Source organism: Melanostigma gelatinosum (assembly GCF_949748355.1).
Source record: "Melanostigma gelatinosum genome assembly, chromosome: 12".
Taxonomy (NCBI): domain Eukaryota; kingdom Metazoa; phylum Chordata; class Actinopteri; order Perciformes; family Zoarcidae; genus Melanostigma; species Melanostigma gelatinosum.
In genome coordinates, this window is record NC_136645.1 from 23,446,421 (window position 1) to 23,518,509 (window position 72,089).

Below are 72,089 nucleotides of genomic sequence, written 5' to 3' on the forward strand. Positions count from 1 at the left end.
TGCAGATATTTGTCATAAACCAAAAATCTGAAAAACTAGGATTTTGAGGTCATGATGGCAAGATGAAAACTTCGAGGATCACGAAAGTGACAATTTCAATTCATCCTGAGGGGGAACATGAATTTAATGAGAATCCATCCAATAGTTGTTGAGATATTTGTAAATAATACACATTAAGGCCTAATTGTTCTAGTGGCTGGCAAACAATCATTTTCCTCCAAATTTCTGATGGTCAGTGCTGAGAGACCAGGAAGCAAGAAGGGTCGAGGAGAACTGGTAGAGCGTACAGGTCCAAGTGGAAAAAAACCAAAACTAAATATTTTGGGATTTTTCCAAATGAGAAGGAAGGGTAAGACGTTCGTCAAACTTTTTTGGCTTCCTTATTCGTAAGTGCCAGTTTAGCTGGGTTAAGCCAGAATCATACTGGAGCAGCCTCTCAGTTCCTTGTTTGTACCGCTTTTGCTGTGTGAGCAACACATGTTTTCATTTACAGACCACATTCTTTCTTCCATTGGGGAGGAAACCGGAGGGCAGTTCCTGACTGTGAGTCACCACTGGTGCCCAGACTGCTCACACAGCCTCAAAGTTGCACGCAAAAGCAGGGACTTCTCAGTACAGTTTTTCCCTGAAATTGCACTGGATGATGAAAATGGATTAAAAAGTCTGAGTCACATGTCCAGCCTCAGGACACTGCCAGGGCGTGAGTTTGCATGACTACATTCTTTGTTTTCAATAAAGTGGCAGCATTTTTATATGTAAAAAAAACATAACATTAATCTCAGTCTGTTTTCCACGGTCTCTGGCTTCTTTGTTGATTGAGTAAGTATGACATAAGTGTTAGACTTATTTTCTGCAACTAAACTGAATCCATTCATTACAAAACAGTCATTCAGACTACAGTAATAATTAATGCGGTCTGCTCGTTTAAAACCGTAAAAATCTGTAACTTATTGTTTCCTATTTATTTTCCTTTTCGTTCTCTGTCTGCAGCCTGACAGTCCTGTCAACGAAACTCATAGCTCTTCAGTGTTCTCCTCAGTAAAGACACAACATCCAAACATGGCTGCTGCAGCACTCGTCACAGAGAACTTTAAGTTTGTGTCTCTCTTCTTCAAGAGTAAAGATGTGATGATCTTCAACGGTCTGATTGCACTGGGCACTGTGGCCAGCCAGACTGCATTCAACGTTTTCGCCTTTGAATGTCCTTGTTCGTCTGGGAGGAACTACCTCTACGGCCTGGCTTCCATTGGTGTTCCGGCGCTGGCGTTTTTCCTCGTTGGAATAATGATGAACAAGAGCACGTGGGACCTCGTGTCTGAGTGTCGGCTCAGAAGGTGCCGGAAGCTGTCGGGAGCCTCTGCCTTTGCGCTGCTGGGAACCATCATCGGTCGAGGTGTGGTGGCGCCGATAACATGGGTAGTTTTCTCTTTGCTGCAGGGCCAGGCGTACATGTGTGCCCTCAGCGAGTTCGTTGACCCCGGCACACTGGAGGGCTTTCCCTCAGGTCAGGGGTCGTTGGTAATGGCGAAATTCCCATGTCAAGACAGTGTTCCAACAGAGCTGCAACGCTTCTGGGCTGAAGTTGAGCGACGACTGAAATATGAATCTCAGGTAGTGGAGTACTTTATTTTATTTTTTTGCAGGTTTAGTGTAGCTATTACAGGTGCACACAAGTAAGGGATGTTAAATATCAATCAAAAATAAACACCAGCTGCTACTTTCGATCTTATTTGCCATCAAATCCCATGAAAGGAATACCGACACATTTTGGGAGGCATTTATTTGCTTTCTTTCCAAAAAAATAAGCGAGAGGCTTGAAACCAATCTTGTTTTTTTTCCTTAAGTATAGAGCTGGAGTGTGGACATAGTTAGCTTAGCTTAGCATAAAGACTGGAGGCAGATGGAAACAGCGAAATTCAAAAATACACCTACAGCCTTACGTGCTGGAACTATTTATTGATGCACAACAGCTGTATCCATCTGCCTCGTGCTTCTGTGTATCATCCCCGCCTACGGTGCAGGTTGCCAGATACAGTGTGGTCACTGAGTAAAGGTTTTGGTCGTAATAGCACCAAACCTGGCAATCTGACTGTGAAGAAAATACTTCAGGAGGCTCCACAGAGTCACTGAACACTGTGACAAGAATAGTTTCATTGTGTAGCTTATTTCTGAAGCTACATTAATGGAACAAGTTGAACTTTTTGGCACATGTGGAGCAATGACTTATGTTTGTCAACTTATTTTAGTATATAGTCGCTACGATAAAATGTTTAGCTTTATGGCTAAAATTAAAGACATCTCATTCCAAATGTAAGTCTATGGGGAAAAAAGTGTCTTTGGGCACAGTGGCATCACATGAAGGTCCCCGGAAATTGTAATTCCATCGTTTTTGGCCACTATGTAAAATTTGCTTCAAGGCCCAGCGCTCTTCCTGCGGGGTTGTTAGAGAGGGGAAGAGTAGACAAAGGTAAAAATATGAACCAGCAAACACAAATGTAACCGATCCATTGCCTCAGAACCTACTAATGGTGTTGACCTCAATGCTCTCTGTTCTTTTCAGCTCATAGGCTGGCTGCTGGTGGCAGTAATGTCATTGACGGTGTTCCTGATGCTGTGCATGAAGCGCTGCTCCTCTCCACTTGGCTACCAGCAGGAGAATTACTGGTCCCAGTACCGCTCCAACGAAAAGACCCTCTTCCAGCGCACTGCGGCTGTCCACGCCCGCCTGCTGGCTGCGGAGAACGTGAAGAGCTTCTTTGGCTTTGTGGCACTGGAGGCGGAGGAGAAGGAGCAGCTGGCTGAGCACCAGAGTGCCGTTCCCATCTGTAGAACCAACTGGAACAGGGTGACTGGTGTCTACCTCTACAGGGAGAATAAAGGACTGCCTCTTTACAGCAGGCTCAACAAATGGGCCACGTACAGTCTGGAGAATAACATGGAGGCTATGGAGAAAGAGATGGACACGCTCAGCTGACCGGATCCTTCTGGAAGGTGGTCCAGTGACTGCTAGCATAAAGGCCTCAGTATGTTTCAAACAGAGTGGGTCATCAAATAGCAACTACAGTTAACCCCCCCCCCCTCTTCTCCTTTCCTATTTCATAACTTTCTCTGACAATTGTCGGAACTTTCTGAAACAGACAATCTTGACAGTCACGCACATTATTACGACTGAATTTTATTTCTTACACTGTTTCTTTAATTGTTTTTAAATCTCCTTTTCTTTTGCCTTATGTTTTGATGCTTTTAATGGTTTTATGTTAAGCACTTTGAATTACCTTGTTGTTGAAATGTGCTATACAAATAAACTTGCCTTGCCTTCTGCCACATTGCCTTCAGGCAGGTTTCGATGATAAGACCAATTTAGTTTGAAACATAATGAACCCTTTAGTTCACCATCAATACAACTTTGGTCATGCTCCCAGATGGACACTTGGACAGCTGTGGACAGCATTTGAAAGACAAGTTTGGAGGGTGAGTTCCACCAATGCACGGTAGATTGCTATGCTACCACTTGTAGCGTAGTGGCGGCATGGACACGTCTGGACAAGTCTGCTTGGTCACACAGATATATATGTTTATATGTTAGTTTTTGCTGTTCAAATTCTCTGAAAAGTATCCTTTTGAGTGTTTCAATGTGATCCAAACATATAAAATTATAAATAATCCGAGTGTACAGGGCACTGAGGTACGTTTACCCCTGGTATTAACATATGGTCTGTGTCTTGATATGTTCACCATGTTTGTTGACTGCTCTGCCCTCCTAATTTGCAAATCAAATTAGGAGGGCAGAGCCCGGCTGAAACTAGTCAAGGAAAAAGCTTATTACCAGGTGTAAATGTGGGGCTAGATAAAGGATTTGACTGTAATTAAATCAGATTCCTCATTAATAGATTCAGATTATTTCTAGTTCCATTTGCAATGTTCCTTTTAAAAGTTAACTTTGTTCATTGATAAACTCAAAACCATTAAGTGTGGCAGTATACTGTCTCTATGGGCTGAATCTGTCAGAGTACTCCAGTGCAGCCATCCCTTGATGTGACATTTTATGTGGTCCTGATTAAGTCACATAGTCATCTTTTATGGGTTATGTGAAGCTTATGATTTATAACTCAAACTCTTTTTTAAAACGTTTTCATCTCTTTCATTAGGCTGATTACAATGAGGCGTGGTCTTTTGTCATGCAGTATTAAATCCCCAACATCCAACTTGGGATGGTACCTGTGTTTCTGTACTGATGCTTTATTCAACAACAAGAATCTGGCCAGACAGATTCCAATGCTCAGGTCTGCAAGCCAATCGTGTCGTAGACCCCAGCCGGACAATGGTGAAGCGCACTGATGTAAACTGAAAAGAAATGATTTTAGACTGTAAGAAATAAGATTTGAATCTGAAAATGTAAAATCTGAAACTGAAAAATATGAGACCTCAAATATCAAAATATATATGAAACTGAAAAATGAAAATAAATATTTTATTCAAAACAATTCCAGAACAGAATCAAAATTATATTCAACCCAAAAAACCTTTTCATTCACTTATTTTTATTTTGAATACATTGCTGTATTTTTCAATGTTCAAGACCACAACTTGAACTTTCAGGTTCAAATTTGTTTTCAAATGATCAAAACTATTGGCCTGGATTTGGCTCCATTGTCAGGTTTCGAAGGCCAAAGCGGTAATAGGGGATGGACCCAAATGCAGGGAGACACAGTGGAACAGAGGGTTGAATGATGGTGGCTTTAATTCCTAAGGAAAATGTCGAACACAAAAACTAGAGCAGGGGAATCAAAGAAATGTATAACAAAAAAAATCCAAGAAAACAAAACTACAAAACAGAAAACATGGCAGAGAAGAGCAGGGATCACATCAGAGACATACTAGGAATCATTGTCCAAAAAAAAATCAGGGAGCAGAGCAGGAATCACAACAGGAAACACCACAGACCAACCGACAATGAGACAGGGGACACACAGGGTTTAAACACACAGGGAAGGTGCACAGCGTTGCTGAGTAAGCAGAGCAAACTGTTTTTGACCGTGCAACATTTAATGAATGTAAATATTATGATTTATTTGATCTATGTAGAGGAAATGGATAACGACAGAGAAAGTGGTTGGCCTCTGGTTATGTGAGAAATAAAATACCGACCGTATATTGGAAACTGGACTTTATTTATGGCACGTGTCAGAACAAACCCTGGTGACTTTTTGATAAGCAACGAGGTCACTACAATCACAATCACTACAATCTAAATGTTCACATACAGTATATATATATATATATATATATATATATATATATATATATATATATATATATATATATATATATATATATATATGTATGTATATATATATATATATGTATATATATATATATATATATATATATATATATATATATATATATAAATAAATATGAATAAAATCATTAATCTCCTCTCTCTCCCATTGTACTAGTTGTTTGGGGCGACCGTGGCACAGTCACCAATGATGTATCTTGTCATTCTGTATATATTCTTGTTTTAGGCTACATTCTCTACTACAACAAAAACAAACAAACAGGCCATACTCCTGACCAGAAGATGGCGGTAATGAAGCTGAAAGAAGTTAACCTGTAAAATTCATCAGTGAAGAAGAAATCTTTACTGCGCATGTGTAAAAGTCTGTATTTAACTGTCGAGCGGGCTGATTCAAAATATAACGTTAACCAAGATGTCTTTGATATCTGCGCTGCAGTTTCTGAGGTTAAATGAAATTCCCGAAGGTAAAATTGTGTAAATTACCTTTTCTATTATATTGTAGATAGAGACCACGCTTAATTGAATTTCCCGGCTGTTTGTCAAGCAATGTTGACAGCTAACGTAACTATTTCCCGGGTTTTGTGCCCCGTCCTGTGTAGAGGAAGAATAACGCTACCAACTGCATTCACATATCTTGCAAATTAGACAATGCGGGCTGCTTTGGAAGTAAAACACAGTTAAAACGAAACTCCAGACCTGTACCTAAGTCGCGACGAGCCACTGGCGTTTTCGGCAAACAACTGTCTAACGAAGACTCACTGTCATTTTGTGCAGCTGTCGTGTAACGTTAATCACAGCGTTTGTAACGTTAAGTAAGCCCAGTTTAGTTTAGCTTGCATTAACTTATCTGTTTTCCGAATTAGGTTAAAGAATACAGCTTTATAGTTACTGCTAAACGTGTTAAAGCCATGTTGTAAGGTTATTAAGACACATCGACTCCTGATAACGTCAGCACTCTTTAGTGTTAGCAGCTCCTTCAACAGATCTTAAGTTTGTTTCATTAAAAAGACACAGACGTCACCGTTTGGGGGAAATATCATCATTTTGGTTCATATAAATCGTTACATTTAATATTATTTTTCATACATTTTGGTTTTACATTTTGGTTTTACTCTAAACCAGCTCTTAATTTCCCTCAGAAAACAGAGCTCTCAAGTTCTGAAATACTGTCTGTCGTGTTTTTGTATCACTGGGTGGGGGTAATGTGATAACTGGTGTGATTTCTAGCCTGGGTGGATGCAGTGTGGGACTTGGAGTTCACAGAGAGAGAACCACTGGATGACACCATAGAGGACGAACTTGCAGTCAGTGGAGACAAGGCCTTCAGAACTTTGTACCAGTGTTTACTTGCCCATGCTGCTGACCAACAAGATGGAGCTTCACAGGTAAACCTGATCCAGCACTGAAACACTATCCTCTGCTCCACGGAAAACAAATAGAAATGTGTATATATATATATATATACTGAAATGTACCGAACCTAGTGGCTCTTCCCGAAATGCTGTGTGCTCTGATGTTGATGCAAAACACCAGTGCTTTTTTGTTGTTGTTTTTTGGTAGCAGCAGTAAGCATTGTCTTGTCTCGCTGCAGAGCATCTGGGCGATTCTGGGGGAAAACGAGGTGTCGATCAAGTCCCTGGTGGCCGTGCTGTCCTTCTTTGTCCTGGCGGGAAAAGCCAAAACGGCCAATGTCCAGCAGAGGGTGAGCAGTCTGCACGCAGCCTCACTCTACCTGCTGCTGCTGGGAATCCCAGGTGAGGAAATCTAACAAAAAACATATATGAAAGAATGTCGGCGTGTAGTTTCGGTGCAGCCACAATGTCAAATTTGTTGAAACTGTAACAATAAGGTTTCATCTGTTTTCTGTAATGAGTTATTCGATACTGTCCAGCTTGTGTTATTCACTTAACAGTTGAGCAATAAACAATTCTGTGGAATAGTGTGAAACCATGGACAGGAATGTGTACTGCGTTACTGGTATACACATGCATCTTTGTGTGTGCATGACACAAACAAAACTGGATGTCATGAGAACCAAAACCTCAAAACCAAATCGATACCAAAATTCTGAAAACGTGATCGTACTTTTTCTACTGTACCGCTATGGCACATATCATATGTACTCTGGATCAGGGCTTCAGACTAACGCGAATCTATGGAGGTGCCGTTGAGTTACATTATGATGCGTTCAAGCTCTATTCAGTAAAAATGAATTGAAAGAAATACTCAATGACCTTGTTAAAGTTCAGTCCAGGTGATTGTTGTTAGTTTGTTGGAGAAGCTAACATTTATGTTAGCCCTATAGAACCATGTGAAAATGGTTTTAATATATGCTCTGTAATCTAACTTAAAACATGAACTGCTCTTGTGTCATTAGCGTCAGTATTTAATTTTGGTGAATTATGTGTGCCAAAACTCATACTGCTTCAATAGTTATACATCAAATCTAAAAACCAAATATGACATAATTTTCCAGTAGCAGCAGTCTCCAACCTTTTTGGCGCCACGGACCGGTTTGATGTCAGACAATATTGTCACGGACCGGCCTTCAAGGTGTGGCCAATAAACACGACGAAATAAAATGATACGATCGGCATGAAAACGAATATAAAATGCATACAAAATACAACTCGCAACAACGCTGACTCAGTGGGAGCCCTGAGCTTGTTTCTCTGAAATGAGACGGTCCCATCTGGGGGTAATGGGAGACAATGACACCCAAAGTCTGTTCCTTATGTCCAGTCTCCGTAATTTAGTTTTGATTGCTGTTGTGGAGGATGAATCTTCCCCACGGAGAGCATGCGGTACTGTTGTTTACAGTAGCATCGCTTCTTAATAAATCTACCAAAAACTGGTTTACAATTTAAAAATAATTTAATTCTACTGGAGCTAATACAATTACACAATGAAGTACACTGCTAACAGAATATAAAATAAAATCCGTGCGGAAAAGCTAATCGCAACTCAGCCTGGAAAACGATGTTTCCATGCCGAGAGCACAGCAAGAAGAGACCGAAAAACTTTCCCAGCCCTTCCTCATACAGTTCGAAACTCCCCCTCTTTTGTTCATCCTAATTCCCATTGGCTAATGTTGGTTGCCTCCTCCTGGCATCAGGCTTGGTGGATCCTGCAAATCACTTTCGAGAAAATTTGTCACTCTCCCTCTCCTATTCTAAATCCATTCAATGCCTTTGATGGCTTAACACTTTTATGATAAAGATTCTATATAAAGATGAGGATTTGCAACTTTTGGCAAAAACTTCACAAGTTTCACATACATAGATATAAAGGTGCTACAAATTCTACTAAGATACACTTCTAACTACAAATCACTTCTAACTACAAATCACTTCTAACTACAAATTCTAAAACACTTATTGTTAGTTGTTAGTAACAATTATGAATATTCAATGATGTATCCCAAAACACTTCTAATTATGATTTCTCAATTATGAATTATTAATCACTTCTATTATAATTTCTTAAAACACACTTCTAAACCCAAATTTCCTACACTGTCACTGCAGAAAATCCCGCTTCACAAAGATAGGATGTTGGAAATGGAAGCAGGGTTTTTAATGCTTTTGTGATTAATTGATGTCCTGTCCATCCTGTGATTTTACTTTGAAGAGACAGGAAGTAGCATGATACTTGCTTATTCACGGCAATAATGACAACGACAAGTGAAACTGCTCTTTTTCTTCTTTTTAAAATTTTTTTTTTCTCAAACATCTGCGATTTATTGAGTGGTGTAATAATCTCGCAGATTATTAGGGATTAATAATAAATTTGCAAAAAAAAAACCTGTTTTCAAACTTCCATAAGGTGAGATAAGACTACTATGAAAAATTATAGGCCAATATCAAACCTCCCATTTTTGAGTAAAATAATTGAAAAAGCGGTTTTCCAACAGCTGTCCAACTTCTTGGCCGTAAATAACTGCTTTGATGTTTTCCAGTCAGGCTTTCGACAGCACCGCAGCACTGAAACTGCTCTTGTTAAGGTTTTCAACGACATCCACTTAAACATAGACAATGGCAGAAGTTCAGTCTTAGTCTTACTAGATCTCAGTGCTGCATTCGACATGGTCGACCATGCCATACTCCTAGAAAGACTAAAAATCTGGGTGGGACACTCTGGCACAGCACTTAACTGGTTTGAATCCTACTTGAAGGGCCGAGAATACTTTGTCTGTGGCTGATTACACATCGGAGCTGACTAAAATGACATGTGGTGTTCCCCAAGGTTCAATACTGGGGCCTCTTCTGTTAAACATCTACATGCTTCCACTAGCTCAGATTATGGAAAACAACAAAGTGTGTTATCATAATTATGCAGACGACACACAAATCTACATAACTATGTCACCAGGGGACTATAATCCCATACAAGGGCTGGGTAACTGCATTGAACAAACCAACAACTGGATGTGCCAGAATTTTCTTCAATTAAACAAAGATAAAACAGAAGTAATTGTTTTCGGTACCAAGGACTAACAATTGAAAATCACCGCTCAGCTTCAGTCACTGATGTTAAAATCCACAAACCAAGCCAGAAATCTAGGTGTAGTTATGGATTCAGACCTCAACCTGAACAGCCATATCAAGACAATTACAAAATCAGCCTACTATCACCTGAAGAATATATCAAGGATTAGAGGATTTATGTCTCAACAGGATTTGGAAAAACTTGTCCACGCATTTATCTTCAGCAGACTGGACTACTGTAACGGTGTGTTTACAGGTCTCTGTAAAAAGTCCGTCAGAAAGCTGCAGCTGATTCAGAACGCTGCAGCTCGAGTCCTCACTAAGACCAGGAGGGTGGATCACATCACTCCAGTTCTGAGGTCTTTGCACTGGCTTCCTGTCCAACAAAGAATTGACTTTAAAATCCTGCTGTTGGTTTACAAAGCACTGAATGGTTTAAGGCCAAAATACATCTCTGATCTGCTACTACCTTATGAACCATCCCGACCCCTCAGGTCGTCTGGGACCGGTCTACTTTCTGTTCCCAGAGTCAGAACTAAACATGGAGAAGCAGCGTTCAGTTTTTCTGCTCCACATATCTGGAACAAAGTCCCAGAAAGCTGCAGGTCTGCTGAGACCCTCAGCTCATTTAAATCAAGATTGAAGACTTTTCTGTTGGCTGCTGCCTTTAATTGAACCACATTCAATTCATATATTAATCAATTTCCTGCATTTCTGCATTTTACTACTGCATTTTATTTCTTGCACTGTTTTTTAATGTTTTAATGAATGTTCTTAATTGTTTTTAAATCTCCTTTTCTTTTGCCTGTTTTGATGCTTTTAATGGTTTTATGTGAAGCACTTTGAATTACCTTGTTGTTGAAATGTGCTATACAAATAAACTTGCCTTGCCTTGCCTTGCCTATGATACGCAACATATGTATTTCTTCCAGGGAGCATTGCCACCAAGGTTTTCCATGAGGTTTTGTTGGATACGTGTTCAGACTTGACCTCTTACTGCTGGCCTCAGGACTCTGGAAAGAAGCGCAAGAAGGACTGCCTGAAGAGCTCTCAGCCGGACGGCAAACGCTCCAAACCACAGCCTAAAAGAACTTCAGAGGTAAAGTCCTCTATCTGAAATCACTCAAACCTGCTAACAGGGCCGTGGTAATATGACGGCACAACCATTTTCTTCAGACTTACAAAAAATAATTGATATTCATTCCACTTTTTAAATATATTCTTGTAACAAATGACAAATGTGCTTGAATCGTAAAAATCAGAAGTAACACAACTGAAAAAATGTGGGGGGGAATAAAATGTAATCTGTAAAAAATTGTAAGCGGATTTCTTAGGGCCCTAATGGAGTGTAGAGGGTACCGGAAATGAAAAGTGCCTGTCTCTGTTATTCTCAGATGGAAGTGGATGAGGACGAGGAAGAGGAGCTTCATTTCTCAGCCCAGGACTTGGTAAAGATCAGAAACGCTGTGGTTCTCCTGGTTCAAAGCCTCCTCCAACTCCTGCAGACATTTCCGCTCAAAGACAGACCACAGAGCGTCGGCAACTTCACGGAGGTAGCTAGTGATTCCATCGTCCCGCCCGCTCTGTAGCACATTGCATTGTTTTCATGTGTTTGTTTCTTTCGCAGATCTTTAGCAAGCTGCTTTACTTTGAGCCGGTTATCGGAGAGATGACCTTTGCGGCTCCACGGTGAGTTGTAACTTTCACTTCTCTCTCCGTCTTGATAAAAGAATGTGTGCAGGATTTGCGAGAGCTGACCGTTGTGTTATTTCTGCACAGGGATATCACCAAGCTGAGTGTTCCAGAGATGGCTTTCTATGGCCTGCAGCTGCTCTGCTCGCCAAAACACGGAGACAAGAAAGAAGTAAGATCCAATAATCATGGTCCACGGTGGGCCAATAGTATACACACTTGTTGGTTTGGCATTATCTGATTTAAATTGGCAGCTGTTCTGAACATTTTGACAGATAGTGTCCTAGGTACTCTGAATAATCCACAGATCTCACTGTCAACTGTCTTCATGATGTTTCTGTAGTAGTGATTCATAGATTACAGTCATATTTGTGGTTTTGGGTCATAGAATTATCATCCTGATAAACAGCGAATTCTCTGTTTTATAGCATGGAGCTCTGGTTGTATATGAATATTGATCAATAGTAGTTACTATTTCGATCCTTTTGGGAGATTTATGTTTAAGATAAACTCTGGTGGTCTCTATGCTTTGGAAATGTTTACATGTTGACTGGGAGTTTTACTTCAAAACATTATTTATTTCCTTATAGCCACATTAACTTAATAAATTGTATGATAAATATTTTCAGCAATTTTAGATGATGAAAATAGGTTTAATTACAATAGATTCATATTTCTTATTATACCTGTCAAATGAGACAAGAAATATGTATATATGGCTGAGGAGCTATTCCTGAATAATTTTGGGTATGTTATAGGGCTGGGCGGTATACCGGTTTCAATTTACCGTACGATATGAATTTTTCGTATGCCGTCGCACAGCCGAAACAACTTCTGTTGCTCTTCAACAGGCAGCAAAATATTACGCTGATTACCGTAATATGTGTGGTATTTGTTATAAATGTACAATGTTACATAGACGGTGATAAGAAGCTGTACATGGAGGGGCTTCTTCTTCAAATTCCATTGGCGGCTCGCTACGTATGTATGTATGTATGTATGTATCCCTCACGGTTCGGATCAATCGAGTATTTTTTTTTCTCTTACACTTTAATCATCATAGTGTGTAATACAGTTCTACTGCTGCTGTTCCTTTTCAAGTAACAAGTCCCCGAATATCAATGCAAAGTGTCAGTGAACAGATACACAGCAGTAGTGTGTTCACGTGAACGGAGCAGGTTAAAAGCATTTAACGGTGAAAGTCATGGCGAGCGGAGGAACGTCAGAAGCCCCCGGCGTCGCAGGTTTGGGAGCATATTGTCTTCTATGTAACTTGATGAGGGTGGTGGACGAAACCGGTACGGTATGTAGGAGTTATTTAAATTGAGACATACGACAACGGCAAAACATCGGCATGTCCACACATAAGAGGTGATGTGCATTTTTGGTCATACCACTCAGCCCTAGTATGTTACTTGAGGTGTTTTTTCCGAGAGCTAGTGTTTAACAGGTCAAACTCATAACAGAGTGATGTTTCTAATATTAACTGATGTGTCTGTTGTCCAGTCCCTGCAGAGGGTCTTTCACCGGCTTCTCTACGTGATCCTGATGATGAATAAAGCCAACAAAGGGAAACCCTCCCTCCTCGTACACAGCCAGGCCATCCTCTCCACCCGTGACCAGGCCATCCATTTTGTTTGGTAAACAGCTGTGTTTTGATCAATTGTAGAATTACTTTGTTCAAATCTGTGCAATATAGTAAGATTTAGACAAGTGACGACGTTCAATATTTTAAACGGTTCCACAGTTTTGTGAAGAATGTTCTTGGACTTCATCTCCACCAGACTGCAATGAATGAAAGCTTTGCCTCGGTAGAGCCCACACATTTCAGAATGAGATGCTTGATCATTAGCCTGTTTTCATGGGGTTTAAGCCCAGATCATGATCAACATTTGGTATCGATTGGCCACTGCCCGGTTTTCAGCTGATCAGTCATGACAGGTGACTGGCCGATCCGTCTCATATGTCCAATTTTCTTGCTGGTCAAGTTGACACACGTGTGATGGTTTCACATTGTGCACACAGCAGCGGAAGCTGTGCGACACACACACACACACCACACACACCATGTCGTCGGTATGGAAGTTCTTCACCATGAATGAAGAAGACATAAGGCTAGTAAAAGTGTGATTTACTGCAATTCATTTTTAGTTGGATTTTATTTGTCTTGTAACCCGTTTGTGAATGAAAGGAACTCGGGACAAAAAAATGCAGTTGGTACAGCTCTAGTATCAGTTTCGATCCAACACTTATATTTACTTTAATGTTGCTTAAATATGTAGCTGACATATTTAAGTAATAAATAATGTGTCAATAATAATAAATAATATTTAAATAATCTTTAGATGTATTATAAAAGCCACCAAAATGTCAACATGATTTATTTTTTGTTATATGGTACCTACATTTGTCTTAAATAAGTGGGCCAATTGCATCATACATTACAACTGTAATAAGCATAATGTAAAAATGTATGACTTCAAGCAACTCCCATCTCCTAATCAGTCCTTTATTTCTGTTGGTAGAAGGAATGCTGCACATCAGGATCTCTTGGTTGTTGATTACTTTCTAGTCGTTTAACTGTCGACATGTTATGAGTCATATTTGACTTTGTACATGATTTATGTGTTTGATTACAGTCATCTTGTGGAGCAGCAGAAGGAGTTGGCGCTGCCTATCTTGCAAATCCTCCTGCAGCATATCTGCTTCCAGGTGAATCCTCCAGCAAACACTCAGCAGTATTACAATTCCTGTTTGTGTCAACTCTTCATCTCTTCAAGGCGACAGATCATGAAAAACTCACTGTTCAGTGCTTGTGCATCAGGGTTAATTTCATTGATTTAAAAACAACCTTTTTTCCCATGACGAGATGGCACCAATGTCATTTAACACTACCGGCGACAATATCAAATCTGCAATATTGTTGCCGTAAAAAAAGCAGAGTTTTAAAATATTAAAGCTTTACTTAAAAATGTCTTTTTCTTCACCGTCCATCCTCTCTTGTCCTCACTCTATTGCTCTCGCTGTTTCAAACGCACATCGCCATGACAGCGGCGCTAAGTCTGTCTAGATCCTTGTCTCAGTCCTGACAATAGTGCTACTCTAATGCGTAATTGAGACTTGTGGGTCGGGTGGTTGATTGACAGATTTAGCTCTCTCATTGCTCACTGTCCCGCGCATCACTTGAGGACAACTGTGTTGATTGTCATTCAACCTGTGTCATTTATGTGAAATGACAAAATTATTGGTTTTGGCTAGACCAAAGTGACTGACTGGAAACATTTGATATAATCTGATTAGTAAAAAAAAGTACTTTTTAATAATTGAAAAAATATCTGACAAAATATAAGAGAACAAACATTTGACCAAAAGTAATGGTGAAAAGTTAACTAATATGTAATTCCTTTCTGTGGATTAAAACATGAAGAAAGAAAATGTGACAAACTAATGAGCATTTTTGTCTAAATCCTAAATAGCTGCCAAAATTATAACTGTCATACATTTGTCTATCTGGAGTGCTTACCAACCCACAAATTGTGAAATACAACCCAGTCATTTTTCTTCAGATCAGAAGACATGTGATTCAACAAGCCAATCACATTTGGCTCCCCTGCCTTCAAGCTCATTAGTGTGTGTGTGTGTGTGTGTGTGTGTATGTATATCTCGCTCTGTCTCTCTCTCTCTCTCTTCCCCCCCCCCCCCCCACACACACAAACATACTTTGCGAAGGTGCATCATGTTTTTCTCACAAGCAGAGCAGACTGGGTTAGGGTTAGGGTTGGGCTTTTTTTTTCAGGAGCGGGGGCTTAAAGAATCTCTAGTTTTAAAGTCTGCTTCAATACAGCATGATGTTCACTTAGTAAATTACGGTCCATTTAGAGTAGAGTCCATACAGCAGGATATATTTAATTGCGGGCTCACTGTGATTGACAGGTTGCTGCCGCTACCAGACTTATCGGACGTCTCTACATCACTCCTCTGCATTCCAAATATGGAAACTTCTGTTTATCGGTTGCAAAAAAACATGGCAACGGCCGTAATCCTAGATGGCGACAGCGAAATTGTCGAATTCAAGGCTTCAAAATGGAAGTCCCCAAACCAATGGGGGACGTCACGATGACTACAGCCACTATTTGTATACGGTCTATTGGATGAACCTGAAAAAGACCCTGATATGTCCCCTTTAAAATTATGAAGGCAGTCACATCACATGCAAGGATATTTACAGACGATTGTAGTGGTAGAATAGATTGCTTTCAGATTGTTTTTATCTGACTCATTAGTATAGCTGGGATATAATGTTTCTGCTGTGGATGTTTAGATGGTGGAGAAGAGCGAGTGTCGAAGCCATGGATCCCAAGCTGTGGGTATGTTGACGTCCCAGATGGAAAGTACAGACTATGCCAGCTTCATTAAGTGGCTGTTTATCTTCTCCAGAAGCTCAAAGGTAACACAATTGTCCCCTCAGACATTTTATCATGATTCACACACCAATACAGTGCCTTGCATAAGTATTCACCCCCCTTGGATGTTTCATCCTTTTGTTGCTTTTATACATGAAATCATGGTCAATATAATTTGGCTTTTAAGAATTTGCAAAAAAAACCCCTCTTTAATATCAAAGTGAAAACAGATTTTTACAAAATGTCAATTAATTAAAAATATATAAGGTAAAGTAAAGATTGCTTAAGTATTCACCCCCTTCAGGTCAGCATTTAGTAGATTCACCTTTGGCTGCAATCACAGCGCTGAGTGTGTGTGGATGTGTCTCACTCAGGCTGGCACATCTGGACACTAAGATTTTTCTCTATTCTTCTTCATAACAGCTCAAGCTCTGTCAGGTTGCTCAGGGATCGGGCGCGTGAACAGCTCTTCTCAAGTCCAGCCACAAATTCTGGATTGGATTGAGTTCTGGGCTTTGACTTCCACTCCAGAACATTCACCTTGTTGTCTTGGAACTATTCTATGGAGCTTTTGCTGTATGCTTGGGGTCGTTGTCTTGCTGGAGAATAAATCTTCTCCCAAGTCGTAGTTCTCTTGCAGACTGAGTCAGATTATCCTCCAGGATTTGGGGGTATGTTTCTGCATTCATGTTCCCCTCTACCTTTACAAGCCTTCCAGGCCCTGCTGCTGAGAAGCATCCCCAGAGCATGATGCTGCCACCACCATGCTTCAGGGTGGAGATGGTGTGTTTGTGGTGATGTGCAGTGTTTGGTGTTCACCAAACATAGCGTCTAGTCTGATGGCCAAAAAGCTACATTTTTGTTTCGTCAGACCAAAGAACCTTCTTCCAATTGATCTTTGAGTCTCCCACATGCCTTTGGGTGAATTTTTTTTCAACAGTTTCATTCTCTTTGCCACTCTTCCATACAGGCCAGATTTGTGGAGTACATGACTACTAGCTGTCCTGTGGACAGATTCTCCCACCTCAGCTGTGGCTCTTTGCAGCTCCTCCAGAGTTACCATGGGCCTCTTGGTTGCTCCTCTGATGCATTTTCTCCTTGTCCGGGTTGTCAGTTTGGGTGAACGGCCTTCTCTTGGTAGGTTTGTGGTTATGCCATATTCTTTCCATTTTCTGATGATGGATTTTATGGTGCTCCGTGAGATGTTCAAAGCTTGGGATGTTTTTTTTTTATAACCTAACCCTACTTCATACTTCGCCACAACTTTACCCCTGACCTGTTTGGTGAGCTCCTTGGTCTTCATGATGCTGTTTGTTCAGTAATGCTCTCTAACAAACTCTGAGGCCTTCACAGAACACGTTTATTTACACTGAGATTCAATTTCAGACAGGTGGACCTATCTACTAATTATGTGACTTGTGAAGGCAATTGGTCACACCAGATCTTTGTTCGGGGTTATACAGTGAAGGGGGTGAATACATATGCACTCAACACTTTTCAGATTTTTATTTGTAAATATTTTTGAAATCCATGTAAACTTTCCCCCGACTTCCAAATGGACTATTTTGTGTTGGTCTATTACATAAAATCCCAATGAAATAAATTAGAATCTGTGGTTATACCATGACAAAATGTAGAAAAGTCCAAGGGGGTGAATACTTATGCAAGGCACTGTATATGATGATTGTACGTTTCTGTTCATACCGATGATTGCACAAGTTGATTTGCAGAACTTCTCTTCTTCTGTATTGCAAACATGAACATCACTGACTCTCAGAACACAGTTTTTAAACTGTTTTAATAAACACTGCAGGATGAGGATAAGCCGATCACAAGCCATTTTAGCGCTCCATCTTTGGCATTTGGAAGAGTTGTTCAGGTGTCTTAGACCATAGGAATAACATGTGTGATTTTTGAAAATGGGCGTAGTTCCCCTATAACTAGATTATTGCTGTAAATGACAATTTAACAGCCCTGCTTAATAAGTAAGCCACTGGGGGAAATAGGCTGTACCGCTTTTTCTGCCATAGTGCAGTCATTTCAAATGAACAAACAAAATGTAACCGTTTAATGCCTCTAGAAGGGCTGCAAGTATCCCCCATTGAGTGTTCGTTATCAGTAGCCATTGTCTAAATATCAGTCAGGCTTCATTACAGCCTATCAGTGGGTGTGTACAGTGTGCTGTGCTGGCTTCTGTAGATGGTGTCCCGGCTGTTTTCCGTGGACGTAGTGATGGTTTTGCTGGAGCAGCCAGAGAGGAGGCCGGAGGAGTGTCAGGACCCGGAGCTCTCCTGCTTCCTGCCTCACAAGTTCCTGATCCAGAACCTGCTGTTCGCTCGGCGGATGGACGACTCGTCCACAGTCCAAGGCCACGCCCTGGCCTGCCTCGCCAAATGTCTGGAGCTGCCCTCGCTCAACGTCACCCGGGCAGTCCACAACCTCTTCTCTGCCAGTAAGAAAACGCACACCATGGACTGGTAGAAGTTTGAAAATAGACATTTTTTCCCCTGTAAGGTCAATGTAGATGTGAAGAATTTGGGCTACTTTTGGATCTGAAACCAGGACCCGTTTCGGTAGACAATGCACTTTGTTGCACTGAAGTATGAAACTCTTTTGAATTATTTGAAAATGTAAGGGTGTATGTATTTTATATATTTTAAGATCTGATCATAAACTGTTTTGTGGACACATTTTCACTGAAGTAACTTGTCTACTCTCTCTGTTTAGCTGGAACCCAGACAGTGTTTGAAGGCAAAATCACAGAAGGTACACTCTTGTTTCATTATTACAGATTTGGTGTTTGACTGACCACAGAGGCTGATGGTGACAAACCCACCAAGTGTTTCTCAGAATAGAGAAGAGTTTGGTTTGAGACCTGTCGTAGGGTCTTGGAAAGAAATCTTACCAGACAGATAAGATTCACACTTTATTTCAGCCTTGCTTTTGAAGGATAACTCTGGTTTAATATTTCTGTAGTTTTGGTATTAATCGCCTTGTTATAGAAAAAAAAAAAGCCAACTACTAACTGACAAAGCTGCAGCAAATTACGGAAACTCTTAAGAGCCGGTCAAAATAGCAAGCCTACCTTGTAATCTACATGTGTGGCGTTCGCCTATAGTTAGCCATCTATGTGTTAACTAAATCCCTAAACGGGGGCTGTGTGGTCCCTGTAAAGTTTAGTTGATCAATTAGATTAAATCCAAAGTGGCAGTAATGAGAAAACGTAAAGCAGCTTCGTATCATCTTCAAGACCATCCTGCCGGCAGGAGAGCAGTCGGCTACTCTGGGAGAAGAAATGTCAGTCAGCAGCTGCAGCAAGTTGAATCCAGACAGCACAAAATCCAGCATCGGGAGTCTCGACGGGCTGGTGGAGGACTGGGTCTGACCTGTGTAACGGCAGCAACAGAAAGTTTCTAAATCTGGCAGTGAGTCGGGGCAGTCCCTTGGGACCAGACCCCCCCCCCCCCCCCCCCTGGTGCTGTGGTTAGCACTGGCAGATTTCTTTCAATGATTCAATTTAAATTATGGTCAGATCTTGTTTGATCGGAGTTTGATACCCAGGCCTTCATGGTTCACTGTCTTGCAAATAATTTGAAGTGTTGAGGTTTTATAGATGTGACTGTGTGTTTCAGGAAGCCTTAGTTCCCGGCAGACACACAAAACCTACCGAACTCTGCCGTTTAGGACTGTGGAGATTAGCAGCACAGACTGCTCCGACTGTGACGGTGAGAGAAGCTAATCTGATTTACCATACCAAATTATTTTTATTGTATGCATTTTGTAAATAGATGTGCAAGATCTGTTTCCATATTTGTGTGTACACTCAAAGTCTCACATTGACTCAAATAGATGTATTTTCAATGCAGCAAAAGAGAACCTGGCTCTCCTCCTGCGGCGAGTAAAAGACTCAAAGACGAATGTGAGAAAATCGGCGTTGCAGGTACCAGAAAAGCTGAGCTTCATCGGACGGCTTCATGTTACAAATAATGATTAGCCGCCAGTATGTGTTTCACCCTGGCTTTCTGTGCAGATGACCCTTTAATCTCTGCTCTGTCGTCCGTTCACAGACTCTAGTGGGTCTCCTGAAACATAACGTGATCACTTTGAGCTGGGAGAACCTGGCTACGCTGTCGGAGCGCTGCAGGGACCCGGCCGTGTCTGTGAAGAAGAAGGCCCTGCAGTGCGTAGGAGAGCTGCTCGCTGTGAGTCTCAACCAGCAGCTCGGAGACACAGTACAATATTTTAAAGATAAAATAAAGAGAGAAGAAAATGTGTTGAATGTTTTGCAGTACATACATTTCCTCTGACCACCAGGCTAAACCAGAGTGCAGCCTGGTGCAGAAGGCGTGGCTGCAGGGTGTGCTGCCGGCTGTGGTGGACTCGGAGAACTCTGTGCAGGACAAGGCCGTGGAGGCTCTGGACCAGGTGCTGCTCAGCCAGGTCAAACCGTACTCTGCCAGCCGCCACCTGGATGCCAGTCAGAGGCTGACCTGGGACCTGCTGGGCCTGCTCTGCAACGAGTGCCGGGACCTCAGGTTGGACCAGCTACGTTCAGGCTACATACACACTAACATACCTGCAAACTTGTCGCCTCTCAGCAAAATTCGCAGTTTCAAAATATATCATCCACGTGAATCGTGTAGATCCGTAGAAGTTTTTTTTTTTTTTGGGGGGGGGGGGTGAACTGGCCAGCCAGCCAGCCAGCCAGCGAGCGACCAGTGTTAAGATGTCTACACTGTCTTCATTTCCCTCTGTTAAACTTTAAGTTACGTAATGTTCCGTTACAGTTCAGACTTGCTGGGTTAAGTGTCGACTGCTAACTTTCGTCATTATCGCGATTTAGAAGGAAAAAACATAACGTGATGAAACATGCAGCCCGCCCGTGTTCCGGTTCAGTTAACGCGGCCACTCGTTAACATTAACCCGGAACACCGGCGGATCTGGTTGCAGGTTGTTGTTTTTTTAACTCAAAGTAGAATGAGGATGATTTCGTGGCGATAACTTCTATGACTATGAAACATGAGGCCCAGATACTGATAAGATGATGAGGTCAAAGAGCTTAAGGATGCTGTTTGTGTAGCGCAGCTTGACGAAGGGCTGAGATGTGAGTGGAGCTGGGCCTGGATAAAGGTGGAGGTCTAAACAGACGTGAGTACAGCTTCCCGCTGTCACAGTGTTTTAAATACATTGATAAGGCAGGGTATGCTAAATGCAGCCTCTGCTCCAAGGAGATAAATTACAGCAACAAGGGCTCACATGTCCTCTCATCTCACTGTAATGACCACAGCCAGTGTACTAACAGTCCCAACAGTCCCACGTGCAGTTGCGCCTAAGGGCCCTGAAGTAATGAGAGAGGGTTAAGGAGCCTGTGCCTTAATTTCAGCGGGTTGCTAATGTAGAGGTGTGTATAGATCACAGCTATTTTATTTTTGATAAACTACCTTAGCCAGAGTAGATTATCATTTTCATTTAAATAATTGAACTGGATTGAATGCATATTAATTGCAAATAGAAGATAGGCCACAATTCTAACAGCTTTACAGTAACAGTGGAAGTTAATATGAAGCCATACAGTAACAGGGTTCAATGAAAACTAATCACTTTATTTTGTAGAGACGATTGTTCTCGCTACTCTTGCTATCATTGTTTTTATAGGACTAACTTTTGAAAATGAGACCTCGGTCTAAATAAAGGTTAATAATAACAGAGCTGAAATACTGATTTAGATTTTAGAATTTGTTTCTGTCCACACTTACACACCTGAAAACTCATATCACACCATTCACGTGCAGTGGGCATGTGGGTGCCAATGTATTTTCTTAGTTACAGAAAATACAACAGAGTATTATTGTACTCTTTAATAATAATAATAATAATAGATTGTGCTTGATACTTAAGGTCTTCCTCTATACTTCCAACACGCACACTCAAACAGCCAACTTCCCTCTCCCCCACACACACACACATCAAATTTACTTTAAAAGGAACACTTACAAACCAAGGTTCACTAACTTATGGGTCAATAACTTTGATCAATACACTCTCAGTTTCGTTGTTTTCTGTTCTCACACTCGTAGCTCTGGTGGTGGCTGAAGTCCCTGTCGTACTGGAGAGAATTTATGCTTTTGTTCGTTTACAGTTTCTTTGTGAACTTCACAGTAGTTGCGCAGAACAAAATGAGCATTGATGAGAACAGGAAAGTCCTCTGTTTTGTGTCCATCGCCCTCCTCAAAGCTGCAAACCGTGACTTCAGACATCCGCTCCATTGGGCTGGTAACGCCGCTGGACATGCCGCTCGCTAATCGCTCCTATAATAGCTTGTTTCCTCCACATGTAGGCAGTAGTAGCATTATAAAATACGGCATTTAACTGCTCAATAGCTGCTAGTATAGACTATAAGGTCAGCAATGCCTGTAATTTGTTATCCATGTTGAATTAACCTCTGGTAGTCGATCGGTAATCAAGGCTGTGACGAATCAGGGAAGGCACTGATTTATCTTTTCCAAGACCCTGCGGCAGACACGCAATGTTTTTTGGCAACAGCGGAGAACCCAGTGCCACCTAGAGGATTTTCTTTTTTTTTTTACTTTACTACTCTGTCAGACTGCTAAAACTCATTCAAGTAGCGAACAAGTGTGTCTGCATCATTGTTTTCAAAGGTCTACCTTCCTGCCCGTCCAGACAAAAGGCAAACTCCTTCGGATAACAGTGTACGTCAGTAGAAATTTCAAAGTTCTCCATTTTAGGGGCCCTAAAACCCCGGAGTAGTGTGGACGCTTGGTGTAACTGTAGCAAAAGATGTGCACTTTAAAACAAAAACAAAGCGTAGCCTCAGTCCTGTTTGTTTACAAAATACAAACATGTGAAATAGTCAAAACCCAGTGAATGAGTATTGGCACAATGTTGGATTTTATCAGGAATCATTTCAAAGCGAACTTTACTGACCTTCAAAAAGCGCCATTGCTTGGAGAATGAGCACATCGCTGCTGTCGCTGAGTTTGTTTCTTGTCCCGGGTCTCTAGCCGGTATTTCAGCAGGGCCTTCACCATCTGGTCCAAACAGAACACGTTCACACAGACGCTCATCACCAACCTGATCTCGCATACTGAGGCCAATCACTCCGCTGGGGCCTGGCTGCTGCTCTCCAAGGTTGTCGCCTCGTCCCCCAGATTTCCCTACGGGAAGATCCTGGACGCCTGGGACAGCATGGTCAGGTGAGAGGGACACGCAATGTTTTTTGACAACACCTGAGAACCCAGTGCCACTTCGAGGATTGTTTTTACTTTACTACTCTATTTTTGTTCTTAGTTCAAAGGACGTAACTGCGACAACCTGCTGTCACATTCTGTGTGTGATGGGAGACATTGCTGTGCATTTGAATGAAGACACCAAGGATAGGATAGTTGGTTCGTGAATATGGTGTAGGATGTCGGGAAATTTTACAGGAGGAGTTTGGAACTGTCATAATATCTCTTTCTGTCTCTTCCCTCTATCTGTCTCTCTAGTTGATCTGATGTCTTTGTTAAAGACTTTTACTTTGTCTCTGGAGGTGATCTGTGCTGCCGTGGAGACTCTTTATCAACTCGGCCGCAGCGAAGACGTCAAACAGACCCTGGTTGGAGATCTCGCCTTTTCTCTTTACAACTTTTGTTTTATCAGAAATATTTTTAATGTCCTGGCTGAATATTCTGATGATTTTGACAACTAGGACGTGGGTTGAAAAACACGGTATCACATTTAGTTGTCCAGTAGATGAAATAATCAAAGGGAAAAATGTCCAATTGGAAATATGCCAAATAATTAATAGCATATTGAATAGCCTAATCGGATCCTCAGCGAAGATGCATTGCCAACAACGCTATATTGGGTTGAAATTCCACCTGGCTTGTGAAACAGTTGTCAGGGAAATCTATACAGATTGGGCAAAGACTGCCGGCACAATTCCTGTATCCATACAGGGCATATTTATGACCAATATCACCCCACAATTTTAAAAATCCTTAAACAAAATTATTTTGAAGAAAGTGTTTCACAAGTTATATTCTTAGATGAATATAACTTGTCTGTTTCATTAAATTGCTGCTAGACTGCCCTGTTAGGTGCGTCATGCATTCCTGTATTGGTCACTAAGACACAAAAAACATGGGTTGAAAAACAAAAGAAAACAGGTGAAAAATACCGAAGTTACCCTTTAAATAACAAACATAGTTTGTGCCAAATATTCGTGGCCAGTATTAATTTATCAAAACAAAATTTAAATGATTGCCGAGTGTATTAAGTTTAAACTTGGAACTGTTTTCATGCTTCCCAAAACATTTTTGGTGGCTTTATCTTTGCATTTATTTTGATCATGTACAGAATCTAAACTTGCCAAAGTCACAGCTCGTCATCCAGCGTTAAACAGATTCTCCCGATATGATGTCCTACATCATGATTGAATCAAAAATATGACTCTTCCCTAGTTCACGCTTTCTGTCATTTCATATGTGATTTATTAATTTTTTTTCTTCAGGCTTTTCTGAACCAGCACTGTGGTGAGCTGGTGTCAGTGTGTGAGGCTTATTTAGCTGGCATCATCCTGAGAGAGAAGGGAGCCCGGAACCTCAATGAGGAGCTGATGGTGAGACTTAACCCTTCGCTTGCTTTTTCTTGGATAAACATCGGCCTGAAAGATGTCAGTTTTTTTTATCAAGTATGGTTCATTTTATTTGAGATCAACACATACTGTGTACGGCAGTTGTGGCACACGTAATTTCCAAAACCATCTGCTGCTCAAACTATTCTGAGAAATAGGAGCAACAAAACAGACAATCTCTCTACTAGTGTCAAAGCCAGACTTTTAGAATACAGTCTCGGCCACATCGTTAACTGACCAGTTCAGTTACCACAAACTTTGGCACATCAGGGTGATAAAAACACATTTGCTCAATCATAGGGATGATAAATGTCTGGGTGCTTTGAACATTTAATTATAGCCATGGTTAGGGGTGTAACGGATCACAAACCTCATGGTTCGGTTCGGATCACGGTTCAGGAGTCACGGTTCGGATCAACAAAGAAAAGGGGAGGAGACAAATAACTTTGCTTTCCATTTATTAATTAAAGAACTTCAAGAACACTTAAAGCAAAGAACTTTGGGCTGTAGTATACTGTGTGACATGAAATCAAAAATATTGAAGATGTCCAATTTGAAACAAAATGAAATAAATCAATAAAAATAATACATTCAGGAATTCTGTTAAGTTTAAGTGCAACATGAGGTATGTTGATATCCTCGTCCTTTCATCAATACTGAAAGAAAGAAACAGCCAGTGAGCGAGCTTCCACTGTTTACACTGAACTGAACTGCTCAGCAACAACTTGGGTCTATGTTTACTTCCTGTCAGGTTACGTCATTCAAATACACAATAATGTTACATTACTGTGACATTATTTTCAAAAAGATGAGAATATCGCCATTGTGTGGGGAGAGGGTCGACCTTTCTGTGGTGACTGGAATATCATTGGGCCTGTCTAGCTTCACTCTGATGCTTCTGTCAGCACCTGAACCAGGTGTGTGTCTGTGGGGGAGGAAACTCACACCCTAATGTGAATTTCTTCAGAGTTGGGAGTTTGGTGCTCATCAAACTACAATCAGGATGAAACCTTTGCTTGCGAAAGGCAAGGCCTGACTCTCCCTTTGTTCCACAGCACATGTAGAAGCCATATTGTCAGATTCCAACACACTACATGTCAACAAGCTGTCATTCCCAAGCTGCTGCGCTATGACATCTGATAAGATCAAAATAAGTCCAGGCTACTGACAACAGCTCTGCTGTGTAATTGGCTATATTAACATATAGAATAAGTGATTGCAAGAAATTTAGAGGGGGCTAAATGCTGTTTGCTGCTTCACAGCTGCGATAATGATGGCATAAACCCTCACTGAGCAGTTTATGCTATCATTTTGTGGAAACTCTGTTTTCCCTGTACACCATTTTAAGATTTGAAGACTCTTGAAGTTTTTAGAAAGCTCAGTGTTTAGGTGAGGAAACTGCATTTAGACTGTACGGAGGGGTGAAAGTAAGAGAAAAAGATGTTTGCAAAATAATGTCTCATCGCTTTTTGTTTTTTCAAAGACCAGGGTGCTGCACCATACCAGGTAAATGTGGAACTGAAAATGCTCTCTCTTCCAGGTGAAACACCTCCACACTCTGGGTGTGGCGTCACTCCACTGTCCCGCCAAGGTTGGCAAAAGGACGGTGCTCCTTGTGGAGTCCGTCCTGACAACACATTCTGACAAATTGGCTGGTAAGGAGCATGGACATTTAGGGAAATGAGATACTGTGGTTTTCAAATCCACATGATCTGGATCATGTGGCAAGACTGCATGGTCTTGCCTCCTGCCGTGGTCCTGCCTGACACCCACTGCAACTATCTTTATTATTAGTAGTAGCATTGCTTGCTATTGCCGATACCATTACTGCCTTTGTTACTATTGTTATTCTACTAAATCCACTCCTGCTGTTATTACTAGTAATCGTAATGTTTCCATCATTATTGTACTTACTACTCTCATATGAATAATTTCTCTCATATGCATTGAATGCGTTTAACTCTGTTATGATGTTCATTCTGTACACATGACATCACACTTCTGTCCATCCTGATAGAGGAATCCCTCCTCTGTTGCTCTCCCTAAGGTTTCTTCCTTCTTTTCTCCCCGTTAAAGGATGTTTGGGGGAGTTTTTCCTATCAGAGTTATGGGACAGAGGATGTTGCATGTGTACAGATTGTAAAGCCCTCTGAGCCAAATTTGTGATTTTGGGCGATACAAAATATATTGAATTGAAATAATGTTTACCTGTGGATCCAACATCTAGAAACCTGGTTTGGTGGTTAGAAGAAAGAGAATTGCTGAGTAGTGTCAAGTGTACTTCTCTCACCATGGTGGGACCACACACATGCGCTTGTAAAAGCGCTTTGAGTGGTCGGAAAGACTAGAAAAGCGCAATAAAAGTACAGTACAGTCTATTCACACCAAAGGACAAGAATTAGATAGCTTGTGTGCACCCAACTTCACCGGAAAGCTGGGAGTCGTGCTCTTCGCGATCAGCATCCCAATGCTGGGGTTTGCTCTGGTTGAATATGAGTTGCTACAGCCTCTAACTGAAGGTCCATCTACAAGAAACATGACCGCTACAGCAGCTTGGAGCGCAGCTAGTAGACTACTACCATGGAGGTGAGCGGAGCGCCGCTCCAGAGAAGGACCTTTGACAAACTAGTTTTTAAACTAGTTTGTTGAAAAACAGTTTACTGTAGCAACTTAATACTCTAGATCAGAGATTCCCAAAGTGTGGAGGCAGCTCCGCGAGCTGCCTCTAGGGCAGGGGTCTCAAACTGATTTTCACTCCGGGCCACATCAGCATCATGGTCCCCCACAAAGGGCCGGTTGTAAATGTAACTACTCGTAACATATTGTTAAATAACTCTCTGCATTCACAGTTTAAAGTAGTCTTCAATGTACTCACAATACATTTCCATGTTAAATGTACAGTAACCAGCCAAAGAGCTGCTTCTATGACTGTTTAAGTATCTCATCATTTGACTTTCTATTTCATAATCTTGACTGTCAATCTCATTTTTTTGACTTTCAATCTCATAATTTTGACTTTCTATCTCAGAATTATGACTTTCTATCATAGTTATGACTTTCTATCTCATAATTTCGACTATGGGGATATTTTTAGTCTAACTTTAAAAAAAAAAAAAAGTATATATATATTTTTTTTAAACTTTTTTTTTTTTTTGCTGCCGGATTCGCGGGCCACATAAACTCCCGGATTGGCCGGAAGTTTGACACCCCTGCTCTAGGGGGTGCGCGAGAGGAAAAATGTAATGGTGGTCTCAATGGTGGTCTCATAAAATGCATTCTCAATTACGTTTGACCACAAACGCATTTTCTCCCTGATTACGTTCGTGTTTGACGTATTACAAATACGTTTCTCATCAACATATCGTTGCTGTACTCTAGTCTTTATTATTTTTCTGTGATCTGCCTCGCCTCTATCCCGCCACCCACGAGTTGTTGACCCGCGGCCTGTTGCGAGGGCTGACAGACCTGGCGATCGGGTGCATGGGGGTGCATGAACCTGGTCGGTATGTAGAAGTGGGTGCATGGCCTAAAAAGTTTGGGAACCGCTGCTCTAAATCAGCGGCCCCCAACCGTTTTTGCGCCACAGACTGGTTTCATGTAAGACAATATTTTCACGGACCGGCCTTCAAGATGTGGCGGATAAACACGACGAAATAAAATGATACGATCGGCATGAAAACAAATATAAAATGCATAAAAAAATACAACTCACAAAAACGCTGAATCAGTGGGAGCCCTGAGCTTGTTTCTCTGCAATGAGACGGTCCCATCTGGGGGTAATGGGAGACAACGACACCCGAAGTCTGTTCCTTATGTCCAGTCTACTCCGTAATTTAGTTCTGATTGCTGTCACTGCAGAACATCCCGCTTCACAAAGTCCTCTTTGTTTGTTGGAAATGGAAGCAGGGTTTTTAATGCTTTTGTGGCAATCTCAGGATATTCAGCCTTGATTTTAATCCAAACCAATTTTAATTTTTGAGGTAGCATCTCACGTGACCGAGACAAGCGTGGTTTGTGCTTTGGTCTAAATCTGTGCGATAACTACGCCCCATGCATTTGATTATAACAGATGGGAATAAAAAAGGCTGGGAAATAAATGTGGCATTGTGAAATATAGTCCCTTGACACAAATGAAAGGTAGTCCTTTTGAAAAATTTCCTTTTTTTTATGAAAAATATTTATTTGTTGAACTCTATTATTTATATATTTATTGCCTTATTTATTTCAGGATTTGTTTCACAGCCATATTTATTCATGTATTTAATTGTTAAATATTGAATGAAATTGCATTCCAAACGACTGACAGATCTCATCCAATGAATGGGACGGCTACATTTCTTCACACGGGGACTTCTGTCGGTTTGAACGTAGCCTAATACTTAAAAGACCTGCCAGTATTTACTTTGTATGATAGGTTGAATAAAATGTTTTGACAGAGTATAGCCGACTGATATCAATAATGATGTTAGTATTTGGGAGTTTCAAAAAAATCTGATAACACTGATTGTATTTTGTGATACTAGTTTTGGGAGTAGCCACAGAAAAAACAAAACTAAACCTACACTTATGCGCTTTAAAAATGTAACCGCCTGTATTCTGTGGTAACATGTTCTTTATGTTGGTGACAGAGTGCCAGGAGGAGCTGCCAGCATCGCTGCCTCTGTCCCAGTTCAAAGCAAACTCTCTGCCTAGCAAAGTGAGAGCCCATGGAGTCATCACTTTAGGTAAACTGTCCTTCCCTGACTCTATATCAGCCTACTCTGTCTCTTTTAGTAATGTCTGATGGTACGTGTCCAGAAGGAGTTCTTTTTGGACACGAGGGGCCATGCCGCTTCCCAGCATTGGACACTTAATAGGCTGCCACTAGGCACCTGATACCGAAATGTGTCTGAAATCATTTTAGGCGAGAAATAAGCCAAGCAGTTGCTGAATCTAAATGAAGCATAATTTACTAAGTGAACATCATGCTGTATTGAAGCAGACTTTTGAACTAGAGATTGAGACCATAAACTCATGTTTACGATGTTTACTGAGCTAATGCATCAAGTGAGACGCAGGGTCACTTTCTCAAAGACTGATTTAGTTTTTGCAACCAGGAGTGGCCCCTGCTGGCCATTTGAATGAATGCAAGTTTAATGCGCTTCCACATTGGCGCTACTTTTCAGGACCGGAGGTTGCCGCCTGCTGCTTACATAGACAATGAATAGGAAGCATGCAAATGATGGCGCCTGTGTACATGTACCATTAGAAACATTGTTCATAGCCTTAACCTCCATGCATTTCTGCAGTCTCATTACACATCTAATGTTGTCCTCTCTGTTGGCGTCTGTCCGGGCTCAGGTAAACTGTGTCTGCAGCACGAGGAACTCGTCCAGAAGTACCTGCCGGTGTTTGCCAGGGAGCTGGAGGTTGGCACGGAGGTTGCTGTGCGCAACAATGTGGTTGTGATTATGTGTGATCTGTGCGTTAAATACACCAACATCGTGGATCACTATATCCCCAACATCTCTGCTTGTCTGCGAGACAGTGAAGCTGTCATCCGGGAGCAGACTCTCATCATGCTGACCAACCTGTTGCAGGTAGGAACTGTTCCACACTTTCTTCACTAGGCTACAGTTAGAGAAATGTTTTTTGTAATTGTTCATTGCAGTTTCATAAAAAAGAAATGGGGTGATATCAATATCTAGAATTTTAAAGTGCAAGGTGTTTTTTTGCTTTGTTAAATAAACAAAAGATTTAGTTTTACTTCGGTTGACCTGATATAACAAACAAACAAACTAAAGTTATTTGAAAAAAACTATAAAATATTCAAGGCATTTTCAGGCCCCCTGCATTTGTCAAACATCAACATAAATCAACTGCACTCCAAAACAACACTTAAAAACCACCGACTGTGAGACATTTTTTTCATTCATGGCAATAGATGGCGTGCTTTTCTTTAAATGGTTTAGCAGAGTTTAAAAATAATGGCTAAAGAAACATCAGATTGCAGATTAAAGATGCAATGTGTCAGATCTGGCTAGAATTTGTTTAAAAAGTTTGTGACCATATTTGGACTGTGGGGGAGTGACGTAGAGATGCCGTATACGGCTCTGGTAGCGACCTATCAATCGCACAAGTCTGCACTAAAGCATACCTTGCTTTATGGTCTACTTGAAACTAGAGATTGAGACCATAAACCTATCTTCACAATGTTTACTGAGGTAAGAAATCAAGTGCGAAGTAGTCATTTTCTCATAGACCTCCATACAATCAGAATTATTTTTGCAACCAGAGGAGTCGCCCTGATGGCCATTAGAAAGAATGGAGGTTGAAGACACCAACACATTGACTTCAGACCAGGTGGCCAGACATTACACCTTTTTAAAGACTCAACTAGGGTTCTGCTTATAGATGGACAGTAAAAAGGCTGCCACATTTTCATCTCAATCTTTTTATTATCCCTGTATTTTAACTATTGCACTATTTTATGTCTTAGATTCTCATTTTTCTTTGTGTGATATCTTTTTTTTTTTTTTTTTTTTTTTTTTTTTTTTTTTTTTTTTACATAATTGCCATTGTTGGAGGTAAACTCTTAAGATTTTCTTTACCAACGACTGACTACTTCTTTGTAATTGTTGTGCATATCACAACAAATAACAGCTACTAGGCTTTTCTCTGGGAATCTTTTCACGAGGCGGGTTTTTCAGCATGCCTCTAATTGCCTGTCTTCTTTTTTTTTTCCAGGAGGGATTTGTGAAATGGAAGGGCTCTCTCTTCTTTCGCTTCATGGTGGCGTTGGTCGACCCGGTCCCTGCCATCGCCAGGTAAATTCCACTGCACAGATAAAAAGATAATAATAATACATTTTATTTATATAGCGCTTTTCATGACACTCAAAGACGCTTTACATTAAAATCATCATATATATAAAAACAATACACTAAAAACAAAGGACACAATAATAGTCACACATTAAAAGCAGTTTTGAACAGGTGAGTTTTGTGATTTGAATGTGGAAAGGTCAGTGCAATCTCGGATGTTTTTGGGGAGAGAGTTCCAGAGGGAGGGGGCAGATATGGAGAAGGCTCTGTCGCCCCATGTCCGGTGCCTGGTCCTGAGTGGAAGGGACAGGAGGTTGGCATCAGAGGAGCCGACGGGATGGAGTGTGGTGGTGAGGTAGGAGGGGGCCTGATTGTGGAGGGCTTTATGAGTGAGGAGAAGGATTTTGTATTGGATCCGTTGTGGGACGGGGAGCCAGTGGAGGTTCTGGAGAACAGGGGTGATGTGGTCACGGGAGTGGGTGTGGGTGAGCAGGCGAGCAGCAGAGTTCTGGATGTACTGGAGTTTATTTAGGATTTTGGATGATGTGCCGTGAAGAATGCTGTTGCAGTAGTCAATTCTGGAGGTGATGAAGGCGTGGATCAGAGTTTCAGCAGCAGATGAGGAGAGTGATGGGCGGAGACGGGCGATGTTTTTTAAGTGGAAAAAGGCAGTTCTGGTGATTTGTTTGACGTGGTGTTCAAAGGAGAGGTTGCTGTTGAACATGACTCCGAGGTTGCGGATGTGTGGGGAGGGAGACAGAGTGGAGTTATCGATGGTGAGGCAGAAGTTGTGACCGGTTTTAGTGAGGGATTTGGGACAGATGATGATCATGTCAGATTTATCACAGTTCAGTTTGAGGAAGTTGGTTTGCATCCATGATTTAATGTCAGTGAGGCAGTTGGTGAGAGTGGAGTGAGTAGCAGTGGTGATGGCTTGAATGGCTTGAGATGATGACTCGGTAGATCATTTCAAAATATAACATCTGAACATTGATACAGGGTGAGCTGTGTTTTCTTCTCTGACTATGAAAATTAAAACTTGGAACTTGTTTGTACTGCTACATTCATTTGCTACCTATCCTTGCCTTAAAGAACGACTCTTTTTAAAAAAAATTAAGAATATAACAAAAATTGGAAGCAATATCCTGTTGTGTGGATCTTAAGTATCCACTTCAACCTGGGCTGCATAATGTATTGTAGGATATTCCAAAACAAACGCATAGACAGTTTTTTGGGTATAGATGAAATGTTTTTGGCTCTAGGTACAACAAGCACACAGTGACACTTCATACTAGTATTGTTACTATCTAATATCGCTCTGAACGCCTAAAGAAATCCGACACAATATCAAAACCTGTTTTCTTGTCCCAGTTTGTGCGAATACTGCTTGCTCCACCTGCTGCTGAAGAAGAACCCAGAAATGTTCAGCCAGCACTTCATCGAGTGCATCTTTCACTTCAGCTCGTACAACAAACACAAGTCCTACAACAAGTTCCCACAAAGTGAGAGGTAGGAAGCTGTGTGGATATTAGTTCTGTCATCCCATTCACATGTTCATATCCTGTTACAATACATGCAAGGATTTATTTATTTTTTGCTCTGTTCATTGGCTTATTTAAAAAAAAAATCCATGCAGAGAAAAGGTTCAGTTCTCCCTGAAAGGAGCTCAGCACCGCGAGAAGCGTTTTCGGATCTACCGCTTCCTGTTGGAGCACTTCACAGACACCCAGCGCTTTAACATCACTGTCAAGATCAACCAGACCATCTTAGGTGAACGCGTGTGTGTGTGTGTGTGTGTGTGTGTGTGTATGGGGATTGAGATGTAAAAAACAGCTTCTAGCACTTGTGCAAAAAAAAAAAGAAATCACTTGTAACCTCTTAACCTTTCCTATCACAGCATGCTTTGCGGACGAGGAACTGCCCTTGGATCCGGATGGAGCTGAAATTTTGTCAGAGACTTTCAACATCTTGAGTCTGAAGGAGATTAAGCTGCAGGCCATATCTACTCCAGCAGGAAGCGCCGCAGGGGAGGAACCTGAGGAAGACAACACAGCCACCATGGCGAAGGCTGCCCTGCAGGTTGCACAGAAGAAGGTGGTGTCTCAGGTGAGCACTGCTGGTCAAGTTAGTCTCATCAAAGAAAAGTTATTTTTCTTTATTACTCATAACTCTGCAGTAGGGCTGGGCGATATGGCCTAAAAAAAAAATCTCCGATTTTTTTACAAAAAATCCGATTCACGATTTAAATCGATTTTTTTCCCCCAAAATTTTTTGCAGATGACAGAAGCTGTTGAAAACAATTTTTTCTTTTATTTTGTGATGATTTTCCCAAGTAGGTTGATAAAAATAAAGTGCAAACAAAACCTGAACATTGTAGAAAGGTGCCTGTAGTATACAAAAAGTATTTGGTCACTCTTTTGTTTGCCTGAATCATTTAAATATAAAATTAAATTAAACATAACATTAAATGGCATTAAATAGTAGCCTTCCATTGTAAACAACTGTGCAAATGTAACTTTTTACAGTAAGCTTTTCTAACTGAATACACTGATACAAACACAGCATGAAATAAAATGTATATGACCCTTTAACATTCACATTTTCAAAAGTGCAACATCTGATCTAACATCAACATAACATATTTTGCACAGTAAATAAGTGCATGTAAACAAAATCAAGTGCATTCACAACATAACCAACAGTATTAAACAGTAGTGCATGTTTTTTCTAAATATTTTTTGCCAGGAAGACAAGCCTGTCTACTACCTCTGGCTTCAGGCATGCACGGTGGCATGTAACAATGCCCCCCCCCACACACTGAAAAGCCTCTCAGAGGGGGCACTTGTAGCTGGCACAGAGAGGTATTTCTTTGCTAAAGTACTTAGCCTTGGAAAGTTAAGTTGGTGACGCTTCCACCAGTCAAGTGGATCGGTGTCTGGGTCAACCTGCTGGACCACAGGTCAGTTGTTGCGGAGTAGAATGACATCCCCTCCAGCTCCGCAGAGATCCTTTGGCGTGTACTATTGTACAGCCGAGGCAAGGCAACGTCAGAAAAATGTTTACGGCTTGGTAGCACGTACCTGGGGTCCAAAGCTTTGAGACGGTGAATAAACCCCGGCTTTTCCACGGTGTATATGGGCACCATATCTTTTGCGATATACATCGCGACTGCATCCGTGATGGCTTTCCACCGGGCACTCTTCTTCTCATGCGGAGTACAGTTGGTGAATGTCTCCAAAATGCTGGGTTGTTTTTGTGAGGTGGCGGCGGCAGCAGTGAAGCTGCTGGCCGCCATTGTTTTAGTTTGTAAACAATGCGCGCGCACTCTACTACGGGAAAAAGGGGTGGGGGCGATTTTCTCGATTTTCAATAAAACACATCGCCTTAAAGCACACATTCGAATTAATCGATTAAATCGATTTATCGCCCAGCCCTACTCTGCAGCAAGAAGTAGCATTACATGACTAGTTACTTTACATTCATTTCTAAGCTCAGCTACATCAAAGGCACCTAGGGATGCCCCCCGAAACCCAGTTCTAAACGGGAACTGGTTCTAAATGAGTAAAACCCGTCGTTTTGATAAGGTCTGCTATTGATGCTTTAGAAGTTACAGAGTGAGATGTCCTTGTCTCAAACCACACTCTGTCTCTTTGTCTTTGTGCTTTACTCTGACACACACACACACCGACTCCGGCTCAGTACAGCGGGAGAAACACCATGGCAGAGAGAACAAAAAGATCTAAAGTGTAGCTACATTTTACTCCAGTAGATGCTGGATAAATCACAAATGCAATAAAACCCTCACATGTAAGGTAATACCAGCAGTCTATCAAAACATTTGGCCAAGCCGTTTTCGACTGTTTGGCGAGCAGTGTCTATCCTCGTCCACTGCAGGTAACATTAGCAATATCGAGTTTTCTCATAAGAATAGACTAATAATTTATTAGTCCATGAAAGCTAATAACTTAGCTAATTGTTTAGCTGCAAATGTATTTTAAAGATTTTGGAACTTCTTGTCTGCTGTTAAAGAGAGACTTAGTTTATATACAAGAATAATAAAGCAATGTCGATTCCTTTCTTAATTATTTGTTTTTTTTGTCACAAAATAATAAAAAGAGTTTGCTACCAATAAGGAATCGAACCGATAGGCAGAATCGATAAGAATAATAGCAATAAAATCTTAACGACACCCCAAAGGCACCTAAAACTCTTAATCCAACACGTCACATCTGCTGTACATAACACATGAATAATTAGGAAATTTGACACTGAATTCAAGCAGCCAACCATGGACCTATGCATTGAACAGACATAGGCCTTGGCTGTTACTTGCCCAGTTGCTGCTTGCACAACGAGCTCCAATAACAGCTGATTCCTCCGCAGACTTTTACAGTGCAGTAAAAGTCTGCGTTTCTGTGGAGGAATCAGCTGTTATTGGAGCTCGTTGTGCCAGCAGCAACTGGCCAAGCCAATTAGCCGTAAATGCTATTCAGAGCTACGAGCAACAACAGTTATTGCCTCGTCGCTTTTAGATTCTAATGAGAAGACACACCGCTTTGTTTTACTTCTTCCGTTTGAAGAGGTGGGGGCTACAGGTAGTTTTGTGGAACAGTGGCTGAACCACAGGGGTCCTGGTGCCGTCTTGGCTCTCGGCCAATGAGATTGCAGCGGTGCATTCAGGTGACTTCAGGAACCCATAGTCTTTTGGGGGGAGGAAACTCACACCCTAATGTGAAATTCCTTCAGAGGAGGTTTGGTGCTCATCAAACCACAATCAGGATGAAACCTTTGCTTGCAAAAGGGAAGGCCTGACTCTCTTTGTCCCACAGCACATGTTGAAGCCATGTAGTCAGACCCCAACACCGGGTCAAAATTCTTGTAGAGAAGTAAAAAGTAATATATTCACCTCTGAGATGTGTTCAGTGGCGGATTGAAAACCACCTTTTTATCGCCACCTAGCATCTGTCAGGATTGATATCCGGCCAATCCAAAGACGAGGATTGTAACCAATTAAATTTGGTGATACAATGGTCGCTGGGTCCACCCACTTACTGTCAAAAAGAAAAACTACTCTCAAACGAGCAAGTCAAAGTTTCGCGAGCAAAAGAGCTGTGATGGAAGTCGCCCACTAGGGGATGCTGCTCACGCTCAAAGCATGGTTTTCTCCTCGCAGGCTGCAATTTTGCTCGCGCGAGCAGATGTGAAAGTATTTTGTGCTCGCTGATTGATTTGCCTTCATACCCGACACTGGTTGTGTTCACGGTCTGTCATTTTAAAAGTAGCGCCGGTGTAGCTACGCCACTGGTGCATAAGGAGTGCATGCTGCGGGGTTGCCTCCTGAAGTAAATCCAATGTTCAGAGAGTCTGGTTAGTCCAGTCTCCAGTGTAGCAGCAGAGCACGGGTTCTGCCCTAGCTCTGCATATTTACACATGAGGGACGTAACTTCGTAACTTCACTGATTACACCAAAAGCTAAAAGTTAAGTTCTCTCTCCTCTGTCAAGTTCATAACTACAGTTAGTTTTGCTGCTTAAAAGTCCCACAATATTTGCTGCAGGCATGAAAATGCACACAATTCTGAAACCAGCCTCTTTAATCATTGAAGTAAATGGTTAAAGAGAACGCTCATACATCAATACAATACTTACAGTAAAGGTCAACATAGCCAACAGGGATTGGTAGAGGGGGAGCGAAATGTGCATGTCTCTAAACATGTACTAGCTAGTCAGATCCGGAGTAGGGCGGGTCATGTCTTCTGCATAACAATTAGCCATGTGCTTCTGTTGCAGTGGTCTTGGAGAGTTCAGGGTTAGTGCACAATTTACCATTTGTCTCGCTACCACTGCTTTTAGCGCACATTTTTAAGAAACTAGAGCAATCTGAAAGTATCACTTTGAGTTCCCGTCAGAGCAATGTAAAGGTCAATAACTTATGTACTAGTTTTATCCCATTCTGCGTTTGCATCTAAAGACTGCTTAAAAGCAGTGGGGATAAGGAGTTTGGCTCCGGTTAGTTTCTTCCTTGTCCCGTAGATCGGCACATCTGGGTGATGCCGTTGATAGTTGATAGCATGTTGGATGAGTTTCTATTTACATAGCCAACAGTGATGGAGCAGCGCGTCCATGTCTTGTGCACGACACAATATACATTATATATTTATCATTTTTAAAATAATGCGTCTATGTGAAGTCGTCTGTCCGAGACAAAGACAAAAAAATCCTTCATCTGCTTTGTGTGTTAACGTAATTAGTGACCGTACGGTTGGTGACGTGGGTATTTTCATCTTGTCCTGTATATTCATCATTAAAAGAACACTCATACAGCACAGCGAGCGCTGCCGCCGCTTTCATTTATGCTGCTGTCTCTGTCCTGATTCCAAAACTGAAAATGCATAAAAGAAATTCAAAACGTATTTAAATCGTACGAAATATCCTGCTTCAATCCATATTTGTTGTTTTTCAAAAACATTTTCACTGCGGTCAAAAACTGTATTGCTCTCGCACTTGCTGCCAATGTGTGGTGGAAAATTTCTTGGTTAATCGGGAGAAGAGAGTTTTTGTTCACAAATCAATCATAAAGTCATCAGAAGATTCAAAGTTGTCTTTTTGTCCGTTTATTCTCTTGCAAGAGGGAAGAAAGCACAACAGCTACGTATTCATGCTTCGACTAACTACAGGATTCATCATCCTTTATACATGGAGATGTCCTGTACATAAATCATACATAGGGAGGAGAGGTCTTTTGACACCGGCTGTCTTGATCTGCTCATTATTTAGTGTCTGCCAGGTGCATTCAACTGGGAACCAGTCACGGTTATCAAGATAAGATGAGACTTTCAACAAGTTCCTCGTTACTGCATAGTTTTAACCACACGTACGTTTCGGTTCACAACTCGGACCCACAAGAGTTCAATATATTTTTTCCATTACAAATGGTATTGACAACGCTTCGTTCCAAAACTTCAACAAAAGCGAAATTAAGTAGACCTGGTTGCTCTGTCCAATCAATGTTTGTTTCACCTTTTTTTTTTATTCATTGCACATGTGTGCAACAGCGCATCATGAGGAAGGATTAGAATCGAAGACTCCGCCTATGTCTTATAACTGACTTTCTGCAACCCCTTCTGACGAGAAATGCAAAAACTGGTCCGATACCAATACCAGCTGTTAAATACCACTGTAAAAATTCTGTGGAGCTTTCGGGTTTGCTCCTCTCAGCTTCCTGCTTTTGATCCACAGGTCCAGAAGAAGGCCTTCATAGAGAACACGGTTCCTTTCATCATCACACTGAAGCGCCTGCTGGAGCAGAAACGTTCTCCCGTCCTCGGAGACCTCATGGCCTACCTTCAGGTGAGACCACAGCATACATGCTCTGCATATTCATTTGAAGATGTGCAGTCTGATGCATATCAATCAATATTCCGCTTCCTGGGCTCCATCATATCCCAGGACCTCAAGTGGGAGCGCAACATCAGCTCCATCACCAAGAAGGCTCAGCAGAGGATGTACTTCCTGAGGCAGCTGAAGAAATTCAACCTGCCAAAGACAATGTTGGTGCATTTCTACACAGCCATCATTGAGTCCATCCTCTGCTCCTCCATCACGGTCTGGTACGCTGCAGCCACAGCCGAGGACAAGGGCAGACTGCAGCGCATCATTCGCTCTGCTGAGAAGGTGATTGGCTGCAATCTGCCGTCCCTCCAGGACTTGTTCACTTTGAGAACCCTGAAGCGAGCAAGACTGTAGCTGACCCCTCCCACCCTGGACATAAACTGTTTGTGCCCCTTCCATCTGGCAGGAGGCTGAGGTCCATCAGGACCAAGACCTCACGCCACATGAACAGTTTCTTCCCGTCGGCAGTCGGGCTCATTAACAGAGCCCGGGACCCCCACTGACTCTGTCATCCCCAGGACAAATTCCCACCGGTCACTCCCCCGCACATCCCTTCCATTACACTCGACACTTTCACACTACACTTCATCTCACTGGTTTATAGTCCTGTTACCTGTCCGCTTGTGCACTCGACTTCACTTTATTGTATATTTTACTTTATCTTATATTTTCTGTAAAAGTGTCTGTACTTTGCGTTGCCGATTGTTGTTGATTGTTATATGTTGCGCATCTCCCGTCATGTCAAATTCCTTGCATGTTCAACATACAATGACAATAAACGGTTTCTGATTCTGATGTATGGCCCTGCAGCAAGAGGCTCCTCTTGTAAGCCTGCACCTGACCTTTGTTTGGCCCTACTCCAGGTGACGATGCAAGATTACCGTAACGAGGTGAAGGAGTTTTTCTCTGGAGACGAGCAGCTGGCGGCTGAGCTGGAGTTTGCTCTGAAGACTGCTGCGAAGGACATAAAGATGGTGGAACAGATGGACAACTGCCGTTTGACAGGAGACGCCAGGACTCCCACTGCACAGGTCAGAAATCCCAGCATCTACAACGAACATGAAGTTTTAGATACTGAGTGCAACTTTAAAATATACTTGTATGTGTACGAATACAATAAGGGCTCAGTGTAGTACTTCTTGAAGAGGTGTATTTTCTGCCTGCGCCGAAAGATGGGCAGCGACTCTCCTGTCCTGACGTCAGTGGGGAGTAGGGTTGTCACGATACCAAAATTATGACTTCGATATGATACCTGCCGTAATGCTGCGTTCACACCGGTCGCGTAGATTTTTTGACGCGCGTCGAGATTACATACAAGCGAGTTGAAATTTTTCAACTTCAGCGACATAATCGCGTGACGCTGTGGCGCGATAGCCTATCAGCATTGAGTTGCTCCCCCTGTCATCACTGGCTTCCTGCCGTTGTTGAATCAGGAAATAAATCCTGTAGCCGTCTGTGTTCACCCAGAGCTCTACGATACCTCATATCAATAGAGACCGGACCAAACTATGTGTATGCATGTGTGTGTGTAAACCATACGGTACAAACAATGAATAGACGCTGCCGTATTTACGTCTACGTGACGTTATTGAGTGCTGGTGGAGCTGCTACGATGTTAGCATAGCCTAGCACCGATCCATCAGAGCTCCATTGAGAAGACAAGTAACCTACAAATCGGCGGCATCATTACGTAGTTATTTCGGAGTCCCTTTTTGTCGGAGAAGACAAGTACAGATCGGCATCATTATGTAGTTATTTCGGAGTCCCTTTTTGTCGGTTTATTGCCGTTGAATCACAGCCAAATCAGTTTATTTTGTGTTCCTACAGCTGTAGTAAACAGCGACCGGTGGCTTGCTAGACAGTGAATACAGCTCGATACAATCCACGGAGCTCCTCTGAACAATATTATGAACCAGACATGACGGCGTTTGGCATTCCGATGTTTGAGGGACTTCCACAACACGTACAAAGCAGCAATTGTCCTTATTCCTTTCACGGTTGACAGCGGAAATAAATGGTGGCCAGGTGAACGGCTTCCAGGACGATAAACCACGCCCCCTCTCCGGCGCTACGAGATTTTGCGGCATCTGGTGTGAACACGACCGGCGGCGCGTTGGACGCTTTTTTGCAGTGCGTCAAAAAATCAACGCGACCGGTGTGAACGCAGCATTAGTGTCACGATACCCGATACGATACTGGTATATTTATCTATAATGGTAATAAATAAAACATCTGTATGGTTCCCTTTTTTACCAGCTTGTTCCTGCCCAGCTTTTTGAACACTTAACAAATGGAATTAATATTAATGTTTAACCTTCGCATCTTTTGAGCCTCTCTCATATTTCTGGCTTTCAAACACAGCTGGAAGGGAACTCTGTGTTGCTGCTGACATCTGTTTGACTGTCTGTGGGAGTGGGTGGATAAACAATGCTTAATTTACTTGCATAGTGAGTTTGATATTTCACTTCATTCATTCATTCATTCATTCATTCATTCATTCAGCTGACATTGGGCGAAGGCAGGGTAATAATAATAATAATAATAATAACTTTAATTTATATAGCGCCTTTCAGGGGACCCAAGGCCACTTTACAAGAGTAACAAAAACAATTTAGACAAACAGTCAGAAAAACAAAACAAGTAAACTAGGGGCCGAAAGCCTTGGCGAACAGATGGGACTTGAGGGCCCTTTTGAAGGCGTCCAGAGTGGAGATGTTGCGGATCACCGCAGGGAGAGAGTTCCAGAGGGTGGGGGCTGCCACACTGAAAGCTCTGTCCCCGAAGGTTCGCAGTTTGGTGCGGGTGGTGGCAAGCAGGCCAGAGTCTGAAGACCGCAGGTTCCGGGGAGGGGCATGTGGGCGGAGGAGGTCCGATAGGTACTGGGGGGCATGGGCATGGAGGGACTTGTAGGTGAGGAGGAGGATCTTGTATGAGATGCGGGACTTGACCGGGAGCCAGTGGAGGTTGATGAGGGTGGGGGTGATGTGCTGCCAGGGCTTTGTGTGCGTGAGAACCCTGGCAGCAGAGTTTTGTACATACTGGAGCCTGTCCAGGGTTTTGTTGGGTACCCCGAACAGGACACCATTGCAGTAGTCCAAGCGGGAGGTGACAAACGCATGGACCAGGGTTTCAGCAACAGACTCCGAGAGTGACGGTCGGACACCCTGGACAGGGTCGCCAGTTCATCGCAGGGCACATATAGAGACAGACAAACATTCACGCTCACATTCGCCAGCCGGCGTTTCTCAGATTGGAGTGAGACGAGGAGAAAATGTGATGTCGTGATCTTCGCGAAAGAACATCTTTGACGTGTCGAGTCTTGACCAATCAGTGTTAAGATGTGTACAGCGTCTCATTTCCCACCGTTAAAGTTTATGTTCCGTTATGTTCCGTTACAGTTCAGACTTGCTGGGTTAAGTTAACGTCCATTGCATGCGGAACTTTGTCGACTGCTAACGTTCGTCATTATCGCGATTTAGAAGGAAAAAACATAACGTGGTGAAACATGCAGCCCGCCCGTGTTCCGGTTCAGTTCACGCGGTCACTCATTAACGTTAAACCGGAACACCGGCGCATCTGGTTGCAGGTTGTTTTTTCTAAAAGTAGAATGAGGCGATTTCGTGGTCTGAATGAGGCCCAGATACTGATGAGATGATGAGGTCAAAGAGCTTCAGGGAGAGGATGCTGTTTGTGTAGCGCAGCTTGAAGCAGGGCTGACATGCAAGGAGCTGGGCCTGGATAAAGGTGGAGGTCTAAAGAGACGTGAGTACAGCTTCCTGCTGTCACAGTATTTTAAATACATTGATATGGTAGGGTATGCTAAATGCAGCCTCTGCTCCAAGGAGATCAAGTACAGCAACAAGGGCTCACATGTCCTCATCACACACTGTTCACTGTAATGACCAGAGCCAGTGTACTAACAGTCCCACGTTGCTCCCAATAGCCCTGAAGTAATGAGTGTTAAGGTGCCTGTACCTTCATTTCAGTGGGTTACTAATGTAGAGGTGTGTGTGTATAGATCACAGCTATTATTTTACTCTTGATAAACTACTTTAGCCAGAGTAGATTATCATTTTCATTTAAATAATTGAACTGGATTGAATGCATATTAATTGCAAATAGAAGATAGGCCAAAATTCTAACAGCTTTACAGTAACAGTGGAAGTTAATATGAAGCCATACAGTAACAGGGTTAAATGAGAACTAATCACTTTATTTGTACAGGCGATTGTTCTCGCTACTCTTGCTATCTTTGTTTTTATTTGACCAAAACTTTTGAAAATGAGACCTTTGTCTCTATGGATCTTGTCTCAATAAAGGTTAATAATAATAATAGAGCTGAAATAGTGATTAATAACTGAATAATAAATAACTTTTTTGCTTAAAGTAAATGTCTTATCATTTAGTTTTCTTCTCGGAGTACACCAGAATGTAAAATAAAATTCCCGTTTGAAACGAGAATAAGAGTAGTCGTTTTTTCGACTGAACGGTACACGGACCTTGATGCATGTCTCCCCGGCTATCACTCACTGTGAGTGAGCGCTGCCTGTTGCGTGTGTGAGCGCTGGGTAGCCCCGCCCCCTTGCAGTCAATGCCTGCAGGCAGCATGACAGGGAGCGGAACAGTGACTGCGCTCTGATCGCTACTATTAGTATCGACACTAAAAATATGCAAAATCGTATCGTTTTTAACGTACGGGTAGCGGTACCTTTTTAGTATCGAAACACCGTGCAACATTAGTGGGGAGTTCATTCCACCACTGGGACCAGGACAGAATAAAGCCATGACCGGGTCGATCGGCCGCAGGGACATCTGAGCGACAGGGCAACCAATCGCCCCGAGGCAGCAGAGCTAAGTGGTCGGGCGGGGGTGTAGGGCTTGACCATGGCCTGGCGATAGGAAGGAGCTGGTCCTTTCACTGCCCTGTAGGCTAGCGCCAGAGTCTTAAACTGGATGCGAGCTCTTACAGGGAGCCAGTGTAGAGAACGGAGAAGGCAAGTTGTGTGGGAGAACTTTGGGTGATAGAACACCAGACGAGCTGCAGCTTTCTGGACAAGCTCCAGAGGTCTGATGGCCGACGCACCTGGGAGTGACCCAATGTCTACGTGACCACCGGACAGAAATAAGATGCAAACACATGGTAGTCAATATAAACAGATTACTGACCTGGAAGTATACGCTCAAAGTCTGGCTTGAAAAAGTCGACCTGTTGCCTTTGTTCGCCCAACACTTCCAACCACCAGCAGTGGTTAAGGACAGCTACCTACTAATAGTGCTTTGTCTGCCAGGAGTGCAAGTCACTCCCCTGGCACTTAACAGGGCAATTGACCAAGTGAAACTAAATCACACCTACCGTACACAGACAAAAACTGCAAAAGTATTAACACTGAAGCAGCCTAGCTCCAGCGATAACGCGTTAACTTGCCCAGTGTGTGTGTGCGTGTGTGTGTGTATATATGTATATATATGTGTGTGTGTGTGTGTGTGTATATATTCACGCTTGGGTTCGGTACGATACAGTAGAAAACTATAAATGCCAGAGAAATGTACTTGATTTTAAAATATATTTATTCATTACAACTAACATCATGAAGTTATTCTTTGACTTTGAACAATGATGGAACTATACCTGAGTGACTCATCTTCTGGGGTGTCTTCTTAGCAACACATAAGCATAAAAAACAAAAACTGCTCCTTAATGCTATGTGGTATTGTTACTTACATCTTGCTTACATCTTGTATTGTTACTTACATCTTGCAAAAGAGATTTTTAATCTCAGTGAGACTACCTGGTTAATAAAGGTTTTAAAAAAAAAAAGTATTTGTTATTCAAACGTATTCGGTTCGTCATGCGTACCGAACCGTGAGCCTCGTACCGAACGGTTCAATATGAATACGCGTATTGTTACACCCCTAATATATATATATTTTTTATTATTGGTATTATATTTTATTTATATATATATATATCTCTCTCTCTATCTCTATCTCTCTCTATATCTCTCTCTATATCTATATCTATCTCTCTCTATATCTATCTCTGTCTATATCTATCTCTCTCTATATCTATATCTATATATATATATATATATAAATAAAAAAAGAAGCTTTTTTCAGCTTTCATTGACTTATAAAATTATTAATAAATAAAAAGAATTGCTCTTTCAAATTTAATTTGATTCAAAAAAAAGAAATACAATCCATGACAATATTACAATTACTATTGTGAGGCTATTTATTTTGTTGTGTTTTGTTGGTTAAGAATTATTGATTTGTTTACGTTTTTACATTAATAACAAGTGCAGGCCAGTGTTTCTGAGTTTGCTACGGTCAGTGTGTCAAGGTGGTTCTGCTCTCTCCTCAGTGTTCAGTCCAGGGCTCTCCCGTCAGGTCCAGCCCCCTCCCGTCCATCTTTACCACGCCGCAGCCGCCACGTCGAAACCTCCTGTCTGCCAGACTAGCACACACTGATAGGTAGGTTTTTCTACCACTGCAGCTCATCAACACTAAAAAACACACGACTTCATGTCGTCAAGGACAGAAGTTATTTTTTATTTTTTTTCTCTTTCCTGTAATTTCTACAATATTTTGTTTATGATCACAAAAGAATACAGAAAGGACATGACAGAAAATGTGTGTATATATCTCTATCTCTCTATATTTACAGTATATTATGGACAGAGTATGACTTAAGTATACAGAAATAAATGAATAATATAACAATTAAAAGCTGAATTAAATGAATAAAAGCATAAATAAATAAATGCTGAAATAAATATGGAAATAAATAAATTAATGTATAGATAAATAAATAAGTTTTCCTACATTTATTTAATTGTGTCTGTATGCTAATGAGGTGGGAGGTTCTAACCGCTGTCTAAAGCAGGATTGGTCACAGGAGTGTGATGGCTTCTGGTCTACTACTTCTGCCTTGCACAGTAACGTTGAAGTTGACTAGCCCAGTGTTGCCAAATTGACGACTTTCTCGCTAAATCTGGCGACTTTCCAAATCCTCTTGGCAACTTTTTTTTGTCAAGAGCTACAAATCTAGCGACTTTTTCTGGTGTTATTGAAGACTTTTTCTAGTGGAGACTCTGACGTGAAAGCACGTATCATTCTGCAGTTACTGTCCTCAACGAGCAGTGGGTGCTGCCATGAGCCCCTCCGCCGTCCCAAAGCACTTGCAGGCGGTCAGCCTCGTGCAGCAGTCCCAGTTGCAGACTGTGGAAGCCATTAGTGCTGCTAGCTAGTTTTTTGACGTCGTCTACAGGGATGATGTGCTAGGAGTTGGTTGCTTCCCTACTTGACCAATCCTGCTTAAAAATGAGTTCAGACAGCCTAACTCATTAACATACGGACACAGAAATACAGAAATAAATAAATGAAGGAATACAGAAATGTAGAAATAGATTTATTTATGGATGTCCTGTTTAGGTATCAACTTCTATTTATTAATTTCAGCATGAATATTAAATATTTCTGTATTTATTTCAGCATGTATTTATTCTTTTATTGATTCATTTCTGTATTTATACATTTATTTATGCATTCATCTATTCATGCCTGTATTTATTTATACATTTATTAATGCATTTAGTTATTTATATGAAAGACATTTTTTGTCCTCCATAGTATATCTCTATCTGTCTGTCTGTCTGTCTGTCTGTCTGTCTGTCTGTCTGTCTGTCTGTCTGTCTGTCTGTCTGTCTGTCTGTCTGTCTGTCTGTCTGTCTGTCTGTCTGTCTGTCTGTTTGTCTGTTTGTTTGTGCTGGGCAATGATTACAATTTTTAATTGCATGATTCTTTTGCGATTAATCGCATAGTTATGCGCAAAGTTCAATAATGAATTCAAAAGTGGTGTATTGCGGGCTATATGAACAAAAGGGCAATAATATTTGGTTTGCAAACACTTTAAGCAAATAAGGTGCTTTTTAACAGCAGTTATATTTATTGCACTATCTGTACTCAGTGTGCTGACTTTATTTGAAATGTTCCACAGCTGTGCAACATGAACCTTTTCTTTCATGTCCTTTCGTCGTCTTTTTACCCTCACTGATGACATGAGCATCATAAAGAGAAATCAAGGGAATCCTACAAAAAACAATTTAAATGTACAATGTCTACATATGTGTGTGTGTTCGGGGTGTAACTAGGGTTGTCACGATACCAAAATTATGACTTCGATACGATACCTGCCATAAGTATCACGATACCGATACTTACGATACGATACCAGAATTCTATACAATACCACAAATACGATACTGCTATATTTATCTATACTAGTAATAAATAAAACATCTGTACGGTTCCCTTTTTTACCAGCTTGTTCCTGCCCAGCTTTTTGAACACTTAACAAATGGCATTAATATTAGTATTAGCCTACAGCAAGATATTAATGAGAACTACATGGTGCCATGATTGCTGCTGGCATCTTGTAGGAAATTTGAGTGTAAAACTGTGTGTTTAGTAGTTATAATAAATCAATTAAAACCTGCTATGCTAAACTCGCTTACCAGGAAAACCAACAGTAGCACACATGCTACAAACTCTCCCCTCATCGTTTAGTTATTCCCTAACGATTCGAAAAGGGCTAAAGCAATCACCACGCTTGCTTAATGCTTAATGTTATTGAGCCCTTTGACACTACTCATGCTTTGTAAAAGAAAACAAAATCCCAAACGGAATCAAATGTCCGATGCACCCACTGGTCCTCTGACAACAGACGGCCCGGACGTCAGACTACACAAAGCTACCTGACTGTAACGGCACATTACCTCACAACTGAATGGGAGATGAAGAGCCATGTTCTTCAGACACGCCCCTTTAGAGTCTCACCAGCGAGGATTTGGCATTTCTATTGAAATTATTGAAAACATACCGAACCGTGGCACCACTGTGTCGTATTAAACCGAACCGAGAATTATTTGAACCGTTACACCCCTAATATGTGTGTTTGTGTTTCATCAGGCGTGTGTGGGAGGAACATGTCCAGTCTAAGTCTATCTCTCTGCAAGCAACAGGTATGGCACGCTGGAGGTTAAAACTACGATTTATGTTTCAGGAAACTCATCTAAGCTCCACTGAGTGCAGCAGTTAGGGAACTTTTAGTTTGAGGTTGGAGGGTCAGAGGTCACTTCACAAATACAATTCGACAAATAAAATAAAATGAATGTTTTCATCTGGATTATTATTATGAAACAGATGTTCTCATTCTAATCCAGCTGGAATTGTTTTAATGGGTTGATTCACAATAAACAAACCAGATCAAGATTTCAGAATCTGAAATGTGTAAATAGGGTGTTTGCTAACAATTTTGCCATATCAGAGCGGGAAGACGGCTGCATTTTATAAGTCACAGAAACGATCTAAATTTTAGTAAACGTGTAATTACATGATTTCAAATCATTCATAATCTGATTATCATAGTTTTCATACTTAATCAGACCGACTAAAAGTGGTTTTAATCCAACATCAGTCTTTGACGGGAGTCACAACGTCCTGATTGTTTTCTTTAACTCTCCAGTGATGCCTAAAGGAGTTGTGAATGACAGAGCCATCAGCACACCAAAAGGTATGAGCCCACCGTGGCGTTTGAACCTCCACAACACATCACAAGTGCCAGTGTTGCTGGGAAGAAAACCCAGACTCCGAACAGTATTTCTTCTTCTACACATGGTCGTGTTCTCACAGTCCGTATGCCTTTTCCTTTAAAGTGTATCTTTGAAAACCTTAAAATGAAATGCACTTATTCCGATTCTTTCCAAGAGTCTGATGTTCAGATGGATGTCAATCTCATGTCTGTGTCTACGGAGTTGAGATTAGCATAATTGCAGGGAGCAATTGCTAGCCTGGCTTTGTTTTGACTGTTTAACAGACAGAAATCCTAAAACAACACTTGCTTTACCTTTTAATTGATTAAACATTTCAGTCTGTCATCTGTCCTCCCTGTAATCCAGGAGTCAACATCAATTTGACGTTTGACGAAGGAGTCAGCGTGATCTCCAGTGACCGAGGAATAAGTGAGCTACTCTGACTTCTCCCTCAATCCCACTGATCAGGTGTTCGGCAGCAGTTTATGAGCATTATGAGAACCTTAATCTGTGTCTACTGTGTCCACCACAGGTGTCGTCGGGGAGACCGGTGTTCTTCACGTGCAGTCAAATGAGCAGCAGTGAGTGCACTACTTCTGTCATTGCTTCCACAGTCCATGTTTTCTATCACAGTTCTAGTTCTGCAGGCATTTTCCACATGTACTTTGTGACGGTAACAATAGTTTCATCTAAACAAATGGTTAAAGCTGTAGTTTTAGTCACCTAAACCAGCATTTGTGAAAATATATTTTCACAATAAAACCCCCAAGACACTAGATTTTTTGCATGTTTGTTTTGTTTCGATTTTTTGCTATATTTCCAGGTCAAAGCAGCTCCTTTGACCTGGAAATATAACCTGCGCGGCTGTAAAATTATGGAAAAACACATTTCACTTCCTATAAATTCTTCACAATAAAAGCACCCATCCTGCCTGTAATTGTTGCAGTTTACTCTTCCTCCCTGCAGTATTAGTAGACTTATTGAAGAACAATCGCTAATGAAGCTCCTTTAATTCCATGATGTTCACATGCTGTCCTCGCACCTCACTGAGATCCAAAGTGAGTGCGAGCCATATCACCTTTGCATGTGGAAGATCCGATCTTGGAGCGTACAGACTTGACAGTTAATGTGTCCTGGCATGATCAGATTACAAAAGTGTCACGTGTAACTTTTTTAAAAGTTTAAATATATATATATATATTCAAATTATTATTTATACCTAAAATTAGGTGACACGTCAAACGTGACAATATTGTCGTGTTTTTAAATAAACATACAAGCACGTGAGAACGAACTGCAACTCTTTATTAGCATAACTTCCACATGCACGTTACTCCCACGGTACAGACTACAGGTCCCGTGCTTCACCTACATTCCCCTGGGTCCTAAGTCCCTCCAAGTACATATTCTTATCACCCTCTATGTACCAATGTACATTTATAACAAATACCACACAGTACTCAGCGTTGCATATGTGTCTGACCAAAAAAAGAAAAAATTAAATGATTCATTTTAATCATTTTTTTTTAAAGTTGTTTTGTTTGGAATATGTGTAATAAGCATATCATTTAGTTATTGCGACTGAGAATTTAACAAACATAACCGAAAAAAACATGACGTAGATATGTTTGCCGTTTTCAAGAAGTATATTTCAAATTGCATCTATTACACATGAAGATAAAGTTGTGAACACCGGCTGAATATCTGTTATCAGAATCATAACTGTATTATAACTGCTACTGCTGTTAAAAAGCACCTTATTTATTTAAAGTGTTTGCGAACCAAATGTTATTGCACTTCTATTCATATAGCAATATACTACTTTTGAATACATTATTGAACTTTGTGCATAACAATGCGATTAATCGCAAAAAAACATGCGACTAAAAATTGTAATCGTTGCACAGCACTAATATGTCTATACGATGTATTTTCTTCTTCTCGCCAGTGGTATATTTCCAAGCACTTTAAATTGTTTTAATCCAGGTTTGGAAGTGTCTTTCTATGAGATTACTGCCTCCACAAAGTAAAAGGGAGGCACATGGAATTTTAGTTTCGTGCTGCTCGCAGAACTTTTTCATTTGGGAATCCCTTTCATGGAGAACTGCCTCTGTTACTAGTCTTAAACATTTGTATTTACATTTAAATGGTAATGCTTGTCCAATATTGCATTGCATTAATATTTGCTGTTTTACATGTGTTTAGGAGACGTTTCTGTAGAGAAGATGTCATTTTTAAAACTCTGCTTTTGTATGTGTGTGTGTTTCAGAGCTCCTGGACTGAGGCAGTGGAACGTGCAGTCTCCTCTCCGCCAGAGGAAAAAGTCATCTAAAGATTAATTTTTTTTTTTGTCTTTTCCACAACTACTCTTACTACTTGTTACATTGTTCCATCTACGTGATTTATATTGTCATCTTTTTCGTTGATACACTGTCACTGTTTGTCCTCCTATCTTTTTGGTAATAAAGGTATAGAATATATTTTTTGTTGCCAAATTCTTGCAGGTGTACACTATGTTGTCAAAACATTTATTTAATTCCTGCTATTAGTTTCGTTTTTCAGTCGCACAACTTTGAAAGGGAGTCCACTGTGACTGCAGCGTAGTATCCTTGCGATGGCGTCCACTCCACCGGGACCGCTTGCTGGCGCCAGTGCGCAGGTCGATGTTATTTTTTTATAGATACAATCATAATATTTAGGATAATTTCTAGTAACTGTGGAGAATTTCAGTATTAAACACATTATAAGAACGATTAAATAACCCCCATAGTGATGAGTAGAAGTGTCACAATAATAATATGTTAGTCACAATATGTTTACAATATTCTTACTTATAGAGGATATTATATGTTACAGTATATTAACTAATTGAATGTATTAAATCATAAAAGTATAAAGGTATTAAAATGTGTGTGTGTGTATACGTATGTGTGTACATATATGTGTGTGTACATATGTGTGTGGGTGTGTACGTGTGTGTGTGTGTACGTGTACGTGTGTGTGTATACGTGTATGTATGTACATGTATGCATGTTTTTGAGGCAGCTCTGTGGGCTCAACTCTTCTTGACACCTTTCATCACTTCAGAGTGAGGAGAGTTTTGCTTTAATCGAACACTTTGTCAGTTTGAATGCAGTGGAAGAGAAGTTAAAACACAGTTAGCAGAGGATGGTTTCGATCCATCGACCTCTGGGTTATGGGCCCAGCACGCTTCCGCTGCCCCACTTTGCTGTTGATTAGCCAATGTGGGACTCGAACCCACGATGCCTGGCTTTCAAGGCCAGACAACAAAGACAATCCACAGAGGGCAACAAACAGCATTGAGCAAACACGTAAAAGCAAAGCATTGAAGATATGGAAGCACCAATGTTATATTTACCCATCAGCTGTGCCAATCTCTTTTTATCACCCAAGATGGGACTTGAACCCATAATTGATTTCACATCATTGCCTTTGATCACTTCTTTAATCCCTTCAGAGTGTCTAGAGTTCTGCTTGAATCGAACACTTTGTCCGTTTGAATGCAGTGGAAGAGATGTTAAAAAACAGTTAGCAGAGGATGGTTTCGATTCATCAACCTCTGGGTTATGGGCCCGGCACGCTTCCGCTGCGCCACTCTGCTGTCAATTAGCCAATGTGGGACTCGAACCCACGATGCCTGGCTTTCAAGGCCAGACAACAAAGACAATCCACAGAGGGCAATAAACGGCATTGAGCAAACACGTAAAAGCAAAGCATTGAAGATATGGTAGCAACAATGTTATATTTACCCATCAGCTGTGCCAATCTCTATTCATCACCCAAGATGGGTCTTCTACCCATAATTGATTTCACATCATTACCTTTCATCACTTCTTTGATCCCTTCAGAGTGAGGAGAGTTTTGCTTTAATCGAACACTTTGTCAGTTTGAATGCAGTCGAAGAGAAGTTAAAACACAGTTAGCAGAGGAAGGTTTCGATCCGTTGACCTCTGGGTTATGGGCCCAGCACGCTTCCGCTGCGCCACTCTGCTTTAAACCACCTCAGATGGGACTTGAACCCACAATCCCTGGCTTAGGAGGCCAGTGCCTTATCCATTAGGCCACTCGGGCTCTGGTTGTGGCGTCAGAGTCCCTGTTTGCATCACGGACTATTGTTCCCAACATGTGGATTGACATACAATGAATGATATTCCGCTCCGCTACTCTGCTTTTCAGCTGTGCCAATCTCTTTTTATCACCCAAGATGGGACTTGAACCCATAATTGATTTCACATCATTACCTTTGATCACTTCTTTAATCCCTTCAGAGTGTCTAGAGTTCTGCTTGAATCGAACACTTTGTCCGTTTGAATGCAGTGGAAGAGAAGAGAAGTTAAAACACAGTTAGCAGAGGATGGTTTCGATCCATCGACCTCTGGGTTATGGGCCCAGCACGCAATCGAACACTTTGTCCGTTTGAATGCAGTGTGTTAGATCCTGGGATACTTCTGGCCCGATACGGGGCTACTTACTGACTCAGCTCTCTATTAAAAGATTGTCGAGCTGGTGTTCTGGCGAGGGAACTCGCCTGGCTCCGCTAACTGCCGTTACTCCCGACGTCTACCCTGCTTCCTCCGGTCTGAGCGCGCTCGGCCGAGAGACGAGTCCTGGCCCCGGGCGCTCCCATCAGTCGCGTCGGTTATGGCAGCTTCCCTCTTATGGATCCGTGCTCTTGGTAAATGCCAGGTTAGGTTTTAACGGCTAGGATTACTTCTTTCTAAAACCGTAAGGGGTTGTTAAGTGGATTCGGTCTCTAGGATAACCTTTCAGAACTCAGTTGTTAGACATACAATGACTTTAACCTTTTACTGCCACGAGGAACTTTTTTACTACTTGAGCAAATGAATGCACTTGAGAAATTTACTTTAAATGCAGATTAGATATTTATTGCAGGTTATATTTAGTTAGTTTGCAAGGGTTAAGCTACAGCTCACATAAAATGTTACTACACTTGATTCGTTACGTTAATTTTCTTCTCAGGTTATACTCATTAGTTTTAGTTGCCGAGATGGCTCGGTTGGAGCTGGATTTTCAAAGGTGCGATGAAAAGGTTATTTTGGAGTTGTTAGGAGCGAAGGTCTGGCCAGACCCTCGGTCCTCCCGCTCTGCAGCGAAGTCCATTCAACAGTCCTCAAAACTCAGTACAAAGTCTTTCTAGGGCTGCTGCGTCTTCGCCGTTGTCCAGTTGTTAAGAATCGAGCAGTGGGAAGAGGAAACCTCTGTCTTTAAATCTTATTGTCCACGAACAGCGGTCTTCTTTCCGTGAACAGAGACGAAGTCCTCAATACATCAGTTGCAATCGTCCGTATCGCCTCATCGGTGCACTTGGACGGCACCCGTGTTGAAATCCCAGTGTATTGCCTGCAAACGTCTCCTTTTATCCATCCTTTGGGCTTTGTCGGCCCCCCTTGTTCAATACATGATCTCATCCCCCCCACCCTCTGGAGAGGGCGTTGGGTTCGAACATGTCCGGACATGTCCCGGCTTCATCCTGTATCATGCCTCTATGACTCATCTCTTGCAACAGTCTGTTCCTATTTTCTGCCAAGTCATCCTGACAAACACTTTTATCGCAGCTCCGGTTACACAAGACATTTGAACACAGTTAGCAGAGGATGGTTTCGATCCATCGACCTCCTTCGATCATAACCCTAACCGTAACCCACATCATTACCTTTCATCACTTCTTTAATCCCTTCAGAGTGAGGAGAGTTTTGCTTTAATCGAACACTTTGTCGGTTTGAATGCAGTGGAAGAGAAGTTAAAACACAGTTAGCAGAGGATGGTTTCGATCCATCGACCTCTGGGTTATGGGCCCAGCACGCTTCCGCTGTGCCACTCTGCTTTAAACCACCCCAGATGGGACTTGAACCCACAATCCCTGGCTTAGGAGGCCAGTGCCTTATCCATTAGGCCACTGGGGCTCTGGTTGTGCCTTCAGAGAGTCCCTGTTTGCATCACAGACTGTTGTTCCCAACATGTGGATTGACATACAATGAATGATATTCCGCTCAGCTACTCTGCTTTTCATCACCACATAAGGGACTCAGAAGTCTTTGTATGCACTGAGAGTATGGGTAACATGAAAACAATGCATTGATGTCGCAAAGCAAAAACTATGCTCTCGTGCTCACAAGCAAATGCATTGATGTATCGCACAATGCTAAAGTGCTCAGAAGTTGTCGTCGCAAAGCAAAAACAATGTTATGGAGCTCAGAAGTATGCAGCACTGACAGTTGTTCCTGACATCTGCAGCGTAGGCTGATATACAATTAATGATTTGTTGAAACTATTGTCAAGCAAGCAGTTGTTGGTTTCATCTAAGACTGTCAGTTTGAATGCAGTGGAAGAGAAGTTTAAACACAGTTAGCAGAGGATGGTTTCGATCCATCGACCTCTGGGTTATGGGCTCAGCACACTTCCGCTGCGCCACTCTGCTGTCGATTAGCCAATGTGGGACTCGAACCCATGATGCCTGGCTTTCAAGGCCAGACAACAAAGACAATCCACAGAGGGCAACAAACAGCATTGAGCAAACACGTAAAAGCAAAGCATTGAAGATATGGTAGCAACAATGTGATATTTACCCATCAGCTGTGCCAATCTCTTTTCATCACCCAAGATGGGTCTTCAACCCATAATTGATTTCACATCATTACCTTTCATCACTTCTTTAATCCCTTCAGAGTGTCTAGAGTTCTGCTTTAATCGAACACTTTGTCGGTTTGAATGCAGTGGAAGAGAAGTTAAAACACAGTTAGCAGAGGATGGTTTCGATCCATCAACCTCTGGGTTATGGGCCCAGCACGCTTCCGCTGCGCCACTCTGCTTTAAACCACCCCAGATGGGACTTGAACCCACAATCCCTGGCTTAGGAGGCCAGTGCCTTATCCATTAGGCCACTGGGGCTCTGGTTGTGCCTTCAGAGAGTCCCTGTTTGCATCACAGACTGTTGTTCCCAACATGTGGATTGACATACAATGAATGATATTCCGCTCAGCTACTCTGCTTTTCATCACCACATAAGGGACTCAGAAGTCTTTGTATGCACTGAGAGTATGGGTAACATGAAAACAATGCATTGATGTCGCAAAGCAAAAACTATGCTCTCGTGCTCACAAGCAAATGCATTGATGTATCGCACAATGCTAAAGTGCTCAGAAGTTGTCGTCGCAAAGCAAAAACAATGTTATGGAGCTCAGAAGTATGCAGCACTGACAGTTGTTCCTGACATCTGCAGCGTAGGCTGATATACAATTAATGATTTGTTGAAACTATTGTCAAGCGAGCAGTTGTTGGTTTCATCTAAGACTGTCAGTTTGAATGCAGTGGAAGAGAAGTTTAAACACAGTTAGCAGAGGATGGTTTCGATCCATCGACCTCTGGGTTATGGGCCCAGCACACTTCCGCTGCGCCACTCTGCTGTCGATTAACCAATGTGGGACTCGAACCCATGATGCCTGGCTTTCAAGGCCAGACAACAAAGACAATCCACAGAGGGCAACAAACAGCATTGAGCAAACACGTAAAAGCAATGCATTGAAGATATGGTAGCAACAATGTGATATTTACCCATCAGCTGTGCCAATCTCTTTTCATCACCCAAGATGGGTCTTCAACCCATAATTGATTTCACATCATTACCTTTCATCACTTCTTTAATCCCTTCAGAGTGAGGAGAGTTTTGCTTTAATCAAACACTTTGTCAGTTTGAATGCAGTGGAAGAGAAGTTTAAACACAGTTAGCAGAGGATGGTTTCGATCCATCGACCTCTGGGTTATGGGCCCAGCACGCTTCCGCTGCGCCACTCTGCTGTCGATTAGCCAATGTGGGACTCGAACCCACGATGCCTGGCTTTCAAGGCCAGACAACAAAGACAATCCACAGAGGGCAACAAACAGCATTGAGCAAACACGTAAAAGCAAAGCATTGAAGATATGGAAGCACCAATGTTATATTTACCCATCAGCTGTGCCAATCTCTTTTTATCACCCAAGATGGGACTTGAACCCATAATTGATTTCAGATCATTACCTTTGATCACTTCTTTAATCCCTTCAGAGTGTCTAGAGTTCTGCTTGAATCGAACACTTTGTCACCTGTGTCGTTGATTTTCTGTTCCCAGATAGTCATCCACGCGATGATGGTAGCTGTCAGGTTCTGTGCCGTCCCACCCTCTTCTTGGACTTGACTGGTTGCATTAGACCCAACCTCAAGGTCCAACCGGGGCGAGGTGCTCCTCCATCCAGCGAGTTGGGAGAGAACGATCGTTCCAGAGTCGACCGTCCAGCATGTCTGGTCGAACCTCTTTGTGGTAGTGTGGGACACCCTTACATGAGCGAGGGCCCATGGGACACTACCATAGTAGTACAGTATAGCCAGGACGATGCTCAGTCCTGTTAGTACTGCTACTACTTTAGCCATTAAGCAAATCCATAGTCGTTTTCCATTCCATGGTCGTTCACTTGATTGGTCCAGTCGCTTGCCTTGGCGTTTTAATGAGACGGGGGTAAAGGTTGAGGAGCGCCTAAATTCTTGAACCCGCCCATGTAGAAGTGGGAGATCCATGGTGCGTGATCCTGCAGTGTGATGACCGGCAGCACAGGGTCCGGAGGTGGAGCGGTACAGCCGGAGCTGAGGCTCGGGGGAGAGTCAGGATCGTACTGAACAATCTTGCCCTTCAGGAGCTGGTGATATAGTACCGATGGGTGTCGGCCAATGCAGAAGTCTAGCCCCCTCCACACCCACTTGTAATAGGTGACTATCAGCGAAAAGGGGCGTGGGAGGGGTCCAATGCAATCGCCGTATGCGTCAGAACGTAACCCAAGCCCTGCGTACGCCTCCCTGTCCTTCAGGCTGACAAGGTTCCGGACTTGAGCGAGAGCTGCGTATAATGGCTGGCCGTCTTCCATCTGGAGCTCCGTCACTTTAGCCCACATATCTGAGCGATTCACCTTCGCGTGCATCCAACTCCGCGATTTGGTAGGAGGCAAATCCCTCATGCGCAGGCTCGGGTCCGGGTTCGGTGGGCCTAAGCTCGGCAGGTGGTAACTCACCGTACGCAACTGCATGTCTTGGTTCTCAATTACACAGCGCTCTCTGTTTTTCACGTGGAGCGCTGTGCGGCGCTGCATGACCGGGCTGGTGGTCCAGATCATATTCTCACCCAGCCAAAGATCAACATATTCGTCTTGCAAATAATCAGCATAGTTAGGACCCCACCGCAACTTCAGCGGTGTACCTTTCACGTTGATGAAAGTGGTATTCAGGATCCAGGGGGACAGGTCAGTACAACAGAGGACCGGCTGCATCAGCCATGGAAATGTCCACCGGACCATGGCTCTGTCATACTGGAGATCCCATCCTGTGCGAAAAGTTGTCTGTAAATCCACCTTCCCGGGTACAGTCAGGTCCGGGGAGCGCTCATATTCGCCATTGCTGCAGAAATAAGCGCCGGATCCACAGAATCCTTTTCGGTATGCAAAATCTCTTAGGGGTCTGTCCAAATAGACTCTTTCATTCGGCAATTGCAGATATGGCCTTTTTCGTGCTCGGAGAGACGGAGAGACTCTTTTTAGTTTCCGGCCTTCTTTATTTGGTTGGTTTGGCAGCGACATGTCGACAATCAAGTTCCGTTTTTCTAGCAACTATGCCTCTTAAGCGCTGCTACTGCGAGTCTTTCCCCCCTGCTGCAATTTGCGGAATGACTTCCGTGTCCAAGCGGTTAAACCCCTTGCATCTGCGCGTGGGTCTGGAGGAGGCACCGCCTCATCCGCTCTGGTCAGCTCCACCCCAACGGAGTATACACCGTCGAATGGGACCATCACGGTCCTCAGCGTCACCATGACGCACATTGTGCGGGCCTCCCATATAGGCGTTGCCGCTCTGGCCGCCCAAGAGCCCAGTAGTTGCATAACACCGTCTCTCCGCCACCCCTCTGGGGTGACCGTGAAAATCTTACTCTTCTCCTTTGTCCTGGCACCGGTGTGGTGGAAGGCGTCCAGATCCGTGATGGTATACCGGAGATTCGTGCCTCGAGCACCAGCCTCTGTTGGCACCGGGGCAAGCTCACGTATAGGCACGTCTGGATCACAATATACGTCTTCGATTAACAGGCGCCAGGTTGTTAGTTCCCAGGGCCCCAGCCACCCCTCACGAGTTGCCATTTCTAAGCGGCAATCGGGTAAGTTTGCTGCGGTGGCTGCGTACCCTGGGGCATCAGGGTCGTGGAAGACCCTGAAGGCCGCTGGGATCTGTAAGGAAGCAAGGGGCGGGTAGGTAACTTCGGCCTGAGCTGGGCTGTATGGCCAGTTCCTTTGCACCAACTCACTCCAAGATCCCCTGGGGCCAGCAATCCGGCCCCACGTTGGGCGCCACGTGTTAGATCCTGGGGTACTTCTGGCCCGATACGGGGCTACTTACTGACTCAGCTCTCTATTAAAAGATTGTCGAGCTGGTGTTCTTGCGAGGGAACTCGCCTGGCTCTTCTAACTGCCGTTACTCCCGACGTCTACCCTGCTTCCTCCGGTCTGAGTGCACTCGGTTGACGGGCCACCCTGACCCCGGGCGCTCCCACCAGTCGCGTCGGTTATGGCAGCTTCCCTCTTATGGATCCGTGCTCTTGGTAAATGCTAGGTTAGGTTTTAATGGCTAGGATTACTTCTTTCTAAAACCGTAAGGGGTTGTTAAGTGGATTCGGTCTCTAGGATAACCTTTCAGAACTCAGTTGTTAGACATACAATGGCTTTAACTTTTTACTGCCACGAGGAACTTTTTACTACCTGAGCAAATGAATGCACTTGAGAAATTTACTTTAAATGCAGATTAGATATTTATTGCAGGTTATATTTAGTTAGTTTGCAAGGGTTAAGCTACAGCTCACATAAAAAGTTACTACACTTGATTCGTTACGTTCATTTTCTTCTTCGATTATACTCATTAGTTTTAGTTGCCGAGATGGCTCGGTTGGAGCTGGATTTTCAAAGGTGCGATGAAAAGGTTCTTTTGGAGTTGTTAGGAGTGAGGGTCTGGCCAGACCCTCGGTCCTCCTGATCTCGCAGCGAAGTCCGTTCAACAGTCCTCAAAACTCAGTACAAAGTCTTTCTAGGGCTGCTGCGTCTTCTCCGTTGTCCAGTTGTTAAGAATCGAGCAGTGGGGAGAGGAAACCTCCGTCTTTAAATCCACGAACAGCGGTCTTCTTTCCGTGAACAGAGACGAAGTCCTCAATACATCAGTTACGATCGTCCGTATCTCCTCATCGGTGCGCTTGGACGGCACCCGTGTTGAAATCCCAGTTTGCCGTTTGCAAGTCACTTCTTTTATAACACTTTTGGGCTGTCAGCCCCCTCCTGTTCAATACATGATCTCATCCCCCCACCCTCTGGAGAGGGCGTTGGGTTCAAACATGTCCGGACATGTCCAGGCTTCATCCTGTATCATGCCTCTATGACTCATCTCTTGCAACAGTCTGTTCCTATTTTCTGCCAAGTCATCCTGACAAGCACTTTTATCGCAGCTCCGGTTACACAAGACATTTGTTAAACACTTATTACAATTGTTAAATCACTCTATGCATTACATATTTGTTACATATTGATTAAACATTTCGTTATATAATTCATACACTTTATCTTTTGATTACACTTTATTCTGAGTATATACTTTGTGCTTTTATATCCTGACTCTCCCTTGAATGTGCCAACATGTTACCGAGGCAGCTTTGAGGGCTCAACTCTTCTTGACAGTTCCTTAAGTCTGATGGGAAACCTGTTTTGCATCACACTCTCATTGCTGAACTGTTAGAAGCCATTTTGTTGCCAACAGCAATTGCTGTTTGCAAATGTGCTGCTCATACAGGGCACACTGACGTCATTTCAATAGGGAATGCACGCGCAGACGCTGCGGCAAAAGCAGCTGCTCGACTTCCTGTCCCCACTTCCTCTGCTCTCCTGTCCTCATCTGTCTCAGCTCCCTCTTCTCTTATAGCTATGCAGACGTTGTCCACTCCGGAAGAGCGTAGGTTGTGGGCAGCATCGGGTTGCACACACACTGATGGACTGTGGTCAGGGCCTGATGCTAAACCATGTCTGCCTAAGCATTATTTCAGCCATTATGCTAAGTTGACACATGGGTTAGACCATGTATCAAAAGGGGGAATGTTGAGTGCATTGAATGAGACATGGTTCACAAAGGGATTCACAGCATGTGCACAAAAATTCTGTTCTGCATGTGTAACCTGCTTTACCCACAATGTAGGCAGGCCTGTGATAGTGTCCAGCCAGGCTGCACATCCGCCTCCGACACGCCCTTTTGAGCACATTATGATGGATTTTGTTGAGCTCTCTCCATCGGAAGGTAAGAAACACTGTCTTGTGATGGTAGACATGTGGTCAAAGTGGGTTGAAGTTTTTCCATCAAGTAAACAAACTGCTGCGACAGTCGCGAAAGCTTTGATTTCTGAAATCATTCCTCGTTGGGGCATTCCTACTAAAATATCAAGTGACAATGGTTCTCATTTTGTAAACCAGGCCATTACAGAACTAAGCGCATACTTGGGTATCGACTTAAGAACACACTGTGCTTACCATCCAGCCAGTGGTGGCGCTGTGGAACAAGAAAATGGTACACTGAAGACCAAGTTAGCAAAATGTTGTGCTGACACAGGTCTGTCTTGGACAAAAGCTCTGCCTCTAGTTCTGATGTACATGAGAATGAGAAAGCGAACACGAAGCAATCTGAGTCCTTTTGAGATACTGTTTGGTTTTCCTCCTCATGTAGGAACTGAAGCACCAGGGGCGCCACTCCCGTCAACCGCCTTATGCGAACATGAAATGTTAACATATTGTGCACAATTGTCCTCTGCTCTATCTAACATAAGACAACAGGTGTCTGCTGCCCTCCCGAGACCAGCTGAAGGACCTCTCCATAAGCTGCAGCCTGGTGATTTCGTGGTGGTGAAAGATTTCAGAAGGAAGCATTGGAACTCACGACGTTGGCTGGGTCCATTCCAGGTCCTCCTTGTCACTCAGACGGCTGTCAAAGTAGCTGAGAGGGCAACCTGGGTTCACGCGTCACACTGCAAAAAGGTTCCAGACCCAGGAGAAGCTTCAGGTGAGCGAGCACCTACACCAAGTGTCAGCCAACGGGCACCACCGAGGGACGAGAGACGGACGATGGTGCCATCGACAGAGGAGATGCAGTGATTCACGGACAGGATCACGACGGGCAGTTAGCCGACAGACACGTGCGTGTTCTGTGTTAACTGTCTACAACTCGACGTGGATGCCACGCAAGAAAGACGGCTGGAAGAGCCCCTCTCGACACGTGTTTATGCCAACAAACACAAGAAAAGAAGACCGGTCAGGCCTCTAAAGGACGAAAAACTTTTTATTATACATATATTCACATTATTGCTCGTTTTGTTTTCATTTTATTTCTGTATAATTCAATCTGTCTGAGCGGACCAAAAAGAGTGGCAGGATAACAGTGTCTCTGACAGTTTTGTGGAAACCTCACGGTGACAACATAAGCAAAACTGCTCACACAAACCAGTTGCTCGGGTGAATTCCATATAAACTGGTGGCTGTTGCACTCTTTCACCATGGAACGACAACACCCCTGGAGCCCACTGAGGAGAGTGGGGGGGACTCGTTTCACTTATTGTTTATTTGTGGTCATTGGGTTATGTTTTTTATTACCGCTCCTTTTATGGCACCACAAACAGATGAAGCGCAGCCACGACCAGCGCAACAACACGACTTTTGACTCAGACAATGACAACTCAACGATGCATAACCGTACCAGACGCACCGCAGTAAAAAACTTGAAACATGATTGGCTCGACAACAACCCAGGTGCGATAACCCACGTCTATTCTATGAACATGTGGTGGCGCTATGCAAAGTATGTCGCAAAGTCAAAGAATATATCTAACTGCTATGTGTGCTCCCAAATGCCTACCTCTTCACAGCAACCTCGTATGCGAGTCTCGGGTCATCTAGATAATACTGTGCACTGTTTTATTTCCATGGCATCAAGGGGCTACTATGGTGTTTACGAAGATAGGATGAACAGTACAGAGTGTAGTAGACATCACCCAATGACTAGGTTCAGCGGGGATAGCGGTTCAACCTCTGACTTCGTCACCCACGCTGAGTATCCACCGACTATACAATTTAAACAATGTTACTCTAGGAACGGTAGTCATCCCGTAGGAAGTATCCCGTTTAACATGTGCACCTATACGTTCATAGGGGGTTACATCACCTGGGCTTCTGATAAATTTATACCCACCAACCCCACCGATTGTCCTCCACAAAGAACATGCATCACCATAGGAAAGGGGATGATGCCACAGGCTAATAGAACGTACTCAGTGGAAGAAGGGTGGTGGTTGTGTGGTCATTCAGTATATGCATCTCTCCCACCGAACTGGGGCGGAGTATGTGCACCCGTTCATGTCACAGATAATACATTCATTATCTCCACCGTAGCAGCAGTCTCTCCTAACAGAACTAAACGAGAGACAGGTCTACATCCAGACAACAGCTTTGCACCTCACGATTCAGTTTGGGGTTCAGACGTCCTGGAAGAATTCAAACACAGGAGCGTCGGCGCCAAAGTTGTCCTTTCACTGTAACCTCGGTTGGGAGTGGCCAAGAACATGTTACGTTTAGAAACTATTGATTACCGACTGAAGAGCTTCCTGAACTACACTCTTGCGGCGTTCACAGAAATCACTGAAGAATTGACTGGCCTGCGCCTTATGGTTATGCAAAATAGAATGGTTTTAGATCAATTGACGGCACCACAGGGTGGCGTTTGTGCTATTGTTGGGGAAACTTGCTGTACTTATATTCCAGAAAATGACGCTGATGGTCATATCATAGCACAAGCAATTCACAACATCACTAAAATACAGGACGCCATGGTTAAAGATGGTACTCCATCTCCAGACTGGCTTACAGGTTTATGGTACTCATGGAAGGGGATTTTGATACAAGCAGCCATAATCCTATGTGCTTTCTTTGTATTTGTACTTTGTGTAATCCCACTACTCAGAAACATAATCTCTCAGCTATTCACCAAACAGTTGACTATGTATTGTCATATGGCAAATAACGACCAACAACTCGACCTGTTTCCTATTACTGACTATGCGGACGACTTTGACAGCGACACAGACTCCTTTTCTTGACTTTGATGTGCAGGTCTAAAGACAGTTTTTGATTTCTATTTTTTTTATTCTTTTGTGTTAATTTAATTATATTGCCTGCTACATTTATGGGATCTTTTATCTCACAAGAACATTTTTTCTTCAGTTTTCTCACATGATGTATTTTTCAAATCATATTGTTGGGTAATACTTCTGTTGCTATTAAAATGTCCTTATAACATATTTTTACTATATTGTGTGATTACGATATAATCAAAGAGTGGAATGTTATGGGAAAATATGTCAGTCTACTGCTTTAGGGTTAAAGAATGTAAGTTTTAGAAGAGCAGGCACTAAACCTTGTGTCTTCTAAATGATTCTAGTAAATTTCAGATCCAGGGGTCTTGTTATCTATTATCTTGTGAATTGTTAATCTTGTGCATTGTTTCTGTCTTCAAAGACGGGGACACCCACAGGGGTCATGATTGCGGTATTTCCCTTGATGGGCATCAGCTGAAGGGCATGCCCCTCTTTAGGTATTTATGATGTGTGATGATTCACAGGCTTATTCCGTCTCTGCATACTGTGACTTAACTCTTTAACCAGGTCACAGTGACATCAAAGGACGCATCTGACTGGGTGTCTCCATGAATATTGTGGGGCAAACTGATATCAAAGGGATTTGTAAACAGGCCTTAAAGTGCCTTCAGGGGAAGACAGGACACTGTGCTTCAAAGGAAAACATCTGCCTTGACATCTTTTATTATCTTCTGTCTTCTTTTGTTCTTGTTTGCGAACCGAAATAACAGCATGCTGGTTGGGTATGAATGTCCATGCATTTAACTGTGTTGTCAGAGCACCTCTAACAGATGACGGTGATGTATCTGTGAGACTGTGTTCTCTTTGCTTGCAAGCAAATAAATTGACTATTACAACTTTGATCATTCATCCAGACTCTGTTTCATTTGACATTGATTTGATAACACTTTAACTCTTCTCCCGACTATTCATAGAAATATTCCACAACACCTTGAAAGCCAGGCATCGTGGGTTCGAGTCCCACATTGGCTAATCGACAGCAGAGTGGCGCAGCGGAAGCATGCTGGGCCCATAACCCAGAGGTCGATGGATCGAAACCATCCTCTGCTAACTGTGTTTTAACTTCTCTTCCACTGCATTTAAACGGACAAAGTGTTAGATTCAAGCAGAACTCTAGACACTCTGAAGGGATTAAATAAGTGATCAAAGGTAATGATGTGAAATCAATTATGGGTTCAAGTCCCACTTTGGGTGATAAAAAGAGATTGGCACAGCTGAAAAGCAGAGTAGCGGAGCGGAATATCATTCATTGTATGTCAATCCACATGTTGGGAACAACAGTCCGTGATGCAAACAGGGACTCTCTGACGCCACAACCAGAGCCCCGGTGGCCTAATGGATAAGGCACTGGCCTCCTAAGCCAGGGATTGTGGGTTCAAGTCCCATCTGTGGTGGTTTAAAGCAGAGTGGCGCAGCGGACGCGTGCTGGGCCCATAACCCAGAGGTCGATGGATCGAAACCATCCTCTGCTAACTGTGTTTTAACTTCTCTTCTCTTCCACTGCATTCAAACGGACAAAGTGTTCGATTCAAGCAGAACTCTAGACACTCTGAAGGGATTAAAGAAGTGATCAAAGGTAATGATGTGAAATCAATTATGGGTTCAAGTCCCATCTTGGCTGATAAAAAGAGATTGGCACAGCTGATGGGTAAATATAACATTGGTGCTTCCATATCTTCAATGCTTTGCTTTTACGTGTTTGCTCAATGCTGTTTGTTGCCATCTGTGGATTGTCTTTGTTGTCGGGCCTTGAAAGCCAGGCATCGTGGGTTCGAGTCCCACATTGGCTAATATACAGCAGAGTGGCGCAGCGGAAGCGTGCTGGGCCCATAACCCAGAGGTCGATGGATCGAAACCATCCTCTGCTAACTGTGTTTTAACTTCTCTTCTCTTCCACTGCATTCAAACGGACAAAGTGTTCGATTCAAGCAGAACTCTAGGCACTCTGAAGGGATTAAAGAAGTGATCAAAGGTAATGATGTGAAATCAATTATGGGTTCAAGTCCCATCTTGGCTGATAAAAAGAGATTGGCACAGCTGATGGGTAAATATAACATTGGTGCTTCCATATCTTCAATGCTTTGCTTTTACGTGTTTGCTCAATGCTGTTTGTTGCCATCTGTGGATTGTCTTTGTTGTCGGGCCTTGAAAGCCAGGCATCGTGGGTTCGAGTCCCACATTGGCTAATATACAGCAGAGTGGCGCAGCGGAAGCGTGCTGGGCCCATAACCCAGAGGTCGATGGATCGAAACCATCCTCTGCTAACTGTGTTTTAACTTCTCTTCTCTTCCACTGCATTCAAACGGACAAAGTGTTCGATTCAAGCAGAACTCTAGACACTCTGAAGGGATTAAAGAAGTGATCAAAGGTAATGATGTGAAATCAATTATGGGTTCAAGTCCCATCTTGGGTGATAAAAAGAGATTGGCACAGCTGATGGGTAAATATAACATTGGTGCTTCCATATCTGCAATGCTTTGCGTGTTTGCTCAATGCTGTTTATTGCCCTCTGTGGATTGTCTATGTTGTCTGGCCTTGAAAGGCAGGCATCGTGGGTTCGAGTCCCACATTGGCTAATAGACAGCAGAGTGGAGCAGCGGAAGCGTGCTGGGCCCATAACCCAGAGGTCGATGGATCGAAACCATCCTCTGCTAACTGTGTTTTAACTTCTCTTCCACTGCATTTAAACGGACAAAGTGTTAGATTCAAGCAGAACTCTAGACACTCTGAAGGGATTAAATAAGTGATCAAAGGTAATGATGTGAAATCAATTATGGGTTCAAGTCCCATCTTGGGTGATAAAAAGAGATTGGCACAGCTGATGGGTAAATATAACATTGGTGCTTCCATATCTTCAATGCTTTGCGTGTTTGCTCAATGCTGTTTATTGCCCTCTGTGGATTGTCTTTGTTGTCTGGCCTTGAAAGGCAGGCATCGTGGGTTCGAGTCCCACATTGGCTAATAGACAGCAGAGTGGCGCAGCGGAAGCGTGCTGGGCCCATAACCCAGAGGTCGATGGATCGAAACCATCCTCTGCTAACTGTGTTTTAACTTCTCTTCCACTGCATTCAAATGGACAAAGTGTTCGATTCAAGCAGAACTCTAGACACTCTGAAGGGATTAAAGAAGTGATCAAAGGTAATGATGTGAAATCAATTATGGGTTCAAGTCCCATCTTGGGTGATAAAAAGAGATTGGCACAGCTGATGGGTAAATATAACATTGGTGCTTCCATATCTTCAATGCTTTGCGTGTTTGCTCAATGCTGTTTATTGCCCTCTGTGGATTGTCTTTGTTGTCTGGCCTTGAAAGGCAGGCATCGTGGGTTCGAGTCCCACATTGGCTAATAGACAGCAGAGTGGCGCAGCGGAAGCGTGCTGGGCCCATAACCCAGAGGTCGATGGATCGAAACCATCCTCTGCTAACTGTGTTTTAACTTCCCTTCCACTGCATTCAAACGGACAAAGTGTTCGATTCAAGCAGAACTCTAGACACTCTGAAGGGATTAAAGAAGTGATCAAAGGTAATGATGTGAAATCAATTATGGGTTCAAGTCCCATCTTGGGTGATAAAAAGAGATTGGCACAGCTGATGGGTAAATATAACATTGGTGCTTCCATATCTTCAATGCTTTGCTTTTACGTGTTTGCTCAATGCTGTTTGTTGCCCTCTGTGGATTGTCTTTGTTGTCGGGCCTTGAAAGCCAGGCATCGTGGGTTCGAGTCCCACATTGGCTAATATACAGCAGAGTGGCGCAGCGGAAGCGTGCTGGGCCCATAACCCAGAGGTAGATGGATCGAAACCATCCTCTGCTAACTGTGTTTTAACTTCTCTTCTCTTCCAGTGCATTCAAACGGACAAAGTGTTCGATTCAAGCAGAACTCTAGACACTCTGAAGGGATTAAAGAAGTGATCAAAGGTAATGATGTGAAATCAATTATGGGTTCAAGTCCCATCTTGGGTGATAAAAAGAGATTGGCACAGCTGATGGGTAAATATAACATTGGTGCTTCCATATCTTCAATGCTTTGCTTTTACGTGTTTGCTCAATGCTGTTTGTTGCCCTCTGTGGATTGTCTTTGTTGTCGGGCCTTGAAAGCCAGGCATCGTGGGTTCGAGTCCCACATTGGCTAATATACAGCAGAGTGGCGCCGCGGAAGCGTGCTGGGCCCATAACCCAGAGGTAGATGGATCGAAACCATCCTCTGCTAACTGTGTTTTAACTTCTCTTCTCTTCCAGTGCATTCAAACGGACAAAGTGTTCGATTCAAGCAGAACTCTAGACACTCTGAAGGGATTAAAGAAGTGATCAAAGGTAATGATGTGAAATCAATTATGGGTTCAAGTCCCATCTTGGGTGATAAAAAGAGATTGGCACAGCTGATGGGTAAATATAACATTGGTGCTTCCATATCTTCAATGCTTTGCGTGTTTGCTCAATGCTGTTTATTGCCCTCTGTGGATTGTCTATGTTGTCTGGCCTTGAAAGGCAGGCATCGTGGGTTCGAGTCCCACATTGGCTAATAGACAGCAGAGTGGCGCAGCGGAAGCGTGCTGGGCCCATAACCCAGAGGTCGATGGATCGAAACCATCCTCTGCTAACTGTGTTTTAACTTCTCTTCCACTGCATTTAAACGGACAAAGTGTTAGATTCAAGCAGAACTCTAGACACTCTGAAGGGATTAAATAAGTGATCAAAGGTAATGATGTGAAATCAATTATGGGTTCAAGTCCCATTTTGGGTGATAAAAAGAGATTGGCACAGCTGAAAAGCAGAGTAGCGGAGCGGAATATCATTCATTGTATGTCAATCCACATGTTGGGAACAACAGTCCGTGATGCAAACAGGGACTCTCTGACGCCACAACCAGAGCCCCGGTGGCCTAATGGATAAGGCACTGGCCTCCTAAACCAGGGATTGTGGGTTCAAGTCCCATCTGTGGTGGTTTAAAGCAGAGTGGCGCAGCGGACGCGTGCTGGGCCCATAACCCAGAGGTCGATGGATCGAAACCATCCTCTGCTAACTGTGTTTTAACTTCTCTTCTCTTCCACTGCATTCAAACGGACAAAGTGTTCGATTCAAGCAGAACTCTAGACACTCTGAAGGGATTAAAGAAGTGATCAAAGGTAATGATGTGAAATCAATTATGGGTTCAAGTCCCATCTTGGGTGATAAAAAGAGATTGGCACAGCTGATGGGTAAATATAACATTGGTGCTTCCATATCTTCAATGCTTTGCTTTTACGTGTTTGCTCAATGCTGTTTGTTGCCCTCTGTGGATTGTCTTTGTTGTCGGGCCTTGAAAGCCAGGCATCGTGGGTTCGAGTCCCACATTGGCTAATATACAACAGAGTGGCGCAGCGGAAGCGTGCTGGGCCCATAACCCAGATGTCGATGGATCGAAACCATCCTCTGCTAACTGTGTTTTAACTTCTCTTCTCTTCCACTGCATTCAAACGGACAAAGTGTTCGATTCAAGCAGAACTCTAGACACTCTGAAGGGATTAAAGAAGTGATCAAAGGTAATGATGTGAAATCAATTATGGGTTCAAGTCCCATCTTTGGTGATAAAAAGAGATTGGCACAGCTGAAAAGCAGAGTAGCGGAGCGGAATATCATTCATTGTATGTCAATCCACATGTTGGGAACAACAGTCCGTGATGCAAACAGGGACTCTCTGACGCCACAACCAGAGCCCCAGTGGCCTAATGGATAAGGCACTGGCCTCCTAAGCCAGGGATTGTGGGTTCAAGTCCCATCTGGGGTGGTTTAAAGCAGAGTGGCGCAGCGGAAGCGTGCTGGGCCCATAACCCAGAGGTCGATGGATCGAAACCATCTTCTGCTAACTGTGTTTTAACTTCTCTTCTCTTCCACTGCATTCAAACGGACAAAGTGTTCGATTCAAGCAGAACTCTAGACACTATGAAGGGATTAAAGAAGTGATCAAAGGTAATGATGTGAAATCAATTATGGGTTCAAGTCCCATCTTGGCTGATAAAAAGAGATTGGCACAGCTGATGGGTAAATATAACATTGGTGCTTCCATATCTTCAATGCTTTGCGTGTTTGCTCAATGCTGTTTATTGCCCTCTGTGGATTGTCTTTGTTGTCTGGCCTTGAAAGGCAGGCATCGTGGGTTCGAGTCCCACATTGGCTAATAGACAGCAGAGTGGCGCAGCGGAAGCGTGCTGGGCCCATAACCCAGAGGTCGATGGATCGAAACCATCCTCTGCTAACTGTGTTTTAACTTCCCTTCCACTGCATTCAAACGGACAAAGTGTTCGATTCAAGCAGAACTCTAGACACTCTGAAGGGATTAAAGAAGTGATCAAAGGTAATGATGTGAAATCAATTATGGGTTCAAGTCCCATCTTGGGTGATAAAAAGAGATTGGCACAGCTGATGGGTAAATATAACATTGGTGCTTCCATATCTTCAATGCTTTGCTTTTACGTGTTTGCTCAATGCTGTTTGTTGCCCTCTGTGGATTGTCTTTGTTGTCGGGCCTTGAAAGCCAGGCATCGTGGGTTCGAGTCCCACATTGGCTAATATACAGCAGAGTGGCGCAGCGGAAGCGTGCTGGGCCCATAACCCAGAGGTAGATGGATCGAAACCATCCTCTGCTAACTGTGTTTTAACTTCTCTTCTCTTCCAGTGCATTCAAACGGACAAAGTGTTCGATTCAAGCAGAACTCTAGACACTCTGAAGGGATTAAAGAAGTGATCAAAGGTAATGATGTGAAATCAATTATGGGTTCAAGTCCCATCTTGGGTGATAAAAAGAGATTGGCACAGCTGATGGGTAAATATAACATTGGTGCTTCCATATCTTCAATGCTTTGCTTTTACGTGTTTGCTCAATGCTGTTTGTTGCCCTCTGTGGATTGTCTTTGTTGTCGGGCCTTGAAAGCCAGGCATCGTGGGTTCGAGTCCCACATTGGCTAATATACAGCAGAGTGGCGCAGCGGAAGCGTGCTGGGCCCATAACCCAGAGGTAGATGGATCGAAACCATCCTCTGCTAACTGTGTTTTAACTTCTCTTCTCTTCCAGTGCATTCAAACGGACAAAGTGTTCGATTCAAGCAGAACTCTAGACACTCTGAAGGGATTAAAGAAGTGATCAAAGGTAATGATGTGAAATCAATTATGGGTTCAAGTCCCATCTTGGGTGATAAAAAGAGATTGGCACAGCTGATGGGTAAATATAACATTGGTGCTTCCATATCTTCAATGCTTTGCGTGTTTGCTCAATGCTGTTTATTGCCCTCTGTGGATTGTCTATGTTGTCTGGCCTTGAAAGGCAGGCATCGTGGGTTCGAGTCCCACATTGGCTAATAGACAGCAGAGTGGCGCAGCGGAAGCGTGCTGGGCCCATAACCCAGAGGTCGATGGATCGAAACCATCCTCTGCTAACTGTGTTTTAACTTCTCTTCCACTGCATTTAAACGGACAAAGTGTTAGATTCAAGCAGAACTCTAGACACTCTGAAGGGATTAAATAAGTGATCAAAGGTAATGATGTGAAATCAATTATGGGTTCAAGTCCCATTTTGGGTGATAAAAAGAGATTGGCACAGCTGAAAAGCAGAGTAGCGGAGCGGAATATCATTCATTGTATGTCAATCCACATGTTGGGAACAACAGTCCGTGATGCAAACAGGGACTCTCTGACGCCACAACCAGAGCCCCGGTGGCCTAATGGATAAGGCACTGGCCTCCTAAACCAGGGATTGTGGGTTCAAGTCCCATCTGTGGTGGTTTAAAGCAGAGTGGCGCAGCGGACGCGTGCTGGGCCCATAACCCAGAGGTCGATGGATCGAAACCATCCTCTGCTAACTGTGTTTTAACTTCTCTTCTCTTCCACTGCATTCAAACGGACAAAGTGTTCGATTCAAGCAGAACTCTAGACACTCTGAAGGGATTAAAGAAGTGATCAAAGGTAATGATGTGAAATCAATTATGGGTTCAAGTCCCATCTTGGGTGATAAAAAGAGATTGGCACAGCTGATGGGTAAATATAACATTGGTGCTTCCATATCTTCAATGCTTTGCTTTTACGTGTTTGCTCAATGCTGTTTGTTGCCCTCTGTGGATTGTCTTTGTTGTCGGGCCTTGAAAGCCAGGCATCGTGGGTTCGAGTCCCACATTGGCTAATATACAACAGAGTGGCGCAGCGGAAGCGTGCTGAGCCCATAACCCAGATGTCGATGGATCGAAACCATCCTCTGCTAACTGTGTTTTAACTTCTCTTCTCTTCCACTGCATTCAAACGGACAAAGTGTTCGATTCAAGCAGAACTCTAGACACTCTGAAGGGATTAAAGAAGTGATCAAAGGTAATGATGTGAAATCAATTATGGGTTCAAGTCCCATCTTTGGTGATAAAAAGAGATTGGCACAGCTGAAAAGCAGAGTAGCGGAGCGGAATATCATTCATTGTATGTCAATCCACATGTTGGGAACAACAGTCCGTGATGCAAACAGGGACTCTCTGACGCCACAACCAGAGC

At 42.7% G+C, this 72,089-nt stretch overlaps 2 protein-coding genes across 2 annotated transcripts; both read left to right on the forward strand.

The window, feature by feature from the left end:
- Positions 1–562: 562 nt before the first annotated feature.
- Positions 563–4,357, forward strand: LOC306786043 (calcium homeostasis modulator protein 2-like). Its single transcript, XM_079280670.1, has 3 exons — positions 563–700; positions 991–1,611; positions 2,561–4,357. Exons 2-3 carry the CDS (start codon positions 1,060–1,062, stop codon positions 2,972–2,974), a joined length of 966 nt encoding a protein of 321 aa, XP_079136796.1. The 5' UTR covers positions 563–700; positions 991–1,059; the 3' UTR covers positions 2,975–4,357.
- A 1,322-nt stretch (positions 4,358–5,679) lies between these two features.
- Positions 5,680–50,867, forward strand: ncapd3 (non-SMC condensin II complex, subunit D3). Its single transcript, XM_079279974.1, has 35 exons — positions 5,680–5,766; positions 6,530–6,687; positions 6,894–7,056; positions 10,722–10,888; positions 11,184–11,342; positions 11,417–11,478; positions 11,569–11,653; positions 12,988–13,121; positions 14,121–14,193; positions 15,803–15,928; positions 18,084–18,336; positions 18,612–18,650; positions 19,517–19,609; positions 19,751–19,824; positions 19,952–20,086; positions 20,199–20,419; positions 22,907–23,098; positions 23,193–23,290; positions 23,390–23,499; positions 24,397–24,504; positions 26,060–26,174; positions 29,148–29,243; positions 29,860–30,098; positions 31,246–31,325; positions 32,694–32,831; positions 32,959–33,092; positions 33,220–33,428; positions 38,560–38,670; positions 39,576–39,743; positions 45,077–45,186; positions 47,683–47,735; positions 48,239–48,286; positions 48,672–48,734; positions 48,838–48,886; positions 50,575–50,867. Exons 1-35 carry the CDS (start codon positions 5,715–5,717, stop codon positions 50,642–50,644), a joined length of 4,185 nt encoding a protein of 1,394 aa, XP_079136100.1. The 5' UTR covers positions 5,680–5,714; the 3' UTR covers positions 50,645–50,867.
- The last annotated feature ends 21,222 nt before the right edge of the window (positions 50,868–72,089 follow it).

Bases quoted from the DNA above. Each gene is read 5' to 3' on its own strand.
- LOC306786043 (XM_079280670.1), top strand. From the start codon at position 1,060: ATGGCTGCTGCAGCACTCGTCACAGAGAACTTTAAGTTTGTGTCTCTC. The intron at 1,612-2,560 runs GTAGTGGAGTAC...TGTTCTTTTCAG, and splicing joins GACTGAAATATGAATCTCAG to CTCATAGGCTGGCTGCTGGT.
- ncapd3 (XM_079279974.1), top strand. From the start codon at position 5,715: ATGTCTTTGATATCTGCGCTGCAGTTTCTGAGGTTAAATGAAATTCCC. The intron at 5,767-6,529 runs GTAAAATTGTGT...TGTGATTTCTAG, and splicing joins GTTAAATGAAATTCCCGAAG to CCTGGGTGGATGCAGTGTGG. The intron at 18,651-19,516 runs GTACACTCTTGT...TGTGTGTTTCAG, and splicing joins TGAAGGCAAAATCACAGAAG to GAAGCCTTAGTTCCCGGCAG.